A 64,324-nucleotide genomic window follows, 5' to 3' on the forward strand; every position below is an offset into this window, starting at 1 on the left:
TTCTTCGTTTGAAGCCATAACTGAAACATAAAACTAAATAATATTAACCAATTAAAAAAAAAAACAAATGTACAGTTTTAGTGGAGTTTCTGATTCAAATCAATTGTTGGTTCATTGTTGCACTTAGGCGATATTTCTAGGAATCGCTTCTGCCAAGCATGCTGAGCACGTTGTCTATGGCTTTGGCATTAAATTCTCACTGAATGCAATTGAATTTTCTGAAGCATTGGACACTCTTCCTTTTAGTTACAGAGATACCATTTTTCTCTCTTCCATTATTTACTCTACGCCCAATTCATCCATTTTCAATATTTACTTTCTTTTCAAATAAATAATACCTCAAGTGTATTTATTTGAATATAAGAAACATTGCAATTAAAATAAACGTAAGTTTAAAAATTTTGAAATATATGTTTATTTAAATCTAATATATATATATATATATATATATATATATATATAACAATTAAAATATGAAAAAAATTCATTATTATTTTTAAAAACAACTGTTTTGAGAAAAATAATTTGTATGCATGTGATGAATTAAAAAAATTAAATATTTATAATACACAAATCAAAAATGAAAATAAAATTATAAAATTTTATAGAAGATAAAATGAAAAAAATTTAACACTTGGTATATAGCTTTAATTAACAAAAATTTAGAAAGTGATTTCATACTTAAAAATTTGTAAATAATAAAAACATTAATAAAAATTAAATTCGTATTTAATAACATTTTTTTTAATTTGGTAGCTTAAGCATAAATATAAGCCAGTAAAAAATCATAAATTATATATATATATATATATATAATCTTTTAATATTTTTTGTTTAATAATTATTGTAACACTATATTTTTATTTAATAATATCAAATAAACAAAATATTAAATAGGTTGATAATACACAATAACTTTTAGAAAAATATATAGTACATTAATATATTTATCCCAAATAATAATTATACTAACATAATATATAATTATACTAACAACATTAACAACATTGTTCACTCTTGTTGGGAGAGTTGAGTTTTTTGCTAGGCGAGTTGATAAGCTCACTAAGCGAGAACTGAAGCTCGCTGGACGAATTTGTCGAACTAGAAACACGTAAAATGGGTACTTAGTCATGTTTTCACGAAGGTCTTGAACATTTCTCTCCTACACTTTATTCTTCACCTAGAGCGACTAGGAGAGACCCATGGAGGTTGTTTGGGGTGCTGGAAAGCTCTCCCTTCTCCTCTTTCAGCTTCAAGCTTCATCAATGATGATTTTGCTCCTTTGGGGTTGAGGAACAAGATGGATCACGAATTAAAGATGGAAATGTGAAGGGGAAGTACACTTGGAGCATGGAGCAACTGCCAAGAACCTTGGAAAAGGTTGTGCATCTCTTTATGGTTTCAATTTTTTCCTTATCTCTTCAATTTTTTGGAACCCTAAGTTCTCCACCTTGGAAGACTTTTCCTATTTGTTGAGATTAGTTGTAAAACATGAAATTGTTATGTATTTTGTGATGTTAATGATATATGCTTTTTCAATTCATGTTAGTATTCAATTTCTATGCTCAATGTTTGTTTTGGTTTGACCAACCATACATGATTTGTGGTTCTTGATGTATTGGGAAATAAGATTTGAACCTAGAACTAAAATTCAACACCTAATGGATGAAATTAAAATGTTTGTGAATGCATGAGGATGAAGTGGATCAATTCTAGTCTTAACAAATTGTAAATACTCTATGTTAAATTCCTAGCACACTAAATGTTTGATAAAAATACCAAAAAGAGTTTCTTGTATTTTTATGCACTTTGATGTCTAACTGAGATATGAAAGGAAGAGTTTTCATGTGTTGCACAAGTCCCTTAGGAGAGAACGATATTTATCACTTGTTACGCTGCGACTAGTGCACTTGTCATTGGTTTTGCAACCAACAATCCTCTACTTCTATTACTGACATATCTACACCTGACTCATTCTCTGTTTACATAAAATAAATGATCATTGCAAGGATAGAAACAACACAGAAGAAAAGAAGAAAAAGTAAGCTAGTATTTCAAAAAGAAATCTTATTTCAACAATTCAAACAAATAATATAATCAAGCGTCAAATATCAAATTTCACTTCTCATAAACATACAATATATAGACTCAATTTATCCGGACACATGCTTTGACATAGATCTTCAGCGAAGGTGTGGACCCATAGTAGTATTTATGCTTTGTAGAGCTATAAACACAAGATTATCACCTACTACTCATGAGATTAATCTTTCAAACTTGAGACCAAAAGTTCAGGGTGAATACCTCCTATCATTCTCTCCCCCCCACCTCATTCATCTATATATGAGTTGAATGGTTGGTAGTATATAGGGATACTTCTTTTCTGAATTTCTGTCTGTCAAACATAAATGAATACTTCACCAAGACATAAAATCTCTATTTGGGATTTTATCTCATAATACACATCATTCATTATTACAATCATATTTACATCCCATAAACACCAACAATTCATAGTTAACACATGAAATTAATTTACATGAATCACTTTAAACAGTAAGAATCAGAAAATCACAAAAACACTTACATTGGCTTCATTCTAGGAAGCACTCAACGCCAAGGGTGGTGCATAGCGAATTAGAATTAAAATGGTTCTAGACTTGTAGTGAAAACTAATGATCAGTGGTACCTTGCTACCGTTCAATGCCAAAGCTTTTGCGAAATGACCACTTTGCACGACACCAACATTGCTCAACGACACATAAAAAACAAATACACTTCATTCAATGATTTTGAAGAAATAATGACTTCTCCGGATGACCAAATTGATATGCCTGAATTGAGGTTTAGTTTAAAAAAAATTCAATGTCAAATTTGGATACCAATGCTCAAAATCAAATCTCATTCCTTGAATTCAATATCGATTCAAACAATTACAATCCACATGCAACCAATTAAATCAACACAAAGTTAATAGGTGTAACCATCAATATCATAATTTCAATAAATGTTAGACAAACTAAATATGCAGTTCAAATTATCAAAGCATCAGAACTTAAAAGAAGATAATTAGCTTCCTTTACCTGACAGATGACAAAAATGTTATAGAAACCTTAAAACAGCTCTAAAACACACAAGAAGTTTTATCTACTCCTACAAACAACAAAAATACGATTAGGATAGACCATTAGAACCACTGATCAACAAAGACTCAAACTGATGACTCAAAAGACACATGTAAGCTAAGTGGGACCCACATGCAACAAATATAAGAAACAACCAAAGAAAAAGGATTAAAAATCAACTTACTCAAACAAAGAAACTTATTGGTCCAAATTGAAGATCTCATCACAAGGATAAATCCTATGATCCCAGTTCTTCAATCACACGAATAAAGGATAAGAACTCCTAGAGAAAAGTTAGAGAACTCTAGAAGTGGTTTCCAAAGAGATTATGTGTTTTAAAATAATGAAACATGTTCATAACGAAACTATTTATATTAAAAATATTTAAATATTAAAATAGTCGAGTCTCACTAATTGTAAACCACTACCACTTATAAAATTTCATTTTCTAGGTCTTTACATTCTCCCAAACAAGAAAATTTTTGTCCACGAAATGCACTCATTAGGTAGAAAAAAAAGTATGCTTTCCTCCTTTTTCTCTTATCACAAACACTTAAACTTGATCGAGATACCACCTCCAACACTTTAATTGATTGAAAACCTTGTCTTTGTGCTAACTGATCTAGTGTTAAATAGTGTATATTTGTTTAGCCACTACTCTCAAAGCAACTTCTCAACCTCCAAACCTAAGCTTTAATGATCCCTTTATGCTTAACCAACCAATTTGTATCTGCTAAACTGAACTAACCTCCCATATGTCTTCCACTACCTCTTTGTTAAGACTTCGACAATATATCGAATCGTATCAAATAATAATAAATGGTAAGACCAAGTATCGTTTTCCAAGAGACTCACGACACTAAACAGTTATGTGATTACTCAACTAATTAAGACTCTAAAGAACATATTTTGGGGTTTTTTAATGCAAATGCAATAAAATAAACATGAATGCAATTTGATCAATTGAGGCTAAACACAATAATGAATGAATGAAGTTGATGATATTGTTGTTGGGTTTTAGATTGTACCTAGTTTACTTTGATGAATATATGAATTCGTCTTCTTCATTACTGTGAATGTCACTTTCTAATTTACCTTAAACCCGATGTCTCAGTGAAGAAAGCCTAATCCTAATTACTACTTCACAATGTCTTGTCTCCTTAGCAATTAATCATGCATTACAATCGCATAGAAGCTTAAAGGCAACCAACCCTTCTATCCTTATGTCTAGGTAATATTGCTTTTAGGAGAATTTTCCCAGTTCTAGATTTACCTATATGTGTCCATATCGATAATATCAATGATCATGCAATTAAATTAGTTAAACAAAGCATGCATAGAGCGTAGAGGAATTAAATGACTCCATAGTGAGCATGCATTATCGAGATGTCTTCTCAAGTTAGAGATGAGTCCAATACCTAAAATTTCATTCAGATTTGTGTTTCTATTCTTTTCTTTTTATTATTTCTACTATGTGTGATTTCAATTTTGTAAATGGACTCTGTTTTAGAATTGTGAAGGAAAACATACAAATTTCTACATATGTTTTGGATGTAATATGACCCCGAAGTGGGCCTAGAATTTTAAGAGGTCTTCTTGAGATATGTTAAGCTTCATAATTGTTAGACTAATTCAAATTTCAGTCTTGTATTTTCGTTTCTTGTGAAATCGTGCATTTGCCTATGACAACAATTTTTCTTTTGAGATTGTTATCTTGCTTTTGATTAGTTAGAATTTAGGTACTGATATTGCTTTGTTTCAATTTTAAATTTTGTTCTCATTTGCTTTCTGATGATAGTTGGACTATGTTAGATTTAATTTTTGGTGCTAAATTACTTTCTCTCCAAGTTATGGATTTTACATTTTAATTACAATTGTGTTTTCAATTCAGATGTTATCATTTTGCTGTTTTACCTTAGGTTTGATGCATTTTTCAATTTCTAGTTTGCTATTACTATGTGTTAGGGTTTAGATTCCAATTTTTAATTCTAATTTCCATTCGTATATGTTTCTTTTGTTTTAGCATTTAATTTTACATTCTTGAATTGAGTTGTTGAATCCAGTTTTAGTGTAATAGATATTTTCATGTTATAGATATTTTCATGTTTCTAGCATGTAATTTTGTTTAAACTGTTAGGTAGTTGTTGCTAGGTATTTGTTTTGATCAGAGTAGGTTAGGTTATAGACGTGTATAATATTATAGACGTCAGGGCCCCTCCACAACGGATGTTTAAAAGGCTGAAACAATTAACTCTTCAACTATCCTGTCAGCCGCTTCCAGGTTTTGGCAAACCCTTCAGAGTGAGATGGGAAGCAGACTATAGATGAGCTCGGCTTATCATCCCCAAACGGATGGACAATCTGAGAGGACGATCCAGACATTGGAAGACTTACTTAGAACGTGTGTCTTGGATCACTTGGGAGCCTGGGATGAAGTGTTAGCACTAGTAGAGTTCACCTATAACAACAATTATCAGGCTAGCACCGGTATGGCACCATTTGAGGCATTGTATGGGAGACGTTGTAGGACGCCTCTATGTTGGTTTCAAGAGGGAGAAAGAGTGTTTACTGGGCCAGAGTTGATTCAACAGACTACTGACAAAGTGAAGCTCGTCCAGGAGAGATTGAAAGCCTCTTAGAGCAGGCAGAAATCTTATGCAGACCAGAGGCGCCGACTGTTAGAATTTGCAGTTGGGGATCACGTTTTCCTCCGAGTGACTCCTACTACTGGCGTAGGAAGATTCATTCGGGCTAGGAAGCTGTCCCTTAGGTATCTTGGCCCCTATCAGATCCTACGACGTATAGGGCCGGTAGCTTATGAGATAGCCATGCCACCCAGTTAGCAAACTTGCATCCGGTGTTCCATGTATCTCAGCTGAGAAAATACGTGTCTGATCCTTCTCATGTGCTTGAAGTTGACGATGTTGTCAGTTGAAGTGCAACCAGTAAGGATTGAGGAGAGCCAGACCAAACAACCTAGAGGAAAGACTGTTAGACTAGTCAAAGTTATCTGGGACAGTAGAACGGGCGACTCTACCTGGGAGTTAAAGGACGAGATGAGAGAAACTTGCCCCCACTTGTTCTCTGGTAAGCGCAATTTTTGAGGAAGAAATTTGTGTTGGGGAGAACGTAAGGACTTAGAGAGAGAATCTCATTTTTTTCTAAAACCACTTTCCCTCTCTAAAAAGCCATATCCTCTCTCTAAAACTTCAACCCTAACTTTCTGTGTCTTCTCTCTACCAAATCTTGAAATTGAACCAGTGTATTGTCATTTAGGTGGTGATTTTGCGTTCCCGGAGTCGACAGCTTCGACTTGAACCGATCGGTTTTGCGTTCTATAGTTGGGTACTATAGCTGCGGGTCTTTGAGCTGAGCAAAGAAGTTTCAAGGTAAGGGGAGCTAGAGTTTGGTTAAAATTTGTTGTATGCTATGTATGATGTTTTGCAGGAATTACGCTTGTTGATGTAGGTTGCAAACTGGTTTGAGGGTTTTAAAGGATAGAAATGAAATTGGGCAACTTGTAGAAGTGAATTTGGATTTTTAAAGTGTCAAAAGTGGTTTGATACACATAGTCTTGGATCTAGTGATCAAATGGATGTTTGTTTTAACTTATAAACGTGTTTTTTCATCAATACAAATGTGTAAAGAACCCCTTTAGTCATTAAAACAGGTTCCAAGTGCATCAAATGTCAAATTTCATGGTTGCTGTCAACTGGTATGGGCTGGGCGCCCTTTGGTTCGCCCCCAACGCCCCCCGAGCGCCCCTGGGCGTACCAGCATGTTGTTGTCTTTATTTTTGATAGTTTTTGGGGTTCTGGATGTCCGTTTTAGACTTTCCTTAGGTCGTTTTGGGGGTTTTGGACCTGTCTGGAACTGTTGGTGATGGTTTCAAAGCCATTTTCTTTATCTAAGTATGAGTTACGGGGTTTGTGTTGTTTAGTGGTTTTCTTGAGACTGTTATTCTCTGGTAATGTGTATTGGATTGATTAATGTTGTTTGCTTAACAGATTGTCATGTACGGTTATGTATTTGAGTACGAATTGGACATCTCAGGGTGAGATGATTGGAAGTGGTTGTGGGGGTTTGTTGTTGTTCTGTATAACTGTATGAAGCTTTGAACTGGTATGTATATCCCTACACTCAAAGCACTGTTCATGCTCAAATAGAGAAGAACAGTGTGAGTGGTGAGAGTAGAGGGAGGTCCTCGTCTATAGTCTTAGAGTTTAGACATAGACAGATTGGGGGATTTACCTTACATAGTGTTGGGGAGGGCCAGCTGAACTATGCAAGTGCAAAGACGACCAATAGTTCGACAGTTATACCAATCTGGATGAGTTGTGTTGAGTGTTTGAGTCATGGTTTAAAGGGTATGCTTTAATTGTTCTTTTATATGTAACTAAGCATGATGACAGCGATTGATTATACTATATGTTTATTGCTTGTCTATCTAGCTCATCCTTGCTTCTATGTTGTGTGTTGCTTGTGTATGTTTTCCTTTGCGATGATCATCCACTTGGATGGGAGCAGATGTTATTGAGGATGTTTCCTTGGAGCAAGAGTTGGAGGATGCTGATGTTGGAGTATAGTCTTTTTAGGATTTCTAAATTTAAGTTGGTGTTATTTTGAAATAATCTAAACTCTCTAAGTTTTAAGTTCTATCCTTTATGTGGATGAGTGTAGTATCAATGGAACTACTATTCTACCCTGTTTTCTTTATTGAAATGATGACGTCTTTATTATATAAGTTGTTATATATTTGAGGATGTCACATACTTGACTTTCTTTGATTAATTTAAATTTTTATAATTTGACTTATGAAATTATTAGAACTCCACGTGTAATTTATATAAAGACGAAACGAACTTTAAACTCATACAATAAATTCATTTATTTAATTTTAAACTCATAAAAAATATTTTAATTAGATTTATATTATGAATGATATTTATTAATGAAATTGATTAATTGTTGAAAACTGAAACTTCAAAAAGTTATTGAATATTTACAAGAAAATGCAATTGAATTTTGTTTCGTTTTATGAGAGTGAAAAGGTAGACGGGCAGAGGCTCCAATCCAACAAGTTACGTAGCTTTGAAATTGAATTTCCTGAAGCATTGGACAGTGACAACACGTGCTTCATTTATTATTATTAATTTTTTTCTGATGGCAATAATTGCAGCGATAGCATTGTTTGTTCCTCTTCACCATTATTGAGATTTTTTTACCCAAACAGCTATGACCCATTCAAATCCAACCACGTTCCCTCTTCATTGTTTGTTCTTTCTTTGCACGTTTTAAAAGTTTTGTTTTGTTAAATAAACCATGTACAATGTGATGACGATGTGACTAACTAACTATTTTACTTGTGAGGGTGAAAACGTACACAAAACATTGACTCCACAACCTTTCGCATTATATTCTCACCCAATTATGTACCTTGTAATTGAATTTTCTGAACCATTGGACACTGACATCACGTGTTTCAATAGTTACTTTCTTTTCACACACTCCTATAATAAATAAATAATACTTCAAGTGCATTTATTTAAGTATAAAAACATTACAATTAAAATTAACGTAAGTTTAAAATTTTGAAATATATGTTTATCTAAATCTAATAATAATAAATATAACAACTAAAATATGAAAAACTTTAATTATTATCTTTAAAAATAAGTGTTTTGCGAAAAAAACATTTATGCATGTGATGAATTAAAAAATTTAATATTAAAATTTAAACATTTATAACAAACAAATAAAAATAGAAAATAAAATTATAAAATTTTATAACTGATAAAATGTAAAATTTTGATATATACATTTAAGTAATCAAAATGTTGGAAAGTGAATTCATTTTTTAAAATTTTTTAAATAATAAAAATAATTAATAAAAATTAAATTATTTAATTACATATTTTAAATTTGGTAGCTTAAAAATAAATAATAAAAAACTTATGTAAGCCACCCAAATATCAGAAATTATGTATATATATATATATATATATATATATATATATAATATCTTTTTTATTTAATGGTTTTATAAATAGATTGGAGTTTAAACATTTGCATAATACTTTAATGATATTTAAGATAGATAATTAATATTGATTTTTTTGTTAAAATGCTTTATTATGATTTATGCTACCAAAATTTTCAAAAGAAAAAATAATTGTTACTATCTCTTCTTACTAAAATTACAAGATTGATACTTTATCTTTAAAAGCCATGATGATCGAGTAATCAAACGGTTCTGCTGGAACATTAAATGCGAAATGTACCGATTGAGTCTTTTAAATAAATAATTCATTGCTTAAAAAATATATAATATTTCAATTTTAACAATTTAATTGATAAAACAAAATATTTTAAAATTAAAAAAATAACATATGGTCTTAAACTATAAATATATAATATTAATAGAGTTATTTTAAAAAATAATTATACTAACAAAATATATATGAATTAATTATAGACAAATTATTCGACTAAGATCATGAAAAATTAATATTTTTCATAAAAAGACTTCAACACTTCTCTTTTATTTGTTCTCACTAATAAGATGATTATTTTAAAAGAAATAAACTAACATACAAGATATAACAAAAGAGATAACAGATAAATTTATGTTCAAAAAAGTTTTCATGAAGAATTGAGTTCATATAAGATATAATCTAAACATGAATTAAATATAATAGATAATATAGATATACATAAACGACTGACATTATACTCAATTATCCATATACATGTTTTTGACATTGGCTTTCAATGTATGTGTTCACTTATGATATATAGTACTTATACTCTGCAAAGTCATAAATAAATGGATTATCACCCTATAAACTCATAAAAAAATGAGTTATCACCCTCCAAAGTCATAAACAAAGTGGTTGTCACCCTGCAGAGTCATAAACAAAGTAGTTATCACCCTACATAATCATAAACAAAGGAGCTATCACCATACAAAGTTATAACATTAAATGCTAAATGTACTGGCTGAGCCTTTTAAACAAATAACTCATTTCTTAAGAAAAGTACATTAAGCATAACAACTCAATACTTTTGAGGTTTAGGGTTACGATTTAGTTGAATTAAGATTAAACTAAAACTTCAAAACACATAGAAAATTCCTAAATTTAAGAAAATAAAACATTTTTAAAAATGAAAATAATTTTATTTTAGATTATTCGTAATGTTAACATCTTTAAAATTATTAAAATGTTTATTTTTCACGTACCATCAACATAAAGCACATAAACATAAAAAAAATGTGCTATTATTAACTTTTAAAAAAGCATGTTTGGTTTTAGTAGTTTCTATTTTTGTGTTTATTTTTTCTCAATTTTCAAATTTTATAAAAAAACGTCCGTTCGATTGGCATACTGACCGTTTCGTTGTTGGATAGATGATCGTTCGATCCTTGATTAATCGGGCGATCATATAATACACAAGCTCCCTAAACTCGAGCACATCTTCCGGTTGAAGAGGTGAGTAGGGGTTTGTTGTCGGCGATTAAGATATTGTGCATGTTAGGATGGGACGAGGTTTCTTCATGTCGCTTGTTCAGGGATAGTTACTCATGTGGTCAGTTATCATGGTGACTACAAGAAACTGTAACCAGTGTAAGTGGGATGCGTGGATCCTTGAGATTCATGCATTCGTTCGAAACGAAAGCTTTAAATGTGAAGACATCCGTTATTTGAAATTATGTCAAGATAAATATAATTTTTTTATTTTTTTTAATAATAATTGATTGAACTAAATTTACATATATATTTTAATTTTTGTATTTTAATTCTTATAAATATTATTTTTTTACTAAAATTCCAGTTAGATACTAAATTTTCAGAACTTCAAGAATGACTTATTATATTTAAAGTCTTTTTTATTTTTTTATGAGTTTTAAAATTGAAGCATATTTGTTAATTTTTGTGTTAAAAACTATATGGATTTGACTTTCTTTGATTAATTTAAATTTTTATAATTTGACTTATGAAATTATTAGAACTCCACGTGTAATTTATATAAAGACGAAACGAACTTTAAACTCATACAATAAATTCATTTATTTAATTTTAAACTCATAAAAAATATTTTAATTAGATTTATATTATGAATGATATTTATTAATGAAATTGATTAATTGTTGAAAACTGAAACTTCAAAAAGTTATTGAATATTTACAAGAAAATGCAATTGAATTTTGTTTGGTTTAATGAGAGTGAAAAGGTAGAGGGCAGAGGCTCCAATCGAACAAGTTATGTAGCTTTGAAATTGAATTTCCTGAAGCATTGGACAGTGACAACACGTGCTTCATTTATTATTATTAATTTTTTTTTCTGATGGCAATAATTGCAGCGATAGCATTGTTTGTTCCTCTTCACCATTATTGAGATTTTTTTACCCAAACAGCTATGACCCATTCAAATCCAACCACGTTCCCTCTTCATTGTTTGTTTTTTTCTTTGCACGTTTTAAAAGTTTTGTTTTGTTAGTACAATGTGATGACGATGTGACTGACTATTTTACTTGTGAGGATGAAAAGGTACACAAAACATTGACTCCACAACCTTTCGCATTATATTCTCACCCAATTATGTACCTTGCAATTGAATTTTCTGAACCATTGGACACTAACACCACCTGTTTCAATAGTTACTTTCTTTTCACACACTCCTGTAATAAATAAATAATACTTCAAGTGCATTTATTTAAATATAAAAACATTACAATTCAAATAAACGTAAGTTTAAAATTTTTAAATATATGTTTATCTAAATCTAATAATAATAAATATAACAACTAAAATATGAAAAACTTTAATTATTATCTTTAAAAATAAGTGTTTTGCGAAAAAAACATTTATGCATGTGATGAATTAAAAATTTTAATATTAAAATTTAAACATTTATAACAAACAAATAAAAATAGAAAATAAAATTATAAAATTTTATAACTGATAAAATGTAAAATTTTGATATATACATTTAAGTAATCAAAATGTTAGAAAGTGAATTCATATTTTAAAATTTTGTAAATAATAAAAATAATTAATAAAAATTAAATTATTTAATTACATATTTTAAATTTGGTAGCTTAAAAATAAATAATGAAAACAATTTAATTGATAAAACAAAATATTTTAAAATTAAAAAAAATAACATATGGTCTTAAACTATAAATATATAATATTAATAGAGTTATTTTAAAAAATAATTATACTAACAAAATATATATGAATCAATTATAGACAAATTATTAGACTAAGATCATGAAAAATTAATATTTTTCATAAAAAGACTTCAACACTTCTCTTTGTTCTCACTAATAAGATGATTATTTTAAAAGAAATAAACTAACATACAAGATATAACAAAAGAGATAACAAATAAATTTATGTTCAAAAAAGTTTTCATGAAGAATTAAATCCATATAAGATATAATCTAAACATGAATTAAATATAATAGATAATATAAATATACATAAATAACTCACATTATCCTCAATTATCCAGATACATGTTTTTGACATTGGCTTTCAATGTATGTGTCCACTTATGATAGTATTTATACTCTGCAAAGTCATAAATAAATGGATTATCACCCTATAAACTCATAAAAAAATGAGTTATCACCCTGCAGAGTCATAAACAAAGTGGTTGTCACCCTACATAGTCATAAACAAAGTGGTTATCACCCTACAAAATCATAAACAAAGGAGTTATCACCATACAAAGTTATAAACAAAAGAGTTATTATCCTACTATTCATCAAGTTAGTCCTCTTTGTGTCTAAGACCGAAACAACCCAATGACTAGGACCTCCTCCCATTCTCTTCCTCATCGCATTTCTCTATGTATGAGTTGAAAGGTTGATAGTATATTAGGATACATCCTTAAATAATCTCCAATGTCAATGCATACACAATCACATCATTACAAAAAATCTCTCCTTGAAATTCTCACAACATCGACACCACACATATTGAGAACCTTGTTTTCAATCCATAATACATATTAAACATATACATTATATCCATAGTAATGCATTTTAAGCAAATAAAAGCAAAATGAAAATCACAACATATACACCGAAGCTCAATAGTGATACTCAACGCAAGACATCTCATAAAAGAGAGCGCTTAACGATAGACTTTGCGTTCAGCACCAAACCTTTTGCAAAAGGTGACACTCAATGATAGTCCTGACACTCAACGTCATTTTTCTCACAAAATGTTTCGCTTACTAACACTATATGTTGCTCAATTACATGGAATTAACTTTTTTCATACCTATAGTGAAAAGTGACCTTTAGCAGTGCCTTGCTTCCGCTCAGTGCGAGAGCATTCACAAATATATGTGCTCAGCAGTACAAACATGACGCTCAACGGTCTGAAGCTAAAAATGCTCTCAGACCTGCATAAGGAACTATCACTCAGTGCCAACTCATCACTTCTTAACGTTATACCAGAAAATAACAGATTCAATTATGTGATTTGGGAAAAAGGGGACCTGATCAAATCAGTATTTCCTACTTAGTACTTGGTTCAAAAATAATTTTCAATGTTGGAATGCATACTAACTTGTTCAAATGATCAAATCCTAAGTGAAATTTAACAAAAATTCGTACAAAGTAAACAACACATAAACATTGTATCATATTCAAATTTCAACAACGCAACACCAAATAAGCAATTTAACATACTCACATAAACTAGAAATGCAATATACCATATTCATCACATTTATGACTTTTTAACAAAATAAGTAGTTTTTCTTACCTGACCAATATCTCATAAGATCCTAATCAACGAAATTCCTCCCAACTTGTAGGATGCATTATGTATCCATAAAATCATTACAAGAATGATAAGGATATATCATTATGGTCATGAGACATTGAATGACTCAAAAGACGAATGCAAGTAAAACAAGGCTTCACATAAAACAAAAAATAAAAAAGATCAAGGAAAATGGTTTAAATTTAACTTAAATAGATAAATTAATCTGTCCAAATTGAAGAACTCGTCGCAAGATCAATTCTATGATATTGATTATTCAATTAAACAAAGGATAAAAACCTCTAGAAAGATAATACGTTTTAAAATAATGAAACTAGTTCATAACAAAAAAAATATTTATATTAAAATATATTAATATTAAAATAATTAAGTTTTTTTTCTTTTTAAACTAATATCATTTTTAAAATACCAACTTTTAGTCTTTACAAAATACACTAAAAAAGCTAAAAAATTCAGTTTACCATTTAGTTGGAATTAAGATTAGAATAAAATCTAAACGCAGTTAGAAAATTCGTAAATTTAAAGAAATAAAACATTTTTAAAAATTGAAAATAATTCCATTTTAGATTATACATAATGTTAACATCTTTAAAATTATTAAAAAATTATTTTTTATGTACTCTGAACATAAAGCGCGTAAACATAAAAATCGTGCGATTATTAACTTAAAAAAAGTACAATGTTTATTTTTAGTAGTTTGTATTTTAGTGTTTTGTTTTGTTTTTCAATTTTCAATTTTATGTTTTCAAACAAAGAGAAAATTTGTTTGATTTTTTTCATTAAAACAGGTGTTGTAGGTTAACACTGATATGTTTACTAACTAGATTTTAAAAACTTAGTTTTAGTTCATGTTTTTAAAAAGGTTTATTTATGATACTTTATATTGTAAAATAATTCTTTGTGAATTTTTTTAACTAAAACTTTAAACAAGTTAAAAAAATTATCTACCAAACTGATATGTATAACATTAATAATGAATGTTATTTTAGGATACAAATGGTCTCATATAATTCAAGAATGAAAAGTAAAGATAATTTAAATATCAATTTTTCTTTATTATGAATGTTTTTTTTAAAAACGAATTATGATAAAGACAAACTATAAAATATATAATATTTCACAAGATACATGATTAACCTTAATAATATCATTTAACTCTATAATAAAACCAAACTCCAAAACATACAATATAATTACAATGTAATTTATTAGTAAAATTTAACAAAATAATATCATATTAAAACTAAAATTTAAACTTTTTATAAAATTTATAAATAATAAAATATAAATTTAAATTAAATCAGAAATCCATAAAATTTAAAATTATTATTCAAAATTAACTATAATAATTCATTTTATTTATTTTATATTATCTGCTTATTCAATCTAATTTCTTGAAATGCTCAAATTTACTTAATATTTTTCAATCGGATCCAATACCTTTTGTTCTCGACCCTAATGATGACATGTGACCTTTTAAATTATATACAGCCAGTCAATTTTGTGAATATGTAGATTAAATCTACATAATTATTTTAATTTTTGTATTTCCATTTAATCTTTTTCTTTCATCATAAAATTTTTATAAATATTAATTTTTTTGTCAAAATTTCAGTTATATTAAATTCTAAGTTTTCGTAACTTCAATAATATATTACTTATTATATTTAAAGTATTTTTTAATTTTTATGAGTTTTAAAATTGATACATATTTGTTAAATTTTTTGTCAAAAACTATATAGATTTTACTTTCTTTGATTAACTTAAATTGTTATAATTTGACTTATGAACTGTAACATCTTATAATTCTCACACTTGGAAAATTTATAATTTATATATTGTAACATTACATTTACGGTAATATCCCGTAATCTCATACTTAAAAATTCATAGTTGATATATGTCTATACATTTTTAGACTCAGATTTCAACTACAAAATTATGACTTGAGTTCTTCTATTTTATTTTTCTATCTTTCTCTTCATTGACAGTAAGTCAGACGACATTCCTTCATCTGCTCCCGTATAACGAATTATAGGATCATTGCACATACTCAAACACAAACACAAACAAGTAGGGTGACCTAACATGCAACCAATCATTTATAAAACATGCATATTCACTCAACAAACATCATATAATAATTATGTCACACACACTCATACCATGATACAACAATCGCATCATGGATACTCGTATGTTCCTTTGATACACTCAATAGACACTCCTTTCACAATACCCAATAGACACTCATTCCACGATACCCAATAGACACTTATACCGACGATATGTTGATGAGCGATCAACGGGAGGTTCTGCACTTGTGATGCCATTCTTAGTCCCCTCACTATGTCCAAAACCGGCACATAAACCAGAACATCCGGCCCTCCATACCATCCAAAAGGTTTGTCCCCTCACTATGTGCAAAATCGGCACATAGACCAGGACCTCTTGCCCCTCTTACCACATAATTCATCCTTCTCTACTTGAGACTGGATGATTATTAGAGTATCAGGATAACCTCCAACTTCATGACCCTCAACATCAACATATACACACATACCATAGCATTACAGAATCTCTTCGCGAGACTCATACCATGCTCACATTCCTCAACTCATATTATACCATTATGAAATCTCCCATAATCCTCATTTTATGTTCAGATGCATAAATTCAAATCCAATATAATAAATTACAATCATCATAGAAATCATACAAACTGAATATATCACAAAATAAATTAACAATATTAACATATCACCATAAATGGTCACCGGAGAAGAATCAAATGTTTGACGAATCAAACTCACCATAAACGCTAGTACATATGACTAGTCACAACTTATTGGATTGGACCAGGGCTGCTCTATGATCAGGGATGTATCAACTCCGGTTTTTAAGATTCCTCTATCCTACCATCACAATTATAATTCATAATTCCATATCTACCACATTAACATGAATCCATCCAACATTTTCATTCCAACGAGATATATTGCATAATAATTTAACAATACTCAATCTGTACAACAAGATTTAAGTTAAAAACATATCGAGTAGATTTCCAGGAAAGAGAGGTGTGTCACAATGGACAACTTAAGTACCAAGTCTTTCTTTAGCCAAAGTGTTCCTCAACTAGTTTTTAACAAATTTCTTATTTACATATTCAAAACAACAACATATAATATTAACACCGAAATTCAATATAGATAAATATACAGTAAGCATTAACAATATTCACACAAAATTTCAAGACATGAATAGTAATAAAACAATACTAAATCATAATATAAAAGCTTAGAAAGGTTAACTCCCCTACCTCTATTCCAGACTTCTCTTGCTCCGAATTTGTTGTCCCCGAAAACCCTCAAGAGCCTCTATTCTTCTTACAACTAAAAATTTCTTCCTAACTCTTTCTTCTCTATTTTTCAAGGTTTCTTACTTGATTTTTCCTCTCTTTGTGCAAAATAGTCTCCCCTCATGGCTATTTATAGTCCAAAAATTTTACTATTCATCCCTTTTTTTAATATTTTTTTTATATTAATTTCTTAATTACCACTTACATAATGGATCCATAATAAATTCATTATGGATTCCTCAAAAAATCTGAATGTTTTCTCTATTATAAATATTTTAATTTTTTTTTATTTTTTTTTAATTTTTTTTAAAAAAGGTAGAAAAGAGGTTGAACCCATGTTCTTGAAATCACCACAATTTTCTACTATTTAAGCTACCAAAATTTCTATATTTAACTTATTAATTATATTTTTTATTCACAAAGAAATTTATTACTACTAGTAATAAAATTTTAAGGTAAATATTTTTCATGGATGTTACTTAACATTATTAGAACTTCACATGTAATTTATATATAGAGAATAAACAAACTTTAAACTCAATAAATAAATTCATTTATTTAATTTTAAAGTCATAAAAAATATTTTAATTAGATTTAAATTATGAAAGATATTTATAAATTAAATTGATTAATTATTAAAAACGGAGTCATTACAAAATTATTGAATATTTGTAAGAATATTGAATTGAATTTTGTTTGGTTTTCGAAAAGGTACATGAGTTACAGGCCCCAACCAGTTATGTCCTTTGCAATTGAATTCCTGAACCATTGGACAGTGACAAGACGTGCTTCCGACACCAGAGAAAGATTAATCGGTTTTTACCCAATAACATATATTAGCTCTTATTTTTAATTTTTTTTCTGATAGCATTAATTACATCCAAATCCACTCTTCATTGTTTGTTCTTTCTTTCCACGTTTTAAATGCCACTTCAAATTTTGCTTTGTTTTGTTATTGTAAAAAGAAATCAATTAAATTAAATCTTATTCTCCTTTTTAAAAATCCAAGAATTTATTATAAAGAAAAGTAAATAATACAAAATTGTGGTGGGTAAAGTAAAATACTCTAGCTTGTGTTTTTCTTCTAACTCTACTGCTACACTACTATATTATTTGGTTACAACAGTTCAAACTTTCAGAGAAAAGTGAATATATTTTTTCCGTGTATGCTTTCCCCATTTCCTTGTCCGTGTGCCATTTTCAGTTTTCTTCTTAGCTTTTCCTCTCTTCATAACTTTCAGTTTGTTGCTTACGATTTGGAATAGTGACGAAGTAAAGACATCACAAATTCTGGATCATCCAATTCTAATAACACAGGTATATGTTTTCTTACTATATACCCTCTTTTTTGTTTCTTCCTCACTTGAGATTATTGTAAAAAAGTTTGTTGGAGGAAATATGTTTGCTGCAATAATAAAGTTGAACACTGCAGCAGCTTGGAAGAAGTCAAAAATGGAGTACTTGGTCTGGTGAAGACTAAGAACATAGCTCTCCTCATTCTCAGTTTCTGCTACACACTCAAGGTATGAGATCCTTAATTATAACACCCTTCCCAGTTGCTTCCACTGCTTTAATCACCCATTTCCTCAAATGAATACACAAAACAAATATATTTGATAGATGCTAACATTAGAAATAAGTACTGATGCACACTTCATTATACAACTTTTAGTTTTGAAGTCTATCGAAATAATATTTATAAAAAAAAATAACTTTTTAAATGTTATATATCTAAACCATATTCTAAACGCAATAAAAAAATAATAGATTTAATATCATCTTCGGTCTCTAATTTTGTTGGATTATATCAATTCAGTTTTTATTTTTAAAAGTGTTTAAAATATTTTTGATTAATAAAATTTGTGTCTAATTTGTCTCTTCCGTAACGGAATTAGTAGATAATCTGACACAAATTATTGGCAACGTGTTAATATATTGTTTTGTGCGTGCTCATGTTTATTAATTAAATTTTATAATATTACATTCAAAAATCATAACTCAAATTCATCTATCCAAGATCAAGGAAAATTGCTTCATTCTTTCATTTCCCTACCTCACACAACCGAAATTTATGTATGTATAATCAACTCAAAAACATCAAATTCATGCACAACAGAGGTTTGAGTCTCATTCTCATCTTAAATCAAAAGATCTTATATCATCAAATCATCAATAACTTCCAAAAAGAAGAAAGAATCAATTAATATGATCACACTTGCATCGGATCTTCCCCTTTCTCCTTGTTTGCACATTGAGCAGACTCAACTTCTACATCGCCGAGGCAAAGACCCTAAAGAACCTAGTTTGATCCTTGGTGATGCCTCCAGGAATGGTCTCATAACAGGGTCACTGTACAAATCCTAAATCAATTTTTTCCCAAATATAAAAACCTTATGTTTAAAAAACCTCGATATGGTGTTTTATTAACACGCCAACACGCACAAAACAATATATTGACACATTGCTAATAACTGGTGTCAGATCATCAACGTACTAACTTTGTTTGATTATATTTAACTGAAGGGACAAATGAGATGCAAATTTTAGTAACTGTAGAAATATTTCAAACACTTTTATAAATGGAGACTGAATTGATATTATATAACGAGAGTGAGACTAAAGAGGATATTAAACCAAAATAATATCCTAAACAGATTATCATAAACGTAAACCTTCCTAAATGCTATAAGTAAACAATCTAACTTTTTAAATATGAAGTGCGAATGTTCCTAAACTATTTTTTCTTAACACATAATTCTTGTTATATGACTATGAAGGTTCTGTCTTCGAAGTTATTTCACTACTCGGATTTGAGTTAATTGATTGGAAATTAACCTATAATGAACTCAGTGACAAATAATTACTTTCACTTAAATATTTATTGGGAACCAAGTGACGGATTTACGAAATTTTTGGATTCCTTCTCGATTGTGAACGGTTTTTTATCTTTTGTATTACGATGTTGTAGACATAGGCTCTCTCAATAATGATTATCTATTTATCAAAGAGACAATAAAATATTTACAGAAAAGAATATTGATGATGGAGATTGTCTAAAGGAGATTTATATAAATAAAATCGAAAAATCTAGAGTTATGACTAAATTTTAGACTTACATAGATAACAACATTTTATCACAGTAAAATTTGAACTGTTGAATTAGAATTTATTTAAAATTTATATTTTAAATCACAAAGGTTGATGAATTTGTAATACATCAACAAAATTAACATCAACATCAATTCAAGTAAATATTTAAACAATTATTATGATTTAGATTATAAATAATTTAAATAATTATTAAAAATAAATAAAACTAAAGTCAATTTACATTAACCTTAACTTCAATAATAGGCCTATTAAATATAAACAGGTCTTCTTAATTTAAATATATATATTAATACTAAAAACAAATGTCTAAATATTTATTAAATTAGTATTAGATAAGATATTCTAAACTTAAATAAATATAAATGTTAATACATATTGTTCCGGGAACCACTAATTTTAATGAATATTAAAATTAAATTACATTAAAGTTAACTATACAAATATTAGCTTAATAAAATTAAAAAGAAGTAAATGCTTTTTTAATTTCAGATTAAATTAAATAATTAGAAATATTAAAATTAAATAAAATCAATGCTAATTATAACAAAATTTTGACAAAATACATTTCATCCAATAAGTTTTACAATGTTGCAGGCTCTCGACTAGTAGAGTATAGAGAAAGAGTGTGACAGACGCAGGAGATGGAGCTTTTGGTAATGATCTAAGTATTTTCCTCAGTGCTAGTTTGTCTTATTGGTGAGAAGCAAGGAGAGAGGTAAGTCCGTTTTATATATGATTAGTAAAACTGAGCTTTTTATATATATTTTGTTATCATGTTTTCTTATTTTAATCAGATAAAGGTTTATTTATATTAATTTATAAAAGTTTAAATAACAGATAAAGGTTTATTTATATTAATTTATAAAAGTTTAAAGTTATTTAAGTATAATATTTGTATTATTGTTTTTTATATATGATATGCGTATGTGTAATTCGAATAAAAATAAGAGTAGATAACATGAAAGAAAAGAAAAAGAGAAAATATGTTTTCATAATGACTACAAACTCTACCACAAGTGTACGACATAAGTTGCAACGCAGAGAATTTCACCTCCAATATGTATGAGAAGCGTTTTATTAAAACAATATTTTATGAATTATATGAAGCTGCCAAGACTACTATCAGAGTATATGAGATGTACACACTTTTGGGATATTCCAACATGGGTGTGGAATATTCCACATAAATGTGTAACAGACCCACATTTCGTACGGATTGGAGGGACATTGATTTTTAAAATTTCATCATATACGTGAAAAGTTTATTAATAAATGTTTAGTTAGAGAATCTTTAGAAATGAGAAAATAATGTATGTATCATAGGATTTCGTTCCATTTTTTTACGGAAAATTTCTAGTTGATATGAATATCAATATGGATAACATTATATTTGATTTTTAATTAGATATGGGAACGAAGAATATGTATATATTGGTTTCCGTCTTTATATTTGTGACAATATATTTCATCTCTATTTCATATTTTTTTAAATTACTAAATTATTTATAATTATATATATATATATATATATATATATATATATATATATATATATATATATATATATTTTGATATTTCAAATTATTTGACTTATTTTATATCTATAAAATTGATATATACTTTTAAGGTATTTTTTTATTACAATCTTGATTATATTTATTTTTTTGAGATATTTTTAAATGATGTATTATAAATTTTAGTGAATAAAAATATACTTTAAGTCTCACATTTAATTATTTTTATTTTTTTAATATTTTTATTTATTGTTTATATTTTTTTTACGAAAAAAAATTGATTTTCAATTTTAAGTATAAAATTGCCTAAATCATTCATTGATTTACTATGTAATATAAAAACTTACTTTTTTTTATTTATTTTCCTTAATCCTTAAGTTTTGTTTTATTTGAAAAGTTTTGTTTTATTTGAAAAGTTTTGTTTTGGTAAAACAAGTTTATCTATCAACTCTTCAACTATTTTTATATTTGGGAAGTTTTGATATATATATATATATAAGGAATTTTCCTTCTAATCATAAGTTTAATTATAATTTTTTTTTCTGCGATTTTATTTAATCATGTATTAAATAATTTTTTTCACATTCTTTTTAATATTTTCATTCATTGTTTATATTTATTTCGTAAAATTTTGTTTTGATAATTTTTATATAGTTACCTTTGTTATATAATTATTTCTCATAAGTGTAATTTTACCACCAATTCAATGAAAATAGTTTATTTATTATAATATAATAATTTAATGTTATTTTCATAATTTCTTTTACATTATTTAACATTTAACATGGAAGTTCAAAAAAGTTAAATATTCATGTTTACATTTAATTTTTTATTTGTTTAATATTTTTTCTCTATTAAATTTCGTTCAATATAATATTTACTGGTGAATCTGAAAAGATATTAGTAAAAATATTTATATTTATAATATTACTAGACTTAATATTTGTTCTTTTTTTATAATTTTAAAAAAATACTTTTTAACTTTATGCACATTCTTCCATTAGTATTTGCAAAATTTATAGGTGTTTTAGTTGTGAAATTTTATTTCTGTTAATTGTGTAATATTCTATATAATTAATTGGTATTCTGATTTTAAATTTATATTCTTATAATTTTCTTTTCTAAATTTTTATAATTTTTTTAAAATATTTGATATTGAAGATATTAAAATATGTCTTTTTGATATTAAATATTTGATAATAAAAGATTATTTTTACATGATTTTTATTTTTTTTATAAAATATAATTAATTGAGTAAGAAAGCGATAATGGTGACAAGTAAAGGATGTATCTGTTATCTACAAAAATCTTATATCTTATGATGATGATATGGTTGAACTTTTACATTTAAGATGACTACGAGATAATAAAACTTGTTTTTACCTCTTTGTATGTCATTCCTAGGAATCTTACTGTTTCCAAATGTGTTGTATGATAAGATAATTCAAATTATATGACTAAAAATAGGTCCATTGATTAGAAAAACCTTTCATGGATTGAGTGTTTTTTATTAGATAAAAAGCTAACTATTTTTTGCTAATATTTGATTTGATTGTGATTTGGTGTATCTAACATTTAGTATATGACAATTGATATTTCTCATAGGTCACACAAAAAATATTCTGTTGAAACTTATAATAAATTTTCTAATATTAATATTAGATTTTATGCTAAAAGTTATATCTGAGAGTTAGAACACGACACTTTATATTTAAGAACGTATTAACTAAGTATCATGCTTTACTCATAACATGATCCACTTAGTCTTGAGATAATATGCAACAAATTTAATGAAGATCAACTGAAAAATAATTATGGACTATATTGACAAATAAAAAATCTCAAAAATCTCAACTAAAAAATAATTAATATCAACTATGATTAAAAAGTTACATCGGTCAAAAATTAGTCTCATTAACATCAATAAAATAGACCTAGCTGATATTGCTTGAAAAATTGGCGTGCTAATGTTAATTTAATAAAATAATGATCGACGTTTTCTCGAGAAAATATTGATAATCCTTAATTGAGAAAATCTTGATTAAACATTGGCCGAAAACTAATTATGAGTTATGTTTGTATGAAAATATGTCGAAAGTACTTTAACGGCATCCATTGAAATAATTTATGTTGATACTAATAGAAATATTTTTGCTTAATATTAATTAAAAAATTTTGTTGAAGTTAAAAAAAATGTAACTAATGTTAATTAACAAATAACATTAGGCTATATGGATAAAAAAAATCACTTTGACGACAATGACAAAAGAATAACTAGTTAACTAAGATAATTAGTAGCATCTGACAAAGTAAATGACATATTATAAAGTTGAAGTTCCACAACAACGAGAAGGTTTACACAATTGGAGGCCTTCATAGATTACATGTAAAACAATGCCAAATATACTATTTTTCTCGATAACAAACACGGAAACCAATTACCACACTAAACTATACCTAAACCAATATTAAGAAGAACATAATCTAGCCCCAAAAGGCCCATAGGTAAAAACTAACCAATAGTGTAAATAGACAACAACCCTTAGGTATTTATGGATAAATATTATTGCACATTTTTATTACTCCATTGTTGCTATCAAAACACTTATTTGAGCATTAGACTGTATCTGCAAACACAATACACCTTCTAGATTGTCTTGAGTTGATTAATCCAAGGGTCTTGTGAAAAACAAGAAAAACATAAAAAAGAGGAATGAACAGCTTTTTAGGCAATTTTTTGCAGTTATCATCTAAATGAGAGAAAACAAGCAATGGGTTTTGGTATAGAAAGGTTGACCTTATGTTTTTGCAAATAATTTGAAAAAAAAACTTCTTCCTCTTTGATTTAATGAAATAAATATTATATGCAATATACTAGATTAAGAGATAGATGATTACTCGTTATTTTTATGCTGACTTGACTGATAACATAGACTATTTCTACCTCTTAACAAACCAATCAAATTTCACTAAATATACTATTGTACGATTGTGTCTTTTTTGATACTATAACCTCTTGTGACTAACTCATAAATATTTTTTCTTATCGTAACCATTTCTGGTTGATTCGAGACCTTTTCAAATTTCATACAAAATTTTAATCTTTAAATCCTAAACATACTACTTTCACAAAAATAAACATAAACCAATTCTCTTACTCTACAATATTTCCTAAACCAAGATTAAGAGTAATATGAGCTTAACCTCAAAGACGCATAATATAAAAACTAATTAAGAGTTGTATAAATAGATAATAACTTTAAATATTTATGGACAAATTTATTTCATATTTATTATTATTTTATTGTTTCTAGTAGAATACGGACAACGTCAAAGTTCATTGTACACATATCATTCCATTTAAATTGTCTTGATAAGATTACTCGGAAGATAACTGAAAACTATTAGGATCAGGAAGACTAAATATAGAAGTGTATAAGGTAAATTTAGAAAGATCCTGTAAAATTCTTAATGGAATAATTTGACCTAACAAAATTTAGTAGTGAAACACAAGGTTAAAAAAATACCTTTTTTATTTTGTAAAACGTGATTGCTTGATTGAATATATGCAAATGTATTTGTGATTTTTATTTAATAAAATATTTTTATTTGTCTTTATTAGTGACTAGACTGATATATTTTTATTATGTGTTTTGTTGGCAAAAAGATGTAGTCGAGGACGGTACAAGGAAAAGAAATTCGAAGTATGGATACTGTATTGAAAATATTTGAACCAGTAATCGAGTATGTGCGGGATCATGGTATTAACCAGGTGATCTACATTTTTCATTATACGAAAAATATTGAGGAATTAAATAAGACAGTTAAGCGTCTTGGAGAAGTAAAAGAGAGCTTAGATAGTCAATGTGATGAAGCTAAAAGAAAGGGTCACATAGTTAAACTCAGGGTTGAAGAATGGTTTGGGGAAGTGGGTGAATTTGAGAATAGGGTTGAGAACTACAGGAAAAATGCAGGTCACAAGAAGACACGGGGTCTCTATTATTTGCTTCCTTACTATAGGCACAAATTGGGTAGAAAAGCAAAAAAAATGGAAATGGAGGCTTTGAAGCTAACAAATGAGTCCCCCAAGGTTGACGAAGTTTCCCATGCAGAGAAAATATCATCTTTTGACATCACTTCATCTAATTCTGGCTACATTGAATTTAATAGTAGAAAATCCATTATGGAAGACATAATCACAAAACTTAAAGATCCCAATATGAAAATTATTGGACTCCATGGATCACAAGGGATGGGTAAGAGCACTTTTATAAAAAAAGTTGCTAATAAAGCTAAAGATGAGGGGTTGTTTGAAAGGGTGGTTGAAATAGATGTAACTATCAGTCCCAATCCTCTTAAAATTCAGGAAGAAATTGCATATGTGTTAAACTTGCCATTAGCAGGGGAAAGTGAAAATGTAAGAGCTGATTATCTAAGGAGATGGTTAAAGATTAAAAATGTGAGCATCCTTATAATCTTGAATGACGTTCATGAAAGATTAGACTTGAATAGGTTGGGGATTCCGGTTGAGAATGATTATGACTTAAGAAAGACAAATGAGTTAAGCATAAGGTCAAGTAAACAAGATACAAGGTCAAGTAAACAAGATACAAGGTCAAGTAAACAAGATACAGCCGACAACACACGGGGTACTGACGAAAAAGTGCCAAAAAAAACAAATTTTCTTGGTAATTATAAGGGATACAAAGTTTTGCTTTCTTCATGTGATAAGAAAGTATTTCCTGATGAGGTTGATGTTGAGTCAAATTTTTGTTTAAAGGAATTAGATGACAGTGATGCCTTGATGCTGTTTGAGAAGGTGACTGGAGGATGTAATAAAATGTCTATGCCTAAAGAAGAAATCCAAAACTATTGTAAAGGGTTGCCCATGAGAATAGTTAAATTTGCAATGGCATTTAAAAACTGGAGTGAGTCAGAAAGTGAACCTACACTAGACAAATTTAAAAAGCAAGGTTTGGTTGAATGGAAGAAGTCTTCGGATATTCCTAATAAAATAAAATATGACCTTCCAAAAAATAAGGAACTCAAGTTCATTTTCTTGCTTTGTGCTCAAATGGGCCACCTACCTCTGGTTAATGACTTGGTGAAATATTGCTTTGGATTAGGTATATTTGAAGGGGTCTCTTCCCTTAGTGCAGCTCGTGAAAAAATAAATGAAGCGATTCAAGAGCTAAAAAATTTGAGTTTGGTGTCGTTCGAAAGTCCTAATATTCATTTCAGTATGTCTCATATGGTTCGAGATGATGCTTTAAGTAATGCTCTCACGGATAACAATGTTTTTGCTTTCAGAGATGGAAAACTAGATTATTGGCCCAATCTTGAAAAATGCATTTCAATTTCTATATGCAATAGTGACATTATGGATGGGTTTCCTCGAGTCATAAATTGTCCTCAACTTAACTTTTTGCAAATAGAAACCAACAATCCATCTTTGGAAATTCCTGACATTTTTTTTAGCAGCATGAAAAACTTGTTAGTGTTAATATTGACTGGTTTTCATCTATCAAGCTTACCATATTCAATTGAAGACCTATTGAACCTCAGAATGCTTTGTTTGGAGCGGTGCACTTTGGATTGCAATTTATCGATACTGAGAAAGTTTAAAAAATTAAGAATTCTTAGTTTTTCTGGATCTCAACTTAAAGAGTTGCCATTTGAGTTACGATTCTTGGATAAATTGCGACTACTAGACATCAGCGATTGTTTCGAGTTGAAGATTATTCCATCTAATCTTTTATCAAGTTTGACATGTTTGGAAGAGTTGTACATAAGCAAAAGCTTGATCAAAATGTTGGTGGAAACAGATACAAATAAAGGTCAAAATTCTTCATTTCTTTCTGAGTTAACGAATTTGCATCAGTTGAAAGTGGTAGACATAAGCATCCCATGTGTTTCATGTATTCCTAATCAATTGATCTTTGACAAGTTAACATATTACAAGATTGAGATTGGAGACTTTGAAATGATTTCTGTTGGAGAATTTTGGATGTCCAATAAATATGAAGAACTTAAAGTTTTGGCATTGCAACTGAAGAATGACACTGACATTCGTTCCAAAGAAGGCATTATGTTGTTGCTTAAAACAGTAGACCGTTTGATGTTAGGAGAGGCAAGTGTTCAAAGTGTTGTTAATGATTTGAATATGGATGGATTTCTGAATTTGAAACATTTATCCATCATAAATAACAACGACATCGAATATCTCAATTCAACAAAGCTCTCTAATTGCGGGAATGTTTTTCCGAATTTGGAATATATATGCCTATACAATATGATGAACTTAAAGATGATATGTTACGGTGAAGTTACAGTTACATCATTTGCCAAATTAAAAACTATCAAGGTTGAGATGTGTGACCGGTTAGAGAACCTCTTCTCCTTTTACACAATTAAAATTTCTACTTGTGGTGAAGAAACTAGTGAGATTTCTGATTGTAATTCTTACATGAATGAATTTCTCGCTAGTCTAGAAATGATTGAGGTTTGTAAATGTGAATCTTTAAAGGAGATCCTTCGAATACCAGTGAATTATGATAAGGTTGAATTTCTTATGTTGCGCACTTTGACACTTCAATCATTGCCATCATTAACATGTTTTAGTACCAAAGTGGAGAGTTCTCGTGGGTCAAATTTGAGACAGGCTCAAACTACAAATAGGGGTCACACAGAAATTTCTACTGAAGAAGATGACCATAGTGACATGGCGCCTCCTCTTTTTGGTGAACTAGTATGTCACTACATATTTTTCATATTTATTTTAAATAATTAGCTCAATTGTTGTAAACATATTAATTGTGTATGTGTTTACAGGTTGAAGTTCCAAACTTAGAGAACTTGAATTTATCCTCACTCAACATTCATAAGATATGGAGCAACCAACATTCGTCAAGTGTCTGCTTCCAAAACTTGATAAAATTAGTTGTTAAAGATTGTGATAAATTGACACATCTATGTTCATTACCTATGGCAAGCCATCTGAAGAAGTTGAAAAGCCTCGTCATAAGTGGATGTCCAATTATGGAAAAGATTTTTGAGACTGAAGGAATTAGTGCAGAAAATGTGTGTATTGTTATATGAGTATATGTTTTTAGTTGACTTAATATTATGTTTATGGTTCTTTATCACATTCTAATTTTTGTATTTTTTTTACCTTTATATATAATAATGGCTTGTTTTCTTTAAAATGCAGGTATATGTCTTCCCTAAGTTGGAGGAAATCCACCTTAGCAAAATGAATGGGTTAATTGATATCTGGCAAACTAAAGTGAGCGCCGATTCCTTTTCTAATCTCATTTTCGTGAGAATTGAAGAATGCAATCAACTGAACAAGATTTTTCCGAGTCAGATGCAAGGATGGTTTGAAAGTTTAATTAACTTGGAAGTTTCTAAGTGCGAGTCCGTGATTGAAATTTTTGAAATCAATGATTCTCATGAAATAAATGCTTCTGGAATAGACACAAACTTGCAAGTTATTCTTCTTGAACGTCTTCCAAAGTTGAAGCAATTGTGGAGCAAAGATCCAGATGGAATTCTCAACTTTAAAAAATTGCAGTCTATAGATGTACGTTATTGTGATGAACTAACAAGTTTGTTTCCAACTTCTGTAGCAAAAGATGTTTCAAAGCTTGAACGCATGTCAGTATTTTATTGTGAGAAGATGGTGGAAATTGTGGCAAGTAAAGATGCACCAGAAGATATGAAGGATCCATTAAAGTTTCCTGAGCTAACTTATGTGAGACTATATGGGCTATCAAACATGAAGCAATTCTACGAGGGAAGACATCCTATAAAATGTCCAAAATTGAAGGAGCTGAGTATAGACAAGTGCGTGAAGCTTCAAACATTTCTCCAACAAAAGAGTGAAACGAGAAATGAAGAAAATTTCATTTTCTTAGCTGAAGAGGTAAGCAACATGCCATCTTTATCTTATTTCAGAAAAAAATAAAAATAAATTAGTTTTATGATATGCTTGATAGAGACTAAAAGAAATAAAAGAAAAATAGAGAAAAGAAAATATGTCAGAACCAAAAGACAAATAATAAAGATTGTGTAATTAAGAAGAAATGAAAGACGAATTAATAAAAAAAAATTGAATTTTAAGTATTTAATTTTAAAAGAAATAAAGGAATTAATGCTACTTTATTTTATTGTTAAATTTTTATTATGATTATTACTGTCATTAAAATTTCCTTTTTTAGTGTTATTAAACATATTTAATTTACTATTATTATAATGATTGAAAAGTTTGTACTTTGACAAAAAAAAATATAGTCTTTCATCTTGTATTCTTTCGCACGTTTCTATTTTTTTAAAGGTGAAATCAAAATTACTTCGTTTTCTTATCATTTATTAGCAAACTGGTACTATTGATGATTAATTATGGATTATTCTCATTGTTTAAAACAGATTTAAATACAAAATCATGGTTGATTTATATATATTAATTTTTTAATTTTTAACTAGAATTTAGTGAATTTTTTTTACTAACTATAATTTTTATTTCCCGTAGAATAACCAAAGTGGCATAAGAGTGAGTAAAAGAGGGTTAATGATGTTATGATAATGGTGTAATTTTTCACTCCATTTATGTAAATGGACAAAAAAAAATTAAATTTTACAAGTACGAACCTGTTATATCATGCCATACAATTTCAATAATAAGAAGAAATAAATTTTTTATTTTTCAAAGTGAAGTGATGTTGATCTAATACGACTTCAGTATGAATATAAAAGTTATATGGATAAAATATAACTTTTAGTAGTGTTAATCTCGTTGTTTTTAGTGTTTAACTGTAGTTCTTTTTAGGAATAGCACAACTAACGTGTTTTGGGTCTAAAGGGTTTGGTTGACTTTTGCATTATAATTTATTTGTAGTAGATATTTGATGTTTTGAAAAATAAAGTAATTGATATTTTATAATTAGTTGTCTATATAAAAAGATTTATTTTGAAATATGAAAATTAAAATTGTGTAATTATAAAGAAAGGTAAGACTGTACTTCATGTTTTAAGGATAATGTGGAAATTTTATGAGATAAGATATTTTATGATTTTTTTAAAATTATAGGAAAAATAATATATATTAAAAATATGGAAATTAATATAATGTTTGGAATTAGGAATTATATGAAAATTAAGACTTTAAATTTAAGTATTTATATATTTATTTTTTGTTAATTATTTTATGGAATAGTAGAATTTAAAGTTAAAACTTACTGAAATTATGTCAAGCTTACAAAACTTCAGTTAAACTAAAAATTAAATGAGGATTATGTCTAATCAAAGTTGTGTTTTATACTACTTATATACTTGCACAAAGGTCTTGTTAGACAACTATAACTTCATTTTTTTGGACCTGAAATCGTAATAGCATGCCACAACTTATTTTAAATACAATCGTGTTATGTTGACATAACATATAGGTAAAAGTTTTAAAAATTTGCCCATTTTAGGTAATGTATATTTAAAATTAAATCATTTATGGCAATTTGCAATAAAAGAGAGTGTGACCTATTGAATCGTAGCTAATAGAGAGCTTAAAATATCTCTTGGCGAATGTCCAACATCAAAGAAAAACAAAGTTTAGCGATAGCAAATAAAATCTATATATACCTCAAGAAAAAGTTTTATTTTTATTGTTTGTTTGACCTCTCATATTAATTATAGATAAAATTAATTTAAAATATATAAATATAAATAATCTTAATGTTAAACTACTTCTTAATATGATATTAAATTCTATTGTAATAAAATTCGATGGCTTATAATGTCATTTTCTATCATGCCAGTGTCGCCACTCACAAAAGTCTAAATCCCACACATAAAGTGAAGGGAAATGGTCGATAGGAATGCCAAAAAATGTTATACGTTTATAAATATTTATGTGAACCAAATATAAAATATATATACTAAAGTTAAAATGAAATATTAGTATTTATATATGTAAGAAAAAACATTGCTGACCAAGTCCCCATCACTTTTAATGAAGTTTTGCTACAAAAAGAAAAATGTTGGAGATCTGGTATCCATTAGAAATAAAATTGATTTAGAATATATAAATAATTGTAATTATTACTTTTCAAATCAATTTTATGATATGAGAATTGACTTAAATTCCCTTCTTATTAACATTGACTTAGAATATATATATATATATATATATATATATATATATATATATATATATATATATATATATATATATATATATTATTTGGCTCTCTAACATTTATTTATATCAATATATAAGTTGAAATTCTAATGGTTATAACTAAAATATTTTATGTAACTAAAATATCTTTAAAGAATATAACATAAATAAATACGAAGTTTAACTAATACTGTTTGTTTTTGGCACATACATGATCTAGGATTGTGAATCTTTGGGATTTCTAAACTCAAATTACATCCATGACATTAATATGATTAAATGAAATTTTGAAAAGTATGATGTTCCTATTTTAATTTATAATTTAAGATTTTTAAAAGTACAAACAAGCAAACAAAAACAAAAATGTTAGGCAATACTAATTAAATATGCAAACTACAATAACAAAAACAAATTTGAAGGGATGGGGGAGGCATTTAATTCATTATTCTTAATTAGTATTTATCTTTATTCTTTAGGTATTCCCTAACTTGGAGTATATGGAAATTCACTACGAAGCTCAAAAGTTATTACCCAAGTACCAAATGCAATGTTTAAAAGAGCTTATTATCTTGGAAGTCAAGTCTCCAGATCTTCTCTATTCGTTTATGTATAGAATGCCAAATCTAGAAAAGTTAAAGTTGACTTTTCCTCAATATTTGAAGAGTCAGTGACAAGTTCAAACATTGAGCCGCAAGAATTGGGAACCGTGTTAAAGCTGAAGCAATTGTATGTTTATTTCTCGGATATAACGGATCTAGGATTTGAACGATACCAAGTTCTACAAAGACTAGAGCTTTTGAGATTAAAAGGTTGCCACAACTTGAACACTTTAGCTCCTTCCTCTGTAATGTTGACTTATTTGACGTGTTTGAAACTGAAGAATTGTAACGGATTGAGGAATTTAATGGCATCCTCGACTGCCAAAAGTATGGTTCAACTCAAGACAATGAAGGTAATCAAATGTGATAAAATAGAGCAAATAATAAGCATGGAGGAAAGTGAAGAAGGCAAAGAGATGAAAATTGTATTCGGCAAATTGATTTCTATAGAACTTGTGGGGCTAAAGAAGCTTGCAAGTTTTTGCAGGCATAAGGAGTGTGAATTTGAATTCTCATCACTGGAAATGTTTATTGTAAGAGAATGTCCGAAAATGGAGAAATTTAGTGAAAATATGTCGATAGCACCAAAGTTGAAGAATATATTTGGTAATGAAAAATCCAAATGGCAATGGGAAGGTGACTTGAATGCCACCATACAAAAAGTTTTCAATGATAAGGTACTTACTTTTTTTCTTTATTTAATACTATATTCTTATATGGGAAAAAAATAAAAAATCATGATTGAAAATTACAAATACACATACATGTTTTTGCCATGAAAGCTTTAAATAACATTGAGATTTTTTTTAGGATACCTTTTTAAGACCTTTTATCTATTTATTAAATTAGATTTTGTTCTTCTATTTTTAAAGAATTAAATTCACTATTATTTTTCTGAAAAAGCATTCGGTGCTATAAATTTCCATTTAAACAAAAATACGCCCTGAACAACGTGTCATATTTTCACAGGTAAGTGATTTTCACACAAGATGTTTCAAAATTTTCATTATAATTAATTAATAGATTTTACATATTAAAATTTATTGTTTTAAAATAAAAATAAGACAATCTGGCACGGTAATTAGTTAGTTATTTTAAATTTTAAATAATTAATTTTTTAAATAATTGTAATATAACACTTTTAATAATTTACTTATATATATTTTCGTTGTTATCACTACGAGTACTTTTAAATTAATAAACTTAATTTTAAATATATAACTATTATAGTAAATTTATAGTATTACATTATACTTGTCTAAAAATATATAAAAAAATAGTATTGCTATTTATTTTATTTTATATTAACAGTACTAATAAATATATTATAAATGAAAAAATATATTTTTACTTATTGTAAGGTTATAATTTTAAAATAAAAAATAGTAATTATTAAAGTGAGGGCTATAGTAAAAGTTTTTAACTTGAAATATGTAAATTTGTTTTTTCTTTAACTTCGTGGGGAATAAAAAAAGTAAGATTATATTTTAAAGGTAGAAAAGTAATTTAATAATTTGTCTGATTTACAGGTCAGTTTCGCATATACTGAATATCTGTGGCTTGACGATAATATTATACAGCATTGGGGGCAGCAAAACAACTTTGGGTATTTGAAAAGGTTGACGGCATGGGGATGTGATACTCTAAAACATATAATTCCATCTCATTTGCTTTCTTGCTTTCACAATTTGGAAGAGTTATATGTATACAATTGCAGTGATGTAGAGGTGATATTTAATATGAATGATGAGAACAAGGTGATGATAAAACCTTCCCGAATATTCCGTCTGAAAATATTGGATTTATATAATCTACCAAAACTGGAGAAGGTATGGGAGAAGAATCCGGAGGGAGTCATAGGCCTTCAACCGCAAAAGGAAATGCGTGTTAAATATTGTAAGAGTCTTAAAAGTTTGTTTCCAGCATCGGTAGCCAAAGATCTTACAAGACTCCAAGTGCTCGAAGTAACAAACTGTGAGGAATTGGTAGAAATCTTTTGGAAGGATGAAAAGGATGAGGAAAGAAGAACACAAGAGTTTGTGTTTCGTGATCTCACCTCATTGACACTAAAACAACTGCCAGCCCTCAAATACTCTATACGCTGCTCTAAACAACAGGTAATTCTCAAAACTTTGCCTTTATGTGACCATTCAAAAGTTAGTATATATAAGAAAAGTTATTTAAATAACAGAGGCGGTACATATATAAAGATATATAAGAATGACAAACAAATACGCCTATAGTTTGTGTTTGCGTGTTCTCAACAGTAATGCTGTTAAAGCCCGTTTTATGCAATGATGAATTGGCTTAATTACATTTGTTAAAGACAGTTTTATGCCAGCTGCACTCGGCAAATTCACTCTCCAAATTTGGAAAAGGTATTCAATGGGGAAATTTTCGCTCATGACAATATACCACGAACTTGCTTTTCAAGTTTTAGCCTGATCCAACAGTCAAAAGCAAGGATCATAATTTTTTTGAGCTGCTTGATGAATATGAAAACTCAATTTTATGGTCTCTTCCATTTGAATTATGTGAGACAAAATGAACTGACAAATTTGAGATATAAAAGTGGGAGTTCATCCCAACAATAATAACATTTAAGTGTTAGCATTGTGCTACAATACCCATTTTAAACCTCTTTAGTTTCTCTTTTAATTCTTATCATCACACCTTGAAATGAAATTATTCCTTCAATTTCTTTCTACAATACGGTTACCTAATAATTAATCAAGGAATTTCGTTTTCTTTATTCTGTACCATCTGTTAGTATCTATAATCCCAACTTTTTAGGTCCTCGTTTTTATTCTATTTTATTATTATGGTTTGTTATTTTATTTTTCTATTTTCATGTTGTAATCATTGTTATGGTTAGACCCGTGAATTTGGTCCTTATTACATCGTTTGGTCCTAACCCACATGAGTTGAGGCTAAAAAAATTTATAGAACCAAAAAGGTCTTTATAGAAAAAATCCACAGAACCAAGATATCTATAAAAGTCCTGTTGATCAAGGCCAACAACCCATGGGTCTTTTTTTTTTTAAATGTTCATTTTGAATACAAGAAAAAAAGTAATTAACTTTTAATTTATTACAAAAATAGTTGCTATAAAAAATAAACTGAAATCCTTATAGGAGGAGAATTCTAAAATCAAAAAGTAAAAACAAAAAGACAATATTTAATTTAGCTTGTTTTTTAGGCTATAACTTAGAAATCTTTTCATAAAAAATTATACTAATAGAAATTTAAGAGTGGATTTTCTCTAGTCTGGGCTCTTAATTTAGAAAAATAATTTAGAAAAATGAGGCTTCTATATTTTCTTAGAAAGCAATTGATAAATGAATTAAATATAAATTATTTTCTTTTTTATTTTATACTCAACAAATCATGCTCATAACATAAATAATAAGTAAAAAGAAAAGACTCATAAATCTTTTGCAAGGTGCAGTTGTATTTGTCTATAGGATTCAATCTGGTTGTACTACTCATCCAAATTTTTTACATTTTAAATGTCATAAACATAAACATACATTTTTGTTGGGTTCCAATTGAAAGTTTAAAATCAATTATTTAATGTGTGTTAGTTAAAGAATAGAAACACTATAACATTTTGTCAGTCTATAGTACTTTAAATCTATTTAAAATTTTCATTTTTTTATAAATTTTTAAAAAATTAACTTTTTTTTTTATAATATATCTTATGGTTATTTTGAGACAAGATTATCAAGAGAGAAAAAAACAAAATAAAACATAAGTTTAATTTACACATAAAATATTAACACTATTTTTTATCCAAAAATTTTACATAATAAAATTTTCAATTATTTTTTATAAAATACTCAATTTTCTTATTTTCTATTTTCACGTACTTGAGTGAACTTTCAAATATTGGTAAACTAAAGTTAATTATTACTATCATAACAATTATATATTTTATTAAAGTAGATGATTGGAAATACCAGTCCATATTCATCATTTCTCTCTTTATAATATAGTTGGGGGAAAATCTCACAGCTAAGTTTATCTGATAAAATATAATTCATTGATAAAGTTGATGAATGTTTCTCTCAACAATGGACAAGCTGTATCATTTCTGTGTTTATATTTTAATTTTTACAATCTATGAGTGATACATAATAAATATATATGAAGTATTATTTTGAACATTGTCGTATATGAGTAAGATATAAAAATATATATTTTATTTAATTTATAAAAGAAATTGTTATTATATATTTTATTTAATAACATAATAATAATAAGTATGATATAAAAAATATTGATTTAAATATAATAAAATTATAACATATTAAACTATCTAATAAAATATATAACTTTATATATATATATATATATATATATATATATATATATAAATAATATTGTTTCTAAAAGTTAAATAAAATTTTGTAGTGAAACTAAATCACCTTAACCCTGATCTTAACCTATTTGAGAGGGAGTTTTGGAGGTTGAGACTTTTTCTTGACTCCATTTGAGGACTTGAGAAGATTTTTTCAAAAAGTGGTTTAGGACTAGTCCTGGGTCATGGATCAACTCTAATTATGGTAATCATGAAAAGATGTATTCCCAAAGTTAACATTTCAAACAAATTCCGACGTGCACAAAAACAAAATTCTAAACATAATTTCTTTTGCAGGAGAGTATATCAAATTTGCGCTTGAGCGAAATACAAGAGTTATGTCTTGGCTCACGACCCATCCCAAACTCCTGCTTCGGTCTCTTAGATTCTTTGATTGTGGATGGATGCAAGTTTTCATCAGATGTACTTCTACCATTCAGTTTACTTTCTTTCCTAGCTAACTTGGTAACATTGGAAGTTAGAAACTGCGATGATGTCAAAGCCATTTTTGATGTCAAATGTACAACACAAGGCAGAGATGTGACATCTACGGGACTGCCCCTCCCTTTTTCTCTGAAGAAATTGACTTTATCGAAGCTGTCAAATCTGAAGAATGTTTGGAATGAAGATCCTCATGGAATTCTAAACATGCGCCATCTACAAGAAGTACATGTTGAGAAATGTAAAGGCCTTGAAAGCGTGTTTCCCACTTCAGTAGCCAAAGATCTTGTGGAGCTTGAAAGTCTAGTTGTAAAAGACTGTGAGAGATTGATGACTATTGTTGTAGAAGACAATACAAATGGAAGTCTAGAGTTTACATTTCCCTGTCCCTGTGTGAGATCATTGAATCTACGGGACTTGCCCAAGTTCAAGTATTTTTACTACTGCTCTCTCAAGCGTCACACTTACAAGCGTCTCGAATCGAATACAGAGAATCAAGTCGATATTGAAAGGGTACGTACTACTATTTTAGCACTTCCTCGATGCACAATATGAATCGTCACTGCAAATTTAATGTGGAATCATCAATTTCTTTAGTTGTTTACCATTGTTCAATATGAATAGTACAAAATAATCATTAAAAATATGTAACTTTCACGTATAAGTCTTCTATCTTCTTTGCCTATTAACCCGCCACTTTTGTTTTAGATATCATTGAAGTGATAGGATCGGTAGCATGTTAAAAGAATAACCATTGTCACAGAGTCTATTTATTGATTGGGAAGTGTCAATAATTGAGTAGTTAAGTTCTTAAAAGGAAAAAAGGGCTATTCAAAATTAAATTTGAAGGCAACTGCACAAGTATCTCTCTTTTCTAAAATTACAAAAGGTAATTCGAAAACATAGGTAAAAAAAGGAGTAGTGATTAATATATATTATATTATTATAATTTATGAAAAATAATTAATATACGTATTAGATTAGTTAAAATTAGTATATTATATTTTATTACAAAATTAAACAGCAATATTTTTATTAAAATTGGTTTGACTCTGACTGAAATAAGATTAAAGATTTGTCCGGTTGAATAATAAAGTTCAAAGAACATGTATTTGTATAAATAAGTAAAAGAATACACATTATGACAACAACAAGATTATTAGAGACACTATTGTACTTTATCATTATTAAAACAAAATAATGGTGCTTCAACCTTTATAAACAATTATCATAGGTAATATTATAATGCCCTAACTTGCTTTTTCTTGTGTTTTTTTGTTATTACAGTGTTTGATACTTGGGAAGTATGGAATGGAGAAGATTTCGGGTGAAGACTTTCAGAGAAAACTCTTAAGCAACTTAAAAGTTTTTACTCTCTCTTTTGGATGGGATGTATTTCAATATGAAATTCTAGAACAGGTGCCCAATATAGAGAAGCTTGTGGTGGGCTATGGTTCCTTCGAAGGGATGTTTTGTCGTGAAAGTCCTAAAAGTGTGAATTACAGTGGACTTCTATTACAACTCAAAGAATTACGATTGGAGTCTCTTGGAGAGTTGGTTTCCATAGGGTTAGAAAACTCTTGGACGGAATACTTTGTCAAAAATCTAGAAACCTTTGAAGTCATTAGTTGTTCAAAATTGAAAAACGTGGTAGCGAGCAAAGTGTTTCTCTCCAATTTGACATATTTGAAACTTGAAAGTTGTGATAGCTTGCAATATTTGTTCACATCCTCAACAGCCAAAACTTTGGATCACCTTAAAACAATGGAGATAAAAAATTGTCACTCAATTGAACAGGTAGTGTTTAAGGAGGAGGAGGAAAAATCAGATGAAGATGAGATAATATTTCCGAAACTCATTCGTTTGAATCTTGATTATTTACGGAAACTCCGATTGTTCTATACAGGAACATTAAGTTTCCCATCATTAGAGGAATTGTCAGTAACAGATTGCCCCGAAATAGAAACTTTCTGTACTGGTACGATAACAGCATGCAAGTTGTCTCAAGTTAAACTTTCACGATATTCAGAAGCTATTCCAATAGAACATGATCTCAACAAGACTATGCAGAAGGAATTTTTGGAAGAGGTATATGTTTAATATTCTTATTTCAACATGGATATGATTTTGTCGTTACAATACCCTCTATTAGAACTTCAGTATGAATTGAATTTATGACTCTCTGCCTTCTAAATAACTTCCAAATATATTAAATTATCTTTATTTTATTTTCTAACTAAATTGTATACAACCAAACTATTCTTTCATTACTAATTCTATAAAAATAAATATAAGAAAAATATAAAAGTATTTCTTTCATAAACTAAAATTAACTAACATTAGTTGAAAAAGTATAATAATTTCTTTTTTTTTCCTGCTAATAACGATTCTTAAGATGATTATTTTAAAAATATAATAATTTTATCGTAAAATTTTTTGACTGAATAATAATATAACTTTTACTTTTCTACTAGATAAACTGTTGTTAACTCTTTTTCTATACATGCCTTGGTTACACTTTATCAAAACACATTTTTCGAAATTTTTATGACTTAAAATTCAAAATAATAATCTACTAACACAATAGATGAATCGTAACTTGACCCATAATAACTTTTTAAGTTTATTAAAATAAAATATATTTATCATCAAGTGGTGGAAATCTGACTATGGTTATTCGAAATACCATTCTAATGATTTATTATCTTTAATAAAATATACTTTCATTTTAAAATTTTAAAATATTTAATCAATCATATTGAATCAAACTATTTATTACTTTAATAGATGAAGAGTAAAATTATAAATATTAATTTTAATGATTAAATATATTAATGCACAATATCTTTAATAACTATGAAATATTAAAACCACGATAATTATTTGTTAATACATTATAAAAACTATCATTTTGTTATGTATAGACATATATCCATGACATATGTTTAAGCATGCAAGAGGGTTTAGGACATCTTGGCTGGAAAACTTTAGACATAATTGGACAATTCTTTTAAAATATAAATTTTTAAATTCATAAAAGTAACTTTTATTTATCTCTTAGGTCTCGAAGTCAAGTAATGTAAATTAGAAGACGTGATTCGCTAGAAAATCTCTTAGGTATAGTCAACTAAGTTTTTTTAATAAAAGATCATTCTTAACAAAATTAGTGAAGATTTCATATTATTATTAATATAAAAAATTCAATTCCTATTAACTCTTGAAATAAAATAATGAATTTCATTTTATTTATTTATTCTTTTGCACTTGCAGACACTAGGGGAATCATGGATTGATCTCAAAAGTATGCCAAGACTACACGAGATATGGAAAGGCTCAATGCAGATTCCTCGTTTCAGTGAGCTGATCAAATTGACTGTGAATGACTGCGAGTTTTTATCAGACGCAGTGCTACCCTTCTATTTACTTTCTTCGTTACCTGAATTGGAAACATTGAAAGTTCGAAACTGTGATTCTGTTAAAACCATATTTGATGTCAACCCTACAACAGAAGAAGACAGATTAATTAATTTTCCTCTGAACCAATTGGTTTTATCGGAGCTTCCAAGGCTGGAAACTATTTGGAATAAAGATCCTCATGGAATTCTAAGCATAAGCCATTTAGAAGAAGTGTTAATTGATAGGTGTAAACGCCTTAAAAGCGTGTTTCCGGCATCATTAGCCAAAGATTTTGGGACACTTGAATATCTAACAGTGGAAGACTGTGAAGGATTGATGACAATTGTTGCAGAGGAGAATACAGATCTAAGAGGAACAAATGTGGAGGTTACGTTTCCTTGGTATTGTGTCAGATCATTGAAATTACGGGGTTTACCAAAGTTGAAGTATTTTTACTACTATACGCATCCAGAACTCGAACCTGAAAAGGTATTATTGTTTTAACTCTCCTTATTGCATAATTGGATCAGTATGTGAAAACTGAATATTGTAAAGTGTTATATATAATTTTGTAGGTTAGTTTACTTTTAGAAGATAATTAAAACGATTTGGTTAAAAATGAAAGAGTAATAATTTGGATTCAGAATTTGTGATGATTAATATGAATGGGAGGGAATAATTAAACACAAATGACTCCCAGAATGATTTGATCGCTCCTATACTTTTGTTTTGTCATTGTTCCATAAAAATAGTAGGAGCATCCTGTCAAAATATAAACTTTGACAAAATTCACTAATGCAGAGCATCAGTATATATGTTATATAAATAAGTAAAAGAATAGATTTCATGACTCATCAATAACATCTCATATCAATTCAATAGATTCTCACTCGTTTATCATGTATCATGTATTCATGCCGCCACAATCTTTGAAAATTATGGGAAGAAGGATGGTATTAACGGATTTTAATTTCGTATTCAAATAAATATACATTATCTTAGCAATATTCATCAACAATATGTTTTGATATGAAAATTTAAAAGAGTTGTGTCTTTAACAGTCTTAACTAACTTTTGCTTGCTTTTGTCGTGGTTGTTACAGTGCATGACAGTAGGAGAAAATGGAATGAAGATGATTTTGCGAGGAGAATTCGAGAGAAATCTCTTAGAGAGCTTAAAAACTCTTACTCTCTGCTTTGGTTCGGATGTATTTCCATGTAAAATTCTAGAAGTGGTTCCGAATATAGAGAAACTTGTGGTGTGTGATGGTTCCTTCAAGAAGATGTTCTGTTGTGAAAGTGGTAATAATGTGTTACAGCGGCTGAAAGTATTACGATTGGAGTTCCTTGGAGAGTTGGTTTCCATTGGGCTAGAGAACTCTTGGACTGATTCCTTTGTCAGAAATTTAGAAACCTTTGAAGTGATTAGATGTAAGAGTTTAAAAAACTTGGTAGGATGCACAGTGTCTTTCTCCAATCTGAGGTGTTTGAAAGTAGAGGATTGCGATAACTTATCATATTTGTTGACATCCTCAGCAGCCAAGCGTTTGGGTCAACTCAAAAGAATGGAGATAAAGGATTGTTGTTCAATTGAAGAGATAGTGTGTAAGGAAGATGGGGAGGAATCAGATGAGGATGAGATAATATTTCCGCAGCTCACTTGTTTGAATCTTTATAGGTTATGGAAGCTCAAAAGGTTCTACAGAGGGAGTTTAGGTTTCCCATCCTTGGAGGAACTGTCAGTAACATATTGCGATGAGATGATAACTTTATGTGAAGGAAGTATAGAAGCAGGCAAGTTGTCTCAAGTTATTGATAAGTACTCAAATGCTATTCAATTGGAAACCGAGCTCAACTCTACTATGAGGAAGAAATATCTGACAGAGGTACGTGTTTAATTTTATTTTTTTTATTGAATATTTTAAGAGTTTGACTTTATGGCCTCCATGACAAACTTATTAGTAAGGAAGACAATAAAATAAAATATTCAAGATAAAAAATTTTGCAGAAAAGTTTAATTAAATTATTTTTAATTATAGGAAAGTTATTTATTTATCTCAACTTATGTTAAACACACTTGTTTTTTCTTTAATTTTAAAGTAATTAGCAAAATATATTGTATCTTACAAATTTCCAATTTTTTTTTATAAAATGCAACAAAAATACATTAATAAACAAACAAATTTTTTATATGTTAACAAAATGTAAATTCTCTATCATTCAATTATAATTATTTTCAAATAATTTTCATAATAAATTACTTTAAAAATCATATTTGACAAAAATTATGATAAACTGATGGTTTGAAACATTGTCCCAATAACCCATACAAATTAAATTAAATTTAACTTAATTAACGTACTCATAGTAAATGGTAAATTTATTAATTAAAATAACTTATAAAGAAATAGAAAAGAATCAAATATCTTTTATATGTCATTTTAACATTAATTTAGTATCTTTACTAATAAAATATGTTTTTAATTAATTTTAAATTTTTATAACTTTTATTTATTAATAAAAAATTTCATTATATTTATTTCATTTTTCATTGTTATATATTTATCATAAAGAATATTTATTTTTAATCTTCTACTATGTTTTATTATATTACACAAATTTTATATCATGTAAAAATAACACATTTTTAAACAGATATATGATATTTAAAAGAAAATTAAAAATAGAGATAAAATGCATCATCTGTAATGCATAAATAAATAAAAATGAAAAGAATAAAATAAATCTACTATAGTCAATATTATTGGATTTTAAGTATAACCTACAAATTATAAAATAATAATAATAATAGCAAAAATAATTTGTTATCATTGTCATTATCTTATTTAGAAATTTATTAGAAACGGTAATTTTTTGTTACTGTAAAAAACTCAAAAATAATAAATACTTTATATAAAAGTAAAAAGAATACCTCATAATTGTTTTATAAGATAAATAGATATAAATATAAAAGGTAAACTAAAATAAAAAACCTCACTTCTACTAACATTTATAAAGTACTACAATTAAGTTGCTAAATTTGTTTTTCCTGGATATTAGTAATAGATTTTTACAAAACATTAGAAAATAGTTTAAAAATAAAATCAAGGTAAAATTAAGGGAAGATGTAATTTACATCCTTATATTTGAATTCAGTCTCATTCTTCAAGCTTTTATTATTATGAAAGTTGAATTTTTAAATAATATTAATTTAGTTACATTCCTAAACTTCAACAAAACAAATTAGAAAAATTAGCAAAATAATAATTTGAAAAAATTTAGAACTCAATCAAATCAATCACAAAGTTAACTAAAAAATAGTTAGAGATTTTGTTTATAATTAACTTCTATACTTAAATTGCCAAAGGAAATTGTTTTTTTTTAATCAAAGTTCACCGTAGAAACAATTTTCATTTTTATGAGAATTAAATAAAATTTTAAATGTAACTAAAATTTTACCAATTCTCAATGTCTCGAAATAGAATTGTGGAGGAAAAGAAAAAGTATTAAAATTTATATGTAGCAAAACTGTGAAGACTGAATTCTTGGTAATCCTTATATTTTCATATTTTTCATTTACATGTGCTGATTTCGAAAGATTGCATCATCGGAATGGGATAAGAGTCTTGAATTGAGAGATAGGGCAGACCTACAAGAGATATGGCGTCTCTCACTGCAGATATCCGACTTTTGTTTCACTTACTTGGAAACCTTGATTGTGAATAAATGCAAAATTTCATCAGATGCAGTGCTACCTTTCACTCTACTTTCTTTATTACCTAAATTGGAAACATTGGAAGTTCATAACTGTGATTCTGTCAAAACCATATTTGATGTCAATTCTTCAACACAAGTCACAGTCACTCTTTCTCTGAAGAAATTAGTTTTATCGAATCTGCCAAAGCTGAAAACTATTTGGAATAAAGATCCTCATGGAATTCTAAGCATAAACCATTTAGAAGAAGTGTTAATTGATAGCTGTAAACGCCTTAAAAGCGTGTTTCCGGCATCATTAGCCAAAGATTTTGGGACACTTGAAGATCTAACAGTGGAAGACTGTGAAGGATTGATGACAATTGTTGCAGAGGAGAATACAGATCTAAGAGGAACAAATGTGGAGGTTACGTTTCCTTGCTATAGTGTCAAATCATTGAAATTACGGAAGCTTCCAAATCTGGAAACAGTTTGTAGTGAAGTTACAGAGGCTAATCCAGCTCATCCAGATGGAACAAATCCTACGCTTAGGTTTCCCTGTATGACGTCATTGGCACTATGTGATTTGCCCAACTTCAAGCATAATACTATATATTTCATTCATGATGATGCAGCACCAACATTTGAGGTTTGCGCTTCTTCTTTTTTCAATAACATACATTCTCACACATATCATATATATAATGCGTTAAAAGTTCTTAAATCTTGATAAACAATCTCCTACCAACCATCGAAATATTTCTCATTATTTTCTTCCTATACGAACCACTATTCATCTCATTTATCAAGCTTTTCATCTGAAAATTAATTTTAAATCAAAATGGTTGCCGCCTTATGAGCAGCAACCTGGTTTGGCTAGTTCATCCTTTTTTTCTCTTTTAAATGGACTTGTTCACACTTTTTTTATTCTATCTTGAAATGTTTTAGTTTTTCACTGATTATCTGGCTTATTTTGGCATGAAACTTCACAATTTCAATTTTATACAGAGTTGAATCTATGACTGTGGTTATTGGTTTCTCGTTGCAGCTAATGATACCCAACTTAGAGCATCTGACAGTGGGTAAAAATGAATTAAAGATGATTGTCAACGGAGAATTTCAGAGAAACCTTTTACACAAGTTAAAAGTTCTCGGTCTGTGCTTTGATATTGAGTGTGATGAATTTCCGGAGTATGGATTTCTACAAAAGTTGCCAAATGTAATGAAGCTTGTGGTGTGTGACAGTTCCTTCAAAGTGATTTTCTGCGATCAAATACCTAATAATAGTGAAATTCTTTTACAATTGAAAGAATTACGCTTGGAGTCCCTTCAAGAGTTGGTTTCCATTGGTTTAGAAAACTCATGGACTGAACCCTTTGTTAGAAATCTAGAAACCTTTGAAGTCATTAGGTGTTCAAATTTAAAAAACTTGGTAACATGCAGAGTGTCTTTTTCCAATCTGATACGTTTAAAAGTGGAAAATTGTGATAGCTTGTCATATTTGTTCACATCTTCGACAGCCATAAGTTTGGGTAAACTCCAAAGAATGGAAATACAAGAGTGTGAATCAATTGAAGAAATAGTGTCTAAAGAAGGGAAGGAATCAGATGAGGATGAAATAATATTTCCGAAGCTCAATTGTTTGAGTCTTATGTATCTGAAAAATCTCCGAAGGTTTTACAAAGGGAGTTTAAGTTTTCCATTGTTGGAGGAATTGTCAATAGGAAGGTGCGACGAGATGGTAACTTTATGTCCAGGTACTCTAGAGGCAAGTAAGTTGTCTCAAGTTACACTTGATCAATGTTCAAACACTACATTGGAAACTGGTCTCAACTCTACTATGAAGAAGGAATTTCTGAAAAAGGTACGTCGTTAATATATTTTATTATTGAACATTGTTACGATTCTTGTGTATATAAAAAATACAGCCTCTGATAGGCCATTGATTATATATATCTATAGCCCTTGTTAAAATATACAAGACGGCTTAGGACAACATGCTTGAAAATTATTATAATTTGTTCCTATAACTTTTGATTATAGGATGTAATTTTGATTATTACACTTTTTTTTCCTATAACTTCTAGTTAACACTATGTCTATAATTTAAACTCAAAATTATAATATTTATTTACAAATTTAATTAATAACTATAACTGAATTTTTGGGAAAAAAATTTGAAAGTACTGTACTAAAATATTTCAAAATAAACCAAATATAAATAATAAAGAGTTCGTTATATATATATATATATATATATATATATTACTTTTCATTAAAAATAATAAATGTGAAGAAGAAGGAAAAAGAACATTGTTTAAAATAATTATAAATTTTATTATTCATAACAACAATTTTTATTTATTTATTTACTCGTCCCAAACATAGTACAACAAATTTTTAACTTTATGATAACTAAATAAAATTATAAATATCAATTCTTAACTTGGTTTTGCAAGTCTTGGAGTCAAGTAATGTGAATTAGAAAACGTGATTCAGTAGAAAATTTCTTTTAAATATAGTAAAGTGAATTTCTTTTCGTAATAAAAAATAATTAATAATAAAAATAGTGAGTATTTCATATTTGTAGAGTACTAATTTAAAAGATATCATTCATTCTGGTAAATAATTAGTTTCATATTTTTATTTATTGTTTTGGACGTGCAGATTAAGGAACTTGATCTGGAAAGTAGGCCAGGACTACAAGAGATATGGAATGTCTCACTGCATATCTCCGACCTCTGTTTCAGTGAGTTGGCCAAATTGACTGTGAATGACTGCCAGTTTTTATCAGATGCAGTGCTACCCTTTCATTTACTTCCTTCATTACCCAAATTGAAGATATTAGAAGTTCGAAACTGCAATTATGTCAAAGTCATTTTTGATGTCAAATGTACAACAAAAGACACATCAATTACTTTTCTTCTGGAGAAATTGGTTTTATCGAATCTTCCAAATGTGGAAAATGTTTGGAATGAAGATCCTCGTGAAATTCTATGCATGCACCATCTAGAACATGTGTTCGTTGATAAATGCAAATGCCTTAAAAGCCTGTTTCCAGCATCAGTAGCCAGAGACCTTGAAAAACTTGAAGATCTAGTAGTGGAAGACTGTGAGGGATTGATGGCAATTGTTGCAGATGAATCTCATGAGAATGAAGAAATTATATTTAAGCGGCTTCAGGTTTTGGATCTTAAAAGATTAAAACAACTGACGTGCTTTTGCGCTGGCAACTTCACTTTAAATTTTCCATCTTTAGAGGAAGTCCACATCATCAAGTGCAGCTCCATGAAAACTTTCAGCGGAGTCACCAAGATAGGTAATCCGACAAGGTGGTATTATTCAGAATATGCGAGACCCCGAAAGGAGACTGATCTTAATTCTGCTCTGCACAAAACTTGTGAAGAAGAGGTATCAATACTTTTACGTCTTAATCTTTGTTCCTGCTAATTTCTAACATTCTTCTTAATTTCTCTTTATCAACTGCTATGATTTTTCATTTTCATTATAAATACTTTACATTTTCTTTCGGGAGAATTTATAAGAAAACCATAAACAAAGCTAGTTATTGGCGCTTTGAATTGAGAACATTATTTTTAGCGTAATGTGTTTTTGAGTTGCATACAGTAACTTTTATATGGTCTTATGTTTTAAATAGGCTCCAGATGCTTCTACTAGTATCAACGTTTCAGTTCTTCAATACTGAAGATAGTGGACGTGGTACATCAAATATCAGTGAGAAAGCACTTTTTTAGGGTGAGTTTTACTGTCATCTTCTCTATGCGCATGCAGGTGATGATAAGTGAGAAAGCACTTTTTCACATGATAACATCATGATTACGTTTTATTACGTAAGTAATTTTATATTAGTGTCATTTTATGTTTTATTCATATCTATTTAAGGCCTTTTTCAGTTGAGTGGATTTGAGGGAGTAATTAAGGAGATTTAAGAGAATTTGAAAATAAATTTTTTTGTTGATTATTTGAGTGAATTTGGAGGTAAATGAGATTGGATTTGGAAGTAAATTTTTTTAATCTGTGACGTCAATAAAATCTTACACTAATTCTCACAAATTTTACTTTTATGAGTGATATTTCTTTCTCATGCTTTAGTTATGAGACTAGTGACTAGCTTGAAATTCACTTAATGCTACTTATACTTCTATAATTAAATTTATAACTTTCTGAGTAATGTTTTTATAATTCGTCTAGGTTGGGTCTATGTTGCCGACTCCAATATTGCAGTAATTAAGAGGAGATTGAAGGCATTAAGAATGGATGAAGATTAATCTGTCTCGATTTTATTATGTGTGATTGTGTTTTAAAGAAAATGAAAAAAACGAAAAAAAAAAGTGTTGTTCTACCTAGTTGAAGATGAATGTGTTCCTATTTTATTAGGTATGATTGTGTTTTTTTATTTAAAAAAAAACTGTGTTGTTCTACCTAGTTGAAGATGAAATACATTATTATTTGTACTATGTAATGTGTGAGATTAAAAGTGATGAACAGTCATGAATATTGATTAAAGGTGAAGTGATGAACTGTCACTAAATATTGACTGTATTTGAATATGTGGTTATGCTGGTTAAAAAAAAACAAATGTATGTTTGTATTCATTTGCTGTTAATTTTATTTTCATATTATCATAATGATTTTATCTAGTACTCAACTTTTATCATGGATCACTTTTGAGTCCTCTGTTGTCACATAGTTAACGTACACGCATATATTTGTTTATAAAAGAAAGTTGATGAGGGCATGAAGATTTTTGAGAAAATGTTTCGTACAACATTTTAATAGAAAGAGTTATTTCGTTGATGGAAGACATGAAGTAAAAGGGATTATATAAACTACTTAAAAAAGTAATTTCAATTTAAATATACATCATATATAGATTCTTGTTTAAAACATTCACATACATTTTTAACCGTAGTTTTATGAAATGGGTGAACTATATAAAAATTGGTACGGTTTGTCCAAGGTTGTTACGTTACTTTCAAACTTCACTTTGTTTACTTTGAACCCATTTTTAAAACACCAAACTTGAAATTATAAGCATACAATCGTTTTTTCGCCTATAGTGCCTATAAATGTATAATAGTTTCAAATTTTGTCTTCTAAGTTTTAATTACTTGTCAAAGGTTTCAATGAGTCCTTAATAGTTTATAGAAACTTTTAATCGTTGTTTACATTACAGCCATTTATACAGGTCATTTTCAATTTTTTTTTCTGGGCAAAATTATAGAACATTATAATTAATAAGTATCTAAATGAAAATTTAGTAAAAATTGTGTCACTTATGTACACACCCTCAATCTCAACTAGAAACTAATATTAGATAAATATAAATAGAAAATAAATATAAACAGTTTCAATCTCGTAATAAATATCTCATTAAAATAAATGTGACATTCATAACAATAAAATTTACAAATTTTCAATGGTTAATGTCGCAACTGGAATCGCGACGGGACGACGATCCAAAAAAGAAACGGTTTTGAAAAAGAGATTTTGGAGTCGCCACCATAGTTTATTATGGGAAACTACGGGAAAACCATAAAACGATAAAACACAGTCCGCGAAAACCAGATTCTGGGTTCGGGAGTCGGTTACGCGTGGGGAAGGTGTTAGCACCCCACAACGCCTGCCCTAAGGCAGTACCTTTAACTAAATGCACGAATATGATGTGGTTTTCAAAATGTTTAACTATCCCCTAAAATAAAAATTCTAAATAAACAAAACATATTTTTTTTTATTTTTTTGGGCCCGACAAAGATTGACCTTGCTCCTACGTATTCTCATTCAAAATGAGAAATCAGGGTTACGTAGTTCTTTTTGAAAAAGTTTGAGAGATTTGTTTGAGAAAATGATTGAAAGATTTGTTTGAGAAAATGATTACGGATAAATTTGGATTTTTGGGAAAGTGAACCTGACAAGGGCTAGCCTTGCTCCTACGTATCTCCACTTTCGATGGAGAATCAAGGGTTACGTAGTTCTGGGTAGCAAGACTACTTGTTTAAAATTGTTGATGTTTTCGGGTTTTTTGAAGATTTTATACCCTTTTTTGTATTTTGTTTAAGAGAGAGAAAAGGTTGTTAGCACAAGGACGATGCGTGCGATCACACATGTGCATAAACCTTTAAAACATATTTTTTGGTTAATTTTACTTAAGGAAAAGAAAAGGTTTTTAGCACAAGAACGATGCGTGCGATTACACATGTGCCTAAACCTTTAAAACATATTTTTTGTAATTTCAATTAAGAAAGAGAAAAGGTTTTCAGCACAAGGACGATGCGTGCGATCACACATGTGCCTAAACCCTTAAAACGTATTTTTTGTAATTTTAATTAAGAAAGAGAAGAGGTTTTCAGCACAAGGACGATGCGTGCGATCACACATGTGCCTAAACCTTTAAAACGTATTTTGATAAATTCCTTTATTTAAATTGTAAATATTGCATTATTAAATATATATTTTAGGATAAGTAAATATGTAGAATGAGTAGATAGAAGAAAATAAAATAATAAATAAAATAAAAATAAAAGAAATAAATAAAACAAATTAAATAAGATAGACAAAATAAATGAAATAGAATAAAATGAAATAAGAAAAACAAACAAATAAAAATAACGAGCGTTCGTGGGTGATATGACGAACGTATGTTGAGTAAAGGAGCCTGGATGACGAGCGTTCGTTGGGGAGAGTTGACGAACGGACGCTGGAAAAAGGGCTGAATGACGAGCGCTCGATGGGGACGAGCGGTCGTTGGGACGAGCGTTCGTTGGGGAATTGACGAACGGACGCTGGGAAAGGGGCTGAATGACGAGCGCTCGTTGTGGACGAGCGTTCGTTGGGACGAGCGTTCGGAATGGGTTGAAAAACGAGCGTTCGAAAAGAGGGAGTAACGAGCGTTCGAAAACGGTTGAAAAACGAGCGTTCGGTAAATTCTAAAAGACGAGCGTTCGAAAAGGGGGAATAACGAGCGTTCGGGAAGGGTTGAAAAACGAACGTGAGAAAAGAGGGAGTAACGAGCGTTCGTAAAGAGTTGAAAAACGAGCGTTCGGAAAAGGTTGAAAAACGAGCGTTCGGTAAATTCTAAAAGACGAGCGTTCGAAAAGGGGGAATAACGAGCGTTCGGAAAGAGTTGAAAAACGAGCGAGCGTTCGAGCGTTCACCTTTGGGCTTGGCCTAGCACCAGCCCAGGGTGGCCTTTCTGACCTAGAATCCCCTAGGGGTTCAGCATTCCCCTTTCATTCCCAACACTCATACTCAGCTCTAGAGATCCAAGGTCGCTCTCCACTCGCTGCCGGTGTGCTCACGCCTTAGTCAGAACTGACCGCAGCTCCGACGACTTCCACCAGTCTTGACACCGCCGGCGACAGCAAGTGTGCTCGAAACCCAACGGCGGCCACGGCGTTACTGCTTCCAGCCCCCGCTGCACGCCCAACCTCCATCCGACTGGCAGCTGCGAGCCACCGGAGCCGTCGCCAGTCGAGGCGAAATCTCTCCTCCTCCGTTTGAGATTAGAACTTGCAGCCGACGATTATTCCCATACCCCTCTGATATCTATTTTCTGTTTTGGGTGCTGAGATGAGTTTATGTGATGGGAAACATGGTTGAGGTTAGAAACCGGGTGAGTTCTTCTCTGTTTTTCAGGTATTGAACCAGATGGAGGACAAAATGAAAGATGAATAGATATTGAGGGAGACGATTCAATGGGCGAGTGAAAATGATGGTCATGAGGATAAAAAGAGATCAATTTTGTGTGAGAGATGATTATTGAATGTTCTTTCGAGCTTCAGGGGTTCAAATCCTTTGCTGGTGATGATGATTGGAAATGAAGGGAGGCTTGAAGGCTTAGTCCCCGGTCTATGAAAAATGGGAGTGGAAGGAGAAGGTGACTGGAAGCGTGTTGGTGGTAGCCGTGAGTGTCAAGAGATGGCCATGGGTGAATTTGGATGGTGAAGGGAGTATCTGACGAATGAATGGAGGCATCAACGGTGTTTTTTGAGCGGTGATAGGTGTAGTGGATGATGGGTTATGTTTGTTGGGGTGTTCGAAAGGGATGAAGATGAAAGGGGTGAAGATATGGGAATGGAAAGAGCGGTCCCTCTCTTCAGTGAGGGTGGATGACGGATGAAGATTGGGTGACTGAGAATGGAGTTTGAAATCCAGGTCCTGGAGATCTAGAGTTGGAGGTGAAAACGAAGAGGGAAGGGATGAATACTGAAGGAGCTCTTGGTCGTTGTTCCCCCCTGGAGCCACCATTTCTTCCCCCTGCCTTCCATTCTCACCTGCCCTTTTCTTCTCTCTCTGAGTGTTTGTTCTTTTCTTGTGCCAATTCCCTGTGTGTCCATTCTCGTACCGATTTCGTACGTAAAAACCAAAACGTTTCTGCCACCCTGCCACTCGCAGTCACGGTTTTCTGCTCCTCCCTTCCCACACGACCTTGTCCCCCAATCAGAAACCTCCTTTTCCCTTTTTCGTCATTTTTACTAAAAGAAAAAATGTCTTTTTCTCTTTTTTTTTTTATAATATTAGAACAAAATGGAATATAAATGGAATAAAACAAAAATAAAAATAACAATAAAATAAAATAAAAAGAGAAGAAGAGAAAAGGAATAAGTAAAGTGAAAAATAAAAATAAAAATAAAAATAAAAATAGGAACATAAACTACAGTAAAAGCCAAAAAAAATCATTCCGGACGAAATTGGGTGTTGACAGCTGCCCCTCTTTACTTAGATATTATTCGATAATATGAAAATTTGAGATTTTTGTATTATCAGAGTAAAAGCTAAGTAAAGAAAGAAACACTAATTTCGTCCGTATTTCAAAATGAACAAGGAACAACCCTACGATTTAGAGAATTGAGGCGTGTAGAGCTCGAGGGGGGTGTACCAACCCTATGAAATAATGAATGAGGTGTTCAAAACTCGTGGAGGGTGTACCAACCCTATGGATGAAGGATATGAGGTGTACTAACCTCGTGGAGGGTGTACAAACCCTGTGGATGAATGATGCGAGGTGTACCAACCTCTTGGAGGGTGTACAAACCCTATGGATGAATGATATGAGGTGTACTAACCTCGTGGAGGGTGTACAAACCCTGTGGATGAATGATGCGAGGTGTACCAACCTCTTGGAGGGTGTACAAACCCTATGGATGAAAGATATGAGGTGTACTAACCTCGTGGAGGGTGTACAAACCCTGTGGATGAATGATGTGAGGTGTACTAACCTCGTGGAGGGTGTACAAACCCTGTGGATGAATGATGTGAGGTATACTAACCTCTTGGAGGGTGTACAAACCCTATGGATGAATGATGTGAGGTGTACCAACCTCGTGGAGGGTGTACCAACCCTATGGATGAAGTGAATGAGGTGTACAAACCTCGTGGAGGGTGTACAAACCTCGTGGAGGGTGTACCAACCCTGTGGATGAATGATGTGAGGTGTACTAACCTCGTGGAGGGTGTACAAACCCTGTGGATGAATGATGTGAGGTGTACCAACCTCGTAGAGGGTGTACAAACCCTATGGATGAATGATGTGAGGTGTACCACCCTCGTGGAGGGTGTACAAACCCTGTGGATGAATGATGTGAGGTGTACTAACCTCGTGGAGGGTGTACAAACCCTGTGGATGAATGATGTGAGGTATACTAACCTCTTGGAGGAAACAAACCCTGTGGATGAATGATATGAGGTGTACTAACCTCGTGGAGGGTGTACAAACCCTATGGATGAATGATGCGAGGTGTACCAACCTCTTGGAGGGTGTACAAACCCTATGGATAAAAGATATGAGGTGTACTAACCTCGTGGAGGGTGTACAAACCCTATGGATGAATGATATGAGGTGTACTAGCCTCATGAAGGGTGTACAAACCCTATGGATGAATGAATGAGGTGTACAAACCTCATGGAGGGTGTACCAACCCTATGGATGAATGAATGAGGTGTACAAACCTCATGGAGGGTGTACCAACCCTATGAATGAATGATTTGATTTTGATTATTGGGTTCGACCATTGCCAAGCAGAGGGCCGTTGGAAAAACTAAAATCTGGATTTGACCATTGCCTTGCAGAGGGTCAATATCACAGAAGAAAACTTAAATTCGACCATTGCCATGCGGAGGGTCGTTTGACAATCTGGACTTGACCATTGCCTTGCAAAAGGTCAATATCACAGAAGAAAACTTAAATTCGACCATTGCCAAGCAGAGGGTCGTCAACATAGAATAACGAGCTGAAATTGACCATTGCCGAGCAGAGGGTCAGTATTACAACAAAAACTAGAATTTGACCATTGCTTAGCAGCGGGTCGACAACAAAGTATAACGAGCTAAATTTGACCATTGTCGAGCAGAGGGTCGAAAGAAAAAACTCGAGTTTAGAGTGCCAGGCGAAACTGGGCTTGGTGGGCTGGTGGAAAATGGGCTTGGGGGGCCAGTGTGGAATTGGGCTTGGTAGGCCAGTGTAGAAACTGGGCTTTCAAATTTGGAAATCTTGAAATTTGTAATTTGGTGAAATGTTTTTCTTTTGTTGTTTTTTTTTGTTTTTTTGTTTTTTTTTTGTTTTTTTTGTTTTTTGTTTTTTGTTTTTTTTGTTTTTTGTTTTTTGTTTTTTTTTGTTTTTTTTTTTTGGTTTTTTTTTTAAGTCATTCATCTTACTTGCAATCATCATCAAACTTATCTTTATTTTCCATGTTTTGTGAAATTGAGGAATGTCATACGTTCGAGGTCTAATGTTTGATATGATTACATTTTGACTTTTTCTTTCGAGACATCGACGCACACATGCTTGAATTTATTGGCAAGTAAAGAATGAGAGCTATTTAGAATGGTTTGGAGAAGTCTGGGACAGCCACATAAGCACATCATTCCTTATACGTTGCTTAAAGGAAACGAGACACCCAAAAGCTGCCCCAGTTTGGTGTTTGGGAAAATGAGCATTGGGTTTGGATTCATGATAGTTCAGGTGAGACCCGCAAAGCTGTTCCAGTCCGGGATTATGTGTCAATGAGTTGCAAGGCGAAGAATTCGTGTGAGATTCACAAATCTGCCCCAGTTTTTCGGGTATGGGTTCTTACCTAAAAGAGGTAGTGGGCATGAAAAGGATAAGCTAAAAGGATGACCCCAATTGGTCTGATTTTCTTTTGCATGCTTTTGCTTAGTTGGCAAAGAGATCCCTTCTTCTTGAGACATTACTTTTTCTCTCTTTTTTTCATTTTCGAAGTTTTTGTTTTTTGTTTTTTTTTTTTTTTGAACACATTGCAAGTCATTTTGTCTTATCGCAAAATTAAGCTTTATGAAAATTTGAGCAAACATTATTCAATCTGCGTGGACTTTATTAGGCTTGTAATGTGGCTAGGGCTAGAAGGTATTGAAAGGAAGGGGTATAAAGGCCCAAATGAATGTTTGTCGGATACATTTTTTTGAAGCAAGGGTTGTCATCTGGCATTGTGCCAACTATTTGACCTTTTGAGCACTTTGTTTTTCTTGAACTTCGTTTTTCATCATTTTTTTTTATCATCACTTTGTGATTTTTTTGTTCTTTTTGCTTTTTCTTTGTTCACTTTTCTTGATGAAATTTCTTCGTTTGATCATTGAGTGCTCTTCATTTGCATCATGAGTTGACTCCTACCTGATGACAACCCTTGCTTGGGAATAATTTTGAAAAAGGATTTATCAAAACAGGGTGACAATGGATATATTTTGTTTTTTGGTAAAGAAAAGATGGCCACACATCATTTCAAATTCTGATTGCTTTCTTTTCAAAAGATTAATTCTACGACTAGATGACCTCAACATGAGTGATTTTTCCTTTTCTTTTCCTTTCTAGACTACCCTTTCGGGTTTTCAATCTAGTGGACTTATTCTCTTTTTGAAAGTTCTTTTGTTTGTCTCAATGGATTCAGGGATCACCCAACTAGCACAAACGAGGAAAATTTTGGTCCTGCCAACCTGCCCCAGTGTAAAGGTTTACTTCATTACTGAAGGCAGTGACAATGTTTGTTGGGGAAAATCCTTTTTTTTTAGAGAAAGTGCGGGGTGAAGACTTTCAAGCAACATGTGCACAAACATCTTGAAAGAAAACATCAAATTGTTATTTTTAGACATTTGACCTCAGAAAAACTTGACATCCCAATTTTCTTTTTGATTATTCATCATTTTTCCTTTTTTCTATTTTCGAAAAACAAGAGTTTGATAATTCACAAAAAAGATAAGCGACTCAAGATTTCCTTCATTTTTGTGATTTTTTTTTATTCCGTGATACCCTTTCAGGACTCGATTTCCAGCACTACTTGGAGAAACCTTGCATTGCAAGTCATGGATGAAGATGTGATACCGATGAGCATACTTCTCCATGGCAAGACTCTTCACAACATTGGATTCACTTGTACAATGACTTATGATCTCTTATGTGGTCTTAAAGCCCACTTCATTTCTTCATGGCATCTGTAGAGACATTCTCAAGTCGTGCCTCAACGTTGGGTTAACTTTCTTCACACTTTAGTCATCTTAAATGAATCAAAGTTTGCCTTTGCGCTTGAACCACCAACACTTTTGGTGGAATGACCGATAGCCACTCCATGGTAATCACCTTTTGTGTATGATGTATCATGCGTCTTGAGGTATTGAGGCTTTAAGGGCTTCATGTAACAAGTAGAGACCAAGCCTTTTTATGCAGAAGACATGGAAGAAATGTTGCATAAGTCACATGGATATGAGGGAAACTCGTAGGCCTTTGTCTTGATCAACATGTTTGTCTACAGTTTGGTGGGGAGTTCAGTTTGGGTCGAGTCCAATTTTGTCTCAGAGCAGTTTCAAAGGGTAGGCCAACGGTATTTGAGCAATGGGATGTGATTGAGCTCTTTCTTCTCTCCTTATCCCAGGCTTAGACCAGACCTGTTCACATTTGTTGTCATGGTAGGACCTTGTGCGATCTTTTCAGTCTTCACACCAATTTCAATTCTTTCTTGGAGTATCCTCAACTCTACAAAGTTTGAGGAAACACTACTCACCATATGCTCATAGGAGGGTGATTGTAGAGTTTTTAAGAACATGACAACCATCTCCTTGTCACTCATAGGATACCCTACTTGGGCAACAATCCCTTTCCACCTTTAGGCATACTCTTTGAACGATTTGAACTCTCTCACCACGCTCTGCAATGGTAATCTATCTGGTGCCTCATCCTTGATATATTTGTACTGCTTTAAGAAAGCAGTCACTAGATCCTTCCAGAACTAGTTGCGTGAAGGTTCAAGATGAACGCATCAGTTAGTGTTATGCCAACCAAATTCTCGGAACAAATTTTCATCATATGCATGCATAATCATTTTCTTTTCGTACATCATGAGATGGCTCTTGGACAAGTAGTCCCTTCGGGTAATTTAAACTTTGGGGAGGTATCACCATATCATCTGAGACTACGCATAACCCTGCAACATTTGCAAACTTAGAGCATCCTTTCCCTTCCATGACTCTTATCCTTTTTCCAACATTTCAAATTTACGCCTGTCAGCCTCAACATCCACTAGTGCAACGACATGAGGAGAAGATTTCAACCTGGGTTGCTTTGTCATTATCTTGCTCACAACACTAGGCTGAATCATTTCGTTAGGGACCATGAAAGTGCCCCAAGTTTCTTTACTCTTTCAACTACGTTATTTTTGGCCATTTGAATGCAAAGTTGTCCCGAGTCCACTCCCAAGGGTGGAGTGTAATTCAGGAAGAGGACATATCGAGGGAAAATTGGTGCCCCTAAAACACTGTGTTGTGGATGTGGTGTGGGCGAACCTCTAGGATTCGGCTCATTTGTCTCTTCAATTGTTGGATATCGACTTTCATCCCTTCTTGAACCTCTCTTTGGTTCTCCAAGATTTGGTAACTGGTTCGAGTCCTTTAGGGTATCTTGGATGTCTAACCGTATTTTGTTTTTGTTTTTGTTTTTTTTAAATTTTATTGGATGAAACAAATTAAGAAAAAGAAAATGAAAAAGAAGAGACAATGTAGTTCAAATACTCTTGTCGAAAATTATAAAGCTGTGAAACATTGCCCCGGTATAGTTTGGAAATTAACATGAAACATAGTCAATAGGTTGGTTCAAACAATGAAACATCCACCAATCCAGAAGTTCACAAAATGTGAAGCATAGAAAGTCTTGGTTAACCATCTCGGGCCTTAGCCATCACATTCTTCATTTCTCTAGTCAGTTCTTGCAACAATTGAGGAAAGTTCAATCCCCTTAGGCGGGCTGATGATTAACATTACAGACTCAGCATCAGCTAAGAACTTAGGGACACCTTCAATGGCTTCATAGGCAAGGGAAGCTAGCTGTGAGAGACTTCTCTTCCAATTCTTTGTAACTTGTCCTTGTTCAATGACATACTCTTTCATCTGAATCATCTTTATGGATGTCTCCTTTTTAGCTTGATGCTAACATTCTTTTTCCAGTTTCTCAACTGTTGCTTTCATCCGCTGCTCAGCATTATGAAGTTGCCTTTCACAGTTTGGGTAAGGAGAAATTAACTTGAATGACAATTTGATTGTCTTAACCATCTCTGCGATTCATTGTCTCATTGGTTATTTATTAAAAGTCCGTGATCTTGGGTCTCCCTTGAAGCGAACAACATTGCCCCAAGTGTTCTTAACTTGATAAAGCACTTTAGCAAAGGTTCATTCCTCATAAGATTTGCAATGTGGCCCGAGATGCAGGCGTTGGCGATCCTCTCACAGGATACCCAAAATTGTTTTTGTGCTGACACATAGGATTGTAATTAATGCAACATCAGATACCCATGAGGAGGACATCAGGATAACTCCCGCAATCGTGTATGATACACGATCTTTGTTGCCAAGAAAAACACGCAATTAATGTTCTCTTTATAAGCTTGCGCAAAGCTGCACCCATTCGTTTGCTCCTTCAATTTCTGGTTTACACTGTAGTAACTCCTCCACAAGACCTGTAGCATTCAAGGCTCCCTTACTCATGCGAGAGATGAATCACAGATACAACATTGGTAGACAATGTAACCTCTTCCTTCTCCTTGGCTCACAACATTGACTAAAGGGTTCCATAAGATTTGGCTAGGACGATAGAATCGGCGTCACAGAGCGAACTTTGTATCCCGCAAATGCATTCGTGGCAGCACAGTCGATCAACTCCATGGTATTAGGAAAGAGAAAGACACCATAGTGGATAAAAGCTAGTACATTCATGAATGTTTCCCACTTTTCCTCCCTGGTCAATCAATGCAAGAACCACTCTAGGCATCCTTGAGTAAGGCCCCTTGTTGTAAATATGAATTCACTCTCCAACTTCAAGGTTGTACTTTTATGATTCTTGCTAATTGCAAGATAGAGGTATACTGTCCAAGGTATTTGTATGGAGCTTTGCCCTTGAGAAATAATTCTAAGATTTGCTCAAGTTCTCCCATCATAGGCACCAATTCGAAATCCCGAAAAGTGAAACATCTTAGTGGTGGATCATAGTACTGGGCTAAAACAGCAATGGTCGATGTTTGAACTTCAACCTCTAACATGCTCAACAAATTCCCCTACTCCTTCCTGAATGCATCCTTTTTGGTTGTCTTCATTTTCTTTAGCTGCTCTCTCAAGCCATCCATATTACCCTCCTTTACTTCAATGGCTAACCTTTCCCTTAAACTGTCTGAACTTGAACCCCCCTTGACTTCATATCTCATGTTAATTTCCATTTTATCTCAAAAGCTTAGTCACAAACTTATAATTTCACGACTAGAACCAGTGACAAGACCATAAAAATGCATGAGACAAAGAAAGAAAGAAAAGAAAAAGGTGTATAAAAACGGTATAAAGATATGTACAAGGTGTTGGATTTTATTAAGAAACAATGAGGATTATAAGGCTGCACCTATCTCCCTTTGTGCCCTAGATAAGGTTCAACGCTAAAGATTCAAGGTCGAGTATATGCAATCTCACAAGGATGATTTCCTGAACCTAAAGGTCGAAGGTCACTAGAGCTATGGCCCCCTTCATAGCATCTCCACAACAGTCGAGTAATCAACTAGGTGTGGAAACACATATGAAGAGAACAAACTCTAGCTGGAGTTCTCACGATAGCCAAACAGGAAGTACATCCCAGAGTGACACCGCTACACAACTCCTCTAATTCTAAGCTACACTCAGACCCGGGTATAGGGCCTCACTCATGATATGCATAAGGTGCGTGTGTGAAGGGAGAATGCGATGTATACCCAAACCCTCACCTGCAAAACAACCAGAAAAATTCCCAGGCAGATATAAACATGGTTTCTACCCTAGGGTTCAATATCCAACAGGCAAATTTACTCACATGCGATTATTCAAATATCAAAGATAGATAAAGAAAAAGGGAAGAAAAACATGAAGAAAAACCACATTGAATTCGCGCATATAGTTAAATGGCTTGACTCTCTAAAAAAGTCCCCACTGGAGTCGCCATCTGTCGCAATTGGAATCGCGACGGGACGACGATCCAAAAAAGAAACGGTTTTGAAAAAGAGATTTTGGAGTCGCCACCATAGTTTATTATGGGAAACTACGGGAAAACCATAAAACGATAAAACACAGTCCGCGAAAACCAGATTCTGGGTTCGGGAGTCGGTTACGCGTGGGGAAGGTGTTAGCACCCCACAACGCCTGCCCTAAGGCAGTACCTTTAACTAAATGCACGAATATGATGTGGTTTTCAAAATGTTTAACTATCCCCTAAAATAAAAATTCTAAATAAACAAAACATATTTTTTTTTATTTTTTTGGGCCCGACAAAGATTGACCTTGCTCCTACGTATTCTCATTCAAAATGAGAAATCAGGGTTACGTAGTTCTTTTTGAAAAAGTTTGAGAGATTTGTTTGAGAAAATGATTGAAAGATTTGTTTGAGAAAATGATTACGGATAAATTTGGATTTTTGGGAAAGTGAACCTGACAAGGGCTAGCCTTGCTCCTACGTATCTCCACTTTCGATGGAGAATCAAGGGTTACGTAGTTCTGGGTAGCAAGACTACTTGTTGTTTAAAATTGTTGATGTTTTCGGGTTTTTGAAGATTTTATACCCTTTTTTGTATTTTGTTTAAGAAAGAGAAAAGGTTGTTAGCACAAGGACGATGCGTGCGATCACACATGTGCATAAACCTTTAAAACATACTTTTTGTTAATTTTACTTAAGGAAAAGAAAAGGTTTTTAGCACAAGGACGATGCGTGCGATCACACATGTGCCTAAACCTTTAAAACATATTTTTTGTAATTTCAATTAAGAAAGAGAAAAGGTTTTCAGCACAAGGACGATGCGTGCGATCACACATGTGCCTAAACCTTTAAAACGTATTTTGATAAATTCCTTTATTTAAATTGTAAATATTGCATTATTAAATATATATTTTAGGATAAGTAAATATGTAGAATGAGTAGATAGAAGAAAATAAAATAATAAATAAAATAAAAATAAAAGAAATAAATAAAACAAATTAAATAAGATAGACAAAATAAATGAAATAGAATAAAATGAAATAAGAAAAACAAACAAATAAAAATAACGAGCGTTCGTGGGTGATATGACGAACGTATGTTGAGTAAAGGAGCCTGGATGACGAGCGTTCGTTGGGGAGAGTTGACGAACGGACGCTGGGAAAAGGGCTGAATGACGAGCGCTCGATGGGGACGAGCGGTCGTTGGGACGAGCGTTCGTTGGGGAATTGACGAACGGACGCTGGGAAAGGGGCTGAATGACGAGCGCTCGTTGTGGACGAGCGTTCGTTGGGACGAGCGTTCGGAATGGGTTGAAAAACGAGCGTTCGAAAAGAGGGAGTAACGAGCGTTCGAAAACGGTTGAAAAACGAGCGTTCGGTAAATTCTAAAAGACGAGCGTTCGAAAAGGGGGAATAACGAGCGTTCGGGAAGGGTTGAAAAACGAACGTGAGAAAAGAGGGAGTAACGAGCGTTTGTAAAGAGTTGAAAAACGAGCGTTCGGAAAAGGTTGAAAAACGAGCGTTCGGTAAATTCTAAAAGACGAGCGTTCGAAAAGGGGGAATAACGAGCGTTCGGAAAGAGTTGAAAAACGAGCGAGCGTTCGAGCGTTCACCTTTGGGCTTGGCCTAGCACCGGCCCAGGGTGGCCTTTCTGACCTAGAATCCCCTAGGGGTTCAGCATTCCCCTTTCATTCCCAACACTCATACTCAGCTCCAGAGATCCAAGGTCGCTCTCCACTCGCTGCCGGTGTGCTCACGCCTTAGTCAGAACTGACCGCAGCTCCGACGACTTCCACCAGTCTTGACACCGCCGGCGACAGCAAGTGTGCTCGAAACCCAACGGCGGCCACGGCGTTACTGCTTCCAGCCCCCGCTGCACGCCCAACCTCCATCCGACTGGCAGCTGCGAGCCACCGGAGCCGTCGCCAGTCGAGGCGAAATCTCTCCTCCTCCGTTTGAGATTAGAACTTGCAGCCGACGATTATTCCCATACCCCTCTGATATCTATTTTCTGTTTTGGGTGCTGAGATGAGTTTATGTGATGGGAAACATGGTTGAGGTTAGAAACCGGGTGAGTTCTTCTCTGTTTTTCAGGTATTGAACCAGATGGAGGACAAAATGAAAGATGAATAGATATTGAGGGAGACGATTCAATGGGCGAGTGAAAATGATGGTCATGAGGATAAAAAGAGATCAATTTTGTGTGAGAGATGATTATTGAATGTTCTTTCGAGCTTCAGGGGTTCAAATCCTTTGCTGGTGATGATGATTGGAAATGAAGGGAGGCTTGAAGGCTTAGTCCCCGGTCTATGAAAAATGGGAGTGGAAGGAGAAGGTGACTGGAAGCGTGTTGGTGGTAGCCGTGAGTGTCAAGAGATGGCCATGGGTGAATTTGGATGGTGAAGGGAGTATCTGACGAATGAATGGAGGCATCAACGGTGTTTTTTGAGCGGTGATAGATGTAGTGGATGATGGGTTATGTTTGTTGGGGTGTTCGAAAGGGATGAAGATGAAAGGGGTGAAGATATGGGAATGGAAAGAGCGGTCCCTCTCTTCAGTGAGGGTGGATGATGGATGAAGATTGGGTGACTGAGAATGGAGTTTGAAATCCAGGTCCTGGAGATCTAGAGTTGGAGGTGAAAACGAAGAGGGAAGGGATGAATACTGAAGGAGCTCTTGGTCGTTGTTCCCCCCTGGAGCCACCATTTCTTCCCCCTGCCTTCCATTCTCACCTGCCCTTTTCTTCTCTCTCTGAGTGTTTGTTCTTTTCTTGTGCCAATTCCCTGTGTGTCCATTCTCGTACCGATTTCGTACGTAAAAACCAAAACGTTTCTGCCACCCTGCCACTCGCAGTCACGGTTTTCTGCTCCTCCCTTCCCACACGACCTTGTCCCCCAATCAGAAACCTCCTTTTCCCTTTTTCGTCATTTTTACTAAAAGAAAAAATGTCTTTTTCTCTTTTTTTTTTTTATAATATTAGAACAAAATGGAATATAAATGGAATAAAACAAAAATAAAAATAACAATAAAATAAAATAAAAAGAGAAGAAGAGAAAAGGAATAAGTAAAGTGAAAAATAAAAATAAAAATAAAAATAAAAATAAAAATAGGAACATAAACTACAGTAAAAGCCAAAAAAAATCATTCCGGACAAAATTGGGTGTTGACAGTTAAAATAAGTGTAAAATCATGTCAAAATCAGTTTGCAACAAAAATATTTTAACTATTAATATTGTCGCCAGAAAAAACATAG

The 64,324-nt window shown here is 31.1% G+C and overlaps 2 protein-coding genes and 1 pseudogene across 3 annotated transcripts in view; 2 read left to right on the forward strand and 1 right to left on the reverse strand.

Annotated features, from left to right (window-relative positions):
* LOC148202418 (uncharacterized) overlaps positions 1 to 289 on the reverse strand; it is a 2,816-nt pseudogene extending 2,527 nt beyond the window's left edge. The window contains exon 1 of the transcript XR_015784774.1: positions 1 to 289. This exon is cut by the window's left edge and continues 981 nt beyond it. The product of XR_015784774.1 is annotated as an uncharacterized LOC148202418 (transcript).
* Positions 290 to 18,244: 17,955 nt separating this feature from the next.
* Positions 18,245 to 39,586, forward strand: LOC148202419 (uncharacterized). Its single transcript, XM_088109610.1, is given in 12 exon segments — positions 18,245 to 18,607; positions 18,723 to 18,813; positions 20,996 to 21,116; positions 25,583 to 26,487; positions 26,530 to 28,663; positions 28,747 to 28,995; positions 29,126 to 29,839; positions 32,563 to 32,727; positions 32,730 to 33,362; positions 34,215 to 34,802; positions 37,343 to 37,999; positions 38,774 to 39,586. Coding segments are annotated over 9 exon segments (6,819 nt in total). The 5' UTR covers positions 18,245 to 18,607; positions 18,723 to 18,813; positions 20,996 to 21,116; positions 25,583 to 25,621.
* Positions 39,587 to 40,789: 1,203 nt separating this feature from the next.
* On the forward strand, positions 40,790 to 49,107 carry LOC148202420 (uncharacterized). Its single transcript, XM_088109611.1, has 6 exons — positions 40,790 to 41,371; positions 41,985 to 42,767; positions 44,480 to 45,223; positions 45,623 to 46,438; positions 47,242 to 47,985; positions 48,787 to 49,107. Exons 1-6 carry the CDS (start codon positions 40,790 to 40,792, stop codon positions 48,820 to 48,822), a joined length of 3,705 nt encoding a protein of 1,234 aa, XP_087965737.1. The 3' UTR covers positions 48,823 to 49,107.
* Positions 49,108 to 64,324: the final 15,217 nt, after the last annotated feature.

The sequence above is a fragment of the Vigna umbellata genome, chromosome 3, assembly GCF_029865625.1.
Source record: "Vigna umbellata cultivar VRB3 chromosome 3, Vumbellata_1.0, whole genome shotgun sequence".
Taxonomy (NCBI): domain Eukaryota; kingdom Viridiplantae; phylum Streptophyta; class Magnoliopsida; order Fabales; family Fabaceae; genus Vigna; species Vigna umbellata.

Excerpts from the sequence above, each read along its gene's own strand:
- LOC148202420 (XM_088109611.1), top strand. The coding sequence starts at position 40,790 with ATGCCAAGACTACACGAGATATGGAAAGGCTCAATGCAGATTCCTCGT. Across the intron at positions 45,224-45,622 it reads ATGCAGCACCAACATTTGAG|CTAATGATACCCAACTTAGA; the intron begins GTTTGCGCTTCT and ends TTCTCGTTGCAG. Across the intron at positions 47,986-48,786 it reads ACAAAACTTGTGAAGAAGAG|GTTGGGTCTATGTTGCCGAC; the intron begins GTATCAATACTT and ends TAATTCGTCTAG.